Here is a 72,089-nt window from a genome sequence, read left to right as displayed (position 1 = left end):
CTGTCAGAAATATCACATGCCACATGGAGTAAGAATATGGTAATCGGAGACTATTCTATTAAGAAGCTACATGTCTTCATATTGGACCCCATATTTTCTTCAGTATGACATGTTTAGATATATTAAGAGGTCATCAACAAAATAAATACATTCCTCTTCAGTTTCTGAGACACCACTGTGTAAAATTATTAGGTAGTGATTTAATCTTTATAAACGCAACTTCTCTGACTATTATTGCAGAAGCGAATTCAGCATTAAAAAATTTAGTTTTTTTTGTTCATTTAACAATGAATATTGTTACCCTATGTCTCTATTTTAAGTACAAGCTTGTAACTAAAAAAAAGGAAGTTAGGATACTTCACATGAACATAATATTCCAGGGGTAACGTGAATTTTCTGCGAATGGGACGATTTGAAGGCCTTCTCCTGGCTCCAAGAATTTTGTGATAAAGACATAATTTGAACTGAGTTTCAACAAGCTATAGCTTAAGCTCCATCTGGCAAGGTCACCAGGTCCCACACTTTGTTACACTTAAAGGACTGCATTTCCTGATGCAGTGCCCTTTTCCAATATGACCTTTCTCGGCCAGCCAAGGCCTCATCGACTGAAATAGGATCCTTGCCACTAAAAAAACTACTCGAAGCTAAAATGAAGTTACAAATTCAGGGTAAAGTTTAGGGGTCCTATTTTGTGAAGGGCATTTTCTCTCCCTCTCAATACTGGATTCTCTGACTTCAATAGATTCACCACAATTTTCAATACCAAGGACATCGTTATTGGAGTCTACTTCCCCATCCAAAACACAACCTTGACTTTCTGTCATTGGTCCTTGCATTCTACTCTCATCAAACCCAATTGACTTAACATTATTTAAAGGAAAACTAGATTCACTCCTTGGAAAAAATGATAAAAAATGGTACACTGCATCATTCTTACCCTTATTGGGTACACTTTCATCCCTTACATTAGGCCTCGCATAATTTTCTAAGAAGTCATTTCTTGCCTTAATGACTCGGAGGGATTATTTGGATCAATTTGTCTATAACCTTTTCTTGTTTCACAATACCCAACAAAATTAACCTTTTCCCCTTAGCATCCCACTTATTTCTTTTCTGATCAGGAACATGATCATGTGCAGGACACCAAAAAACCCTTAAATGTTTGAATGATGACATTTTTCCTCCCCACAACTCTTGTGGAGCCTTACCTTGAATAGCTCTATGTGATACACGGTTTTTAATGTAGACTGCAGTGTTACAGGTCTCCACCCAATAACCCTTTGGTAAGTGTATCAAGCAACGTGCATCTAGCCATTACACATATTGTGCGACTAGCACATTCTGGCACACCATTCTGTTCAGGGGTACATGGGGTGCAAGTATGATGCTCTATTCCATGTACCCTTAAAAAGAATCAAACTTTTGATTAGGTAATTTAAGACCATTGTCAGATCTTACAACCTTAATCCTTTTATCTGTCCTGGTCTCAGCCCAAGCTTTAAATTCATTGAATCTATCAAATGTTTCACTTCTGGATTTCAAAAAAATAGCAAAATGGCTTCCTGGAATAATCATCAACAAGCACAAACATGTTTTTTGCCCCGCCAACTGAGACATCACTTATTCGACCACAGAGATCCATATTTACCAGACCCAAAACTTGATTAACAGGTATGCTGACACCACTCCATTTGTGTATGAAATCATGGACGATATGTTGAATATCCTTTTTCGTATTGCTTTAGAGCATCCCATGAATGTATTTTTAAGGAGAAGAGTGTTTTTTCTCTCTTACTTTTTCTGCAGTTTTTTGAAGGAGGGGGGGCAGCTGATGACCACTTGGGGCCTTCTGTGGAGACTAAGGGCTGCATTCAAGATGTCATTGAAAAGAATTCACAGCCCGCATGCTCAGCCCAAACCACTGAAATATACCTTCCTGTGCCAGACTTGGTACTGCCCAGGGACAATGAGTTGGTAAGTTATGTTCTCGTACACAGTGAAACCTGATTTGAACCACCTTCATTTGTACAAATTTCTTGGTTCTATAAGGAAGAGGGTGTGTCTGTCATAAATATAAGTATATTTACGGGAAGTCACTCACAGTTATGCAACCGTCAGTTGAGGGCTTTACCAGTTGTATCGTATGAGGCAGAAAACTGAACCACACTAATATTTTTCAGTCAATATCACTTTTACAACACTGGAAATCTTCTGATAGAAATTACTTTTATCCGATGGAGTAGGCTTGTAGATAACGATGTGAAATGTCTGTTTGAGCCATTTGTCTTGGCTTTAACTGGGCTGTGTCTCAATATTGCCTTCTCTTTGTTTTAAGCCATCTTTCTCCTTAATTTCAATGAAGGATCCAGCTATAACTGTTGTGACACCTCATTACAAGCATGGGTAAAGAAAATATTAGGACAATTCTATGTACATTTGAACCTCAATCTGTCGTTCCCACTGTTTTGCCTCTGCTGTAAGTGGCCAAAACTCTCATTCAAATCACACGCCCTTTGTGACATAACTCTCCCTCCCTAGTTGTACATTGATATTCTGGAGTTTGATCTGGGAGTCGCAAAAATATCATGAGTACATTGGCCAGCTGGAGTGATCTCAAGGAAATGAGGATTTTTTATCATCGAATGGGCTTAGTATTGTTTTTTCTTTAATTGAGTGAAGCCCATTACTATCTTCCAGTTTCAAGTGAAAGACGAGGATGAAGGTAACCTCAGTGAAGGGATTTATCCTATGCTGTACACATCAGATCCAGCAGGAATTTCAACTGATGTGTCAGACCCATTGGCCACTGATGAATTGGTGAGTTGACTTTTTCCTTGTATAGTTCTAATTTTCTACGGCACAATGTCATTCCTTAGTGGATTATTCCCAACACCTCTTAAAACAAACGTAAAGCATTCTCCTACTCCTGATCAATAATGACCAGCTACAGAATACATTTAATGAATGAATAATTTTAAATGAATTATTTATTGTAATGAACTTTTTTTTGCTTTATTTATGCAAAACTGACTGCTCAAATTTGTTTACTGAGCAAGTGAGAGCACTGTCATCACATCACTGAGCAGTTATTAGTGTTTTGATAGTATAACACAGTATTTAAATCTGGTTTCGACAGAGTGGAAGGGTGATTAGGAATTGAGAGTTGAGAGGAGTACTGTTGAGTTTGGAACAGTTTAATAGCATGACCATGACATCATGATGCAGCTGCTAGCCCGGTTGAACAGCATAGCTCGTTCCTTATGAGAGATTGATATTCACAGGAATCAGATCAGTTATGGAGTTCGTGATGAAAGTGAATGGGAATATATAACAAGGACTAGGGATTTGTCCTTTACCATTTTTGAATGGGGTGTTGCACGTTGGCAATGCAAATCGATTACCAAAAGACATCAAATTTTAGGAAGGTGAACTGATTTTTATTTACTTTGACTCAATTTTTTGCTGTTGTTGTTCATAGTCTCGAAACTTATAGTTTATATTATTTTATTAGAAATCAGTGCTCTTTGCCTTGCTCATTTTTGAAAATTAATTTAATGCAAGGGGAAGTCTGGTATTTTAAGAACTATTTACTCTCAAGATTTTCCCAATAAAGGGGTTCCTTCTTCTCACCAAGAATTTCATTAGATTATATTGAAACAATGAGAACTTTATTAGCCAAATGTTGTTGGTTGATTAAGTAAATATATTTCTACTAAGAGGCAAGAATCGTTCATTGGGAATAATTTATTTTGTACCGACATCCTGTAATTAAAGCATTCTTCATGATCACTTTTGCTTCTTGTACCTATTGATTATAATATGTATCAATGGAGGTTCCTCTTTCCAATAGACTAATCCGGTATCATACAAGTGCCCTTCTGTTAAAGAAGATCATATCAGCGATGATGAAGATAGATATAGACTCAATGATTGCACTCATGGTGCATCAAGCAAACTGATACATCAAGACATTTCTGGTCAGGTAATACTATTTATGAACTATGTATTGTCTGTTGACCTTGAGTTACACATAAACTGATTGGAATCTTCCTAAAATTGGTTTTTCTTATCTTTAAATATTTATTTTCTTTTTCTGTTATAAATCCTTATTAATCTAACTAATGATATATGTACATCTAGAAGCATTCTTATCCCTTCTTCCCATCCATTTCTCCATTTCCCTTTTGACTAATGTCTTTATAAGTGTATCATATCTCATGCTGTGGCTGATGAAGTTTTGTTTTTTCGAAGACTTCTCCATCTATTTTCTGTACTCCCTTGGTACTTCCTCATTCGATCCCTTTTACCTTCTACATTATCCATGAGCAACACATTTCCAATGCTTTCACTTATGACTTTCATGCGGCCGTCGATTTAGAATCTTGCTATCATTTTTAAATATGCTCAAAATGTAGTTTCCGATGAATATTTTCCATATTTTAGTATTAGTACTCTCAGCTGTGTGGAGATTCCCGTTTTCTTTAGAGTTCTCTTTGTGCCGATGCTATTCTATTCACTATTTCTTTCTTGCTTCATCCATCACTGATAACTAGGCCTTATGTAGCTTGTGTGCTTTTAAGGTTATGAGACATGAAAATGACATAGTGTTGAAACCATGGTCAGGAGTGGAGATATATGTGAAAGTGTGGAAGTTATCATTTGTTGTTCATATTTTATCATAGATAATAATTGTATTTACACCTGAAACAATTTCATACACTTGAAAGCACTGTTGTATAGCTTTTGAGCAAATATGTATGTAAAGGTTTCAGTTATTTTTGTGCAAGATAATGACATTCTTCTTAAAAGCTCAGTGCTCTTTGCTCTGCTCCTTTTTGGAAGTTAACTACAATGATAGGGGAAGTCCTCACCTTTAAAAGATATTCATTCTCATTATGTACCCAATGAAGTTGTTCCTCCCTTTTCTTAAGGCTTTTATTGGGTTGTATGAGAAGGAAGAATAAGTTAACTGGCTGAATCTTGTTAGTCAATTAAGTTACTCTGTTTTTTACAAATAGGCCAGAAAACTTGATCAGGGATTACTTGTTTACTACAGACACCCTGTAATTCAAGCTTCGTTCATGATCACTTTTGCTTGTGCACCAATAGATGAAAATGTGTATCAAAGTGTGTTCCTCTTTCCAATAGAGTGATCCAGTAAGGTACAAGTGCTCTTCTGTTAAAAGCGATGAGATAAGCGATGATGAAGAAGAATATGTGTTGAATGATTGCTCTGATGGTTTTACAAGCAAACAGGTGCATCAAGACTCTTCTAATCAGGTGTTACTATTTATCAACTATTTATTTTCCATTGAACTTGAATTGCATATGAACTACATTGCCATCATACACCCACGTTCCTTAAATTCATTTCATAGAGTCCTCAAATCTTAACTAACATCTGCTTATCTTTCCATTTTAATGCTCTTCTTGTTGTATATCCTTAATAATCTGACTTATTAAAACATTCTGAGCCATTTTTTCCCTACTTTCAGTCCACCTGTCTCTGTCTGTCTATTCTTATTACAAGGCCATCATATCTCATGATGTATCCGATTAAGTTAAGATTTTTAGAAGACATCTTATCTCCCACTCCTCTTTGACTTTTCTGCAGCTGTCAATTTTGAAACCTTGCTACTATTTATAAATATGTTCCATATGTAGTGTTTCATGAATTGTTTCCTTACGTCTGTATTTTAATTCTCAGCTGTGAGTAGATTATTCTTTTTTTGTAGAATGCTCTCTGTACCTGTGCTATTCTACTTACTATATCTCTCCCGCTTCATCCATCACTGGTTATTCTGCTTCCCTTAGTATAACATGTCAGTCAGTTTTTAAGGTTATGAGAAGTGAAAATGAGATTGTGATGAAACCATTGTCACTAGTGGAGTTATACTTTAAAGAGGTGAAGTTATCATTTGTTGTTTATATTTATTACGGATATATTGCATTTATACCAGAAAAAATGTTCACATCGTTGAAAGCACTGTCGCATACCTTTTGAGCAAATAAGTTGTTAAGAATTTAGTTATTTCTGTGAAAGCTAATGACATTCCATTTCAATAAACATTATAAAATTTTTATTTAGTCACTCGTAGTAAGAACAGCTCTATTACACACCACTCATCAATTGTTTGTGCAGAGTAAAATAAACCTTCATATTTTCCCATTGAAGTTAAGCATCTCTTGTCTTATAAGGAGTTCATGTATGGATAACTTTTTCATCAACTTGGAATTGCCACCTGTTATATCTAGACTGAGTAACTTATTTTTATTAATCAAAATGTTTCACAAACTGACTTATAAAGCAAAACACAATAAATTATTCACCTTTATTGACCCTATTAATTTTCCATGTATGTGTGTTATTACATTTGTGCTCTGGACTCTCATGGAAATTTCTCCCATAAAATAGGTTTCTAATAAGAATTGGATTACATCTGGAGTTTTACATTTCCAGAAATCATTGCCCTGATGATCGTTACGTGGCTTTTGAAGGGATTTTGCAATGAAAATAAGAGGTTTTAAGTCTTTATTTAAGTGGTAAATTTAATAAACATAAGCATAAACATTATAAAATTCTGACATTATTTACTTTGAGGATGCTTGCAGGGTAGCATGAAGAATGTATCCATCTTGAATGAACTTTAATTTTATTCGTGAGACAAATTCTCAAAAGCATTTCTTTTTTGTATCTGAATCATTTATGATGATGATTTGGCATTATGTTGCAGCCCATAACCTTAACTGCATCCCAAGGTGAAAAGGTGAAAACTCAGGGGACAGGAGCCATGGTAGAAGACCTGGAGTGGAGTCTGATTGGGGCAAAAAAGGAACCATCTCTGGAAGAGAATACCCAGGTATGTAAGGAATTCTTGTTATGGAATTAAATTAATTGATGACGGCTATATGTAGTTGGTAAAAATTTAAACGTTTATCATTGTAAATGGTAGGACGTTTTGCTTTCTGAACAGCTGTTAAGGTTACCTATTTGATTCAAATTTTCTAATTCCTGAAGTAGTATTCATATCTCAAAAGAAGCCGTTTTCATTCCTCTTTATGTTTTATTTATGTGTGATAGTATGCTTTCCTTATATTTTACGAAAGTAAACGCTTGTACTAATAAATCATCTCATTAAGAATATCAGGTCTTACATTTAAATCAAACTTTTTAGTGATATAATATGTCGGAAGCTGTCCATGAATCATCCCTGTGTGGGGTAACATTACCAATGGTTTGATTAAGAAATGCAGTTCAACATTTACAGGTCTATTTTACTCCCTTATAAATGGTCTGCCTTCATGTAGGAGCGATAGCCTGGCGACTATGCTGTGTGGCTACTACCTGGAACTTCTAAGTACAATTTATGCATGCAGCTGTTTTCATAATTTGTTCCGACTTTTCATTTAACAAATACCTTATGTTCATCAATATCTCCATGATTTTCACATAAAAATTTAGATTTCAGTGTCACTATCTTCTTCTGCAATGAGGCTGCATCAGATTTTATCCCATTTTTTGACATGATGTATAGTTTCAAACATGTTATTTTGGTTTTTCATTACCAAAGAAATCTTAATTCTTTTATGGTATCTTATGAATAAAATGACATCAATTGCAGAGTTTACGAATAAAAGTAATATTGCAATGCTGGCGTAGCATAAATTCAAGACCACTTCTTTGTTGAAAGAAATGCAAAAATATACAATTCTCTGAGTGTTGAAAAAATGTTTATTTTGAATGGAAAATATTTGTTGGGAGTTCCAACTTTTGATGCAGTGTGGTGTATGAAGTAGTTTTAGTCAATCCTTAAAAACAATTTCTGAAACCTTTGTGCATACATGATTCATATGTTGATGATTACTTACAGCTTACTTTAGGCGAGGATGGGGACCCAATTGAGAGATCGACCATTGCCCATGATTCCACTACGAAGGCATTTGGTGAGTACTCTTAATGGTTGAAAATAACTCTATACACAAAGAAAATGATGTTCATGTAGAGGATGTACATGTTAATGCTTTTATTTAGTCAACTGTTAGTGTTACGAGGGACAGAGTAGAGAATACAACAGTGGCCTATGAGTCCGCAATGGAATCAGTGGGTTAGTGCTCTCAAGGGCTATAAATAGCTGTGTATGAATAAGGCTGAGGCTGCTTTCTGACGGGATGTCTTTTCACTGGCCACCATCCCGTGTGCCGCCATGCTTTCAAATAACCATATGTCTCTAGGGATGCCTTCAGATGAGTCTAATTATACCATGGTCTCCACAGCACCCATTTCATTCTGGACTGGAACCATGCCATCGGCACCATCAACGGACCATAAAATTCAGGCCGATTTCAAATGTGACGACTTGCTAGATTTCATGATGACATGACATGAATGGTGGATTGTACTGGAAGTCATCATCTCTTCTGAAAGTGTCCTTATTGTGACTGATTAGTCATCCATCCATATTTTCTGTTTTCTTTAGTTTAAGTGCCAAATTAATAGGGGAGAAGAGTTACGTTTACATGCTTTTTTGTGGTCATCTACATCATTTTTAATGCTTTACAAAAATTTTTGTTGTATTGAAATTTTTAATATTTAACTAGCCATGTTTTGAGACCAGTTTATTGAAAAAATAGCAACAAATCACCATAATGGAGCACTTGATTTGATTATCGAGCATCGAAAAGTCTTAATAGAGAATGTTAATATGGAAACTGGTCATGTGAATTGAAAAATTATCTTTGCTTTTGGCCCATTATAAGTTAGTGGCAAAATTATGGAAAATATTTTAAATGTGTGCATTCCTTTTCGCCCTTCTTTCCCTAGAATAGGCTATGGTGCTTTGTTGGGTTTAACGGAGAGCCAAGCATGAAGCTTCCTTGGTGGAGAAAATACTGTTGACATAATATAAAATCGATAGTAATGCGCCAGTAATGGAATCAGTATGGCTAAGAATAGCCAAACTTGATTTCAATCCCTTAATTGTAGGATTTTGGTGTTATAAAACAGTATATTATTGATAGTGGGTGTCATGCTAACTTTGGTTAGTAAGGTAATGATTCTAGCTGTAAGTTTTATCCATCTTACAGCAGGATGTAAATTTAGGGGCAGTCACTTATTCCCTTTTAACACTTTCACGCTAAATGTGGGTCGCAGCCGACGGGCATTTTCATGTTATACACCTAACGTCAGGTATAGCTGTCGTGGATTTTTCAATGCAAACGATTAGACATCTGCTCCTGCCAATGCGAGGGAAGGGAAGATACCCCTGAGTTAGAAATCATCAGATGCTTTCAGTGGCCATACTCTATTTTTCGAATTTATTTAGTATTAGGCTGTTAAGTTATGGGCAGTCACCTATACCCTTTCCTGCCAGCACGTATGGTTGGAAAATGTTTTAGTGCTACGAGAATCATTAGGACATTTTAAACATTTCTGTACGGAGCTCTATTTTTGGGGGAGTTGCATGGGTATTTTAGTCCCTTAGAATTCGGACCCAGCTCATCATTGCATCTATCCCTCACCCCAGTCTCTAACGCAGTCATAGCATTAATCTACAGCCAACTTATTGCATTACCAATGTTTTTTCAACCAAACATTATATTTTATTTTCAATAATTTACTCTTTTAAAAGAATTCCTGCAGTGAGGATGATCATAAATAAGTGAGAGGGTTCCGGTCATCTACGTATGAAAATGTCCATTGCCTCCACGCGACGTCGGGCACAAAAGGGGGTAGCCCAACCCACCCACTCATTTATATCCTCTCCCCAGTACTCCGTCGTGAAGTGTTTCACTGTCATTGGTTTTTGCGATGATATCTTTCGTTGCGTACTACATACTGTTGAATTTTTTTACTTTGAAATGAATTTCCATTTTTTCTCTGTGCATAAGCAATTTTTAAAACGAAATTTTAGCATTAAAAATAACGAATTTCTGAAGTTATAGTCTTAGGACCTTGTGTTCACTAACTTTGTTGTCATTAACACTACAAATCCGTTTAAAATTCCGAAATGCTTAAAAGAGGTAAGTAATTTTTTAGAAGGTTAAATTATTGAAATCAAGTACTACATTTGGTTTTAAAAATACTGGTAACACAATAAGTTGTCCATGGACATGTGTTAAGATAGAGATAGAGGCTCAAGTGCAGTAGCAGGCTTAAAGGAAGGGCACACCGTTGAGTTGTCTCCCAAATCTGAGTAGTGAAAAAACCAACGGTGACTACTCTAAAATAATCTACACACAGATAGACTCCAAACATTCTCATGCTGTTCATAGCGTGGGAAAGGTTTTCCTAGTTTAGGTGCTTGTAGGAGAGGGTTCTAGTGACTGCCCATAATGTTGCATCCCAACCCTTTAACTCTTCAGTAGGCATGAGGGGCACAAAGGTGGTCGATAGTGTTTCATCAGGTGTGCCATTTATCATATGATGGCATATTATGCACCTGATATTAGTAGCTGTACATCATTTAGTCCTCTAAAGCCTCACACAGTTGTATGTTAGTAATTGGCACATGGTTAGCATAAATAGAGCAAGAAATGAAGCTGGTGTGACTTGGCCACATGACTTTGCCTCACGCTGGTGAGAATTTTTTTGTCAGCATTGCTTATAAATATGCAACAAATTTTGTGTGATATTTTTCTACACTGATGAAGACACAGTGTTTCACACATCTAAGTTACTGCTATGGGTTCCTTGTAAAGTGGCCTGCTTTATTGCCTCCTCTGCAGGGAAGGGTAGTGGGAATGCAAGAGACCTTAAGCTGGTGCTTTTCAAGGGACAAAGTTCAACCGTTTTCCCTGCAGTGCGTTACTGAAATCCACTCTCCTAAAATACAAAGCAGTGATTCGCAGCCGTACGATTTATTGAAGGTACCCTTCTTCTGGGTTCTTTATCTCTTATCTTAGCTTATATGGGAGTATTTATTGTAGGTGTCACTCCCCTGTCGCGTTTAGATATAGCGTATCTTCTTTTTAGCGGAATTGCTAAATAGTCAACTGAATAGGAAGTGATTCGCAGTTTCCTTTTCATTTTCTATTATAAACTGTGAATAAGCGGATCTGTTTTTGCAACAGTTTTTCATGGTAACTTTCTTTTATAGAACTTATTTTACATATTTTTTCAGCCCAAAGGACCGTACTGAAGTAGTAATTCAGCTTTTGATATTGTTATTCTGTTAGTTGGGCGATTTGTGGGTGCCAAAAGGTACATGTGATAACTAGTTCACTATTGTTTCCCTGGCCCAAATATTTGCAGGAAGAAAGGCTTTCATACATTGGTACGATCAAAAGTAGTTAAATGTAAGTTAAGAAAGGATTTTTACCCAGCAAGAGCAGAGCAATGAATTTATCTCTCTTTAATTTCCAAAAGAATTATATGTTCATGTCATACTGCCCAAAGACCATGTATCAGTTCTTGTTCATTACACAATGCGTCACGATACTGCCATTGATGTTGAAAGTGGTAGCTAAAAGAAATCTGATGTGTGTACATCTTACAACAAAACTAAAATTGGCGTCGACCAACTGTGTGAAAAATGTAATGTGGCTCAGTGATTGTGTAGTGATTTTCTGCTGAAGATAGCAGGGATAGCAATAAAGACGCTAATTATGATAAAGAGTGGAATCACTACTATCCCAACGTAAATAATAGCTGAGGCGTGCGTGCAATCCTGAAATATGTAAAGTTATTTTGGTTATTTATTGCTTTAAGCTTTAAATGTTTAATAGGTTTATGAAAACTAATTCAGGAATAATTAAAAAAATATTTACGAGATGTTCGTCTGTAGTGCCACAAAATTTACGATTTTAATTTTTTAATTTTTAATTGGTTGAGTGAATGATGTTTTAATTTACAAAACATTTGCCAATCATAAGATATTGAATTGAATAGTAAATTAATTTATATTTTTAAAATATCTACCTTAGGACAATTCAACATAAAGAAAATAGGTTTAAATCACAGTCTGCCATAGAAAGGACAAATTCTTAAAATGACCTGATTTTATTCTTTTTCATCAATTGTAAGTCAGATGTGCTGTGTGCATGTGTTTTGGCTTTTGTATTAATACAATGGGTTATAATGATTCATGTTGCCCTAGACGTTTTTGTGTTATGTGTTTCTTTCCCAATTTTTTCCCATCTATTCATTTTCTGTTTATTTTTGCTTCTGGCTTCAAGTCCAAGCCAGGCTAGATTTTAACTCAGTGAATTATGCCTTTTTTCATCCATTAAATCACTTTTGAGTAGTAGGTTTAGGAATCTTAGTTTTCATGTATAACTATGATAGTTGTCATTTGAAATTCTTTTCTAGGGGTCCAAACAACCGATGGAATGCCGATTCAAACAACATCAACGTCATATCTGCCTGCGGAAGGAAATGTAAGGAGTTATACAAATGAAGAATGCACTGTTCCCACAGCTTTGGTGACACAAAGTGATTTCAACGCTGGAGCATCCCTAGTAAAGACGGAAAGAAACCTGATGGATGAAGACATGGAAAAATGTGGTGCTCCAGCAACTGACATGAAAAAAAATCGCTCAATTCCTGATGATAGACAATGCAATGGGAGAAACAACAAATCACATAAACTCAGTGGAACTGGAGGCGCAAAGACTTTTTTTGGGGAGAAAGGTGGTTTTGATGCACCAAATACTATGAATAGCCTTAGGAATATCAGAATTATTAGAATTGAAAGAAATGGCTGTGAGACCCTCGTGGGAGACAAGGAGGAGGTGCCTAATTGCTCGATCAAAAATCCTAGGAGCAGTAACAGGTTAAACAAAAATTCATTTCACTGCAGACATGCATTCAACGACAAAAATGAGCTAATCAAACACACAAAAAGTAATTCTGATGCTCATAATTTTGATGCTGTAGCAGAATCATCAATCGCAGAGAAATCTTATTTGTGTTCAGTCTGCAAAAAGTCCTTCTCTCTGTGTAATGACCTTGTTTCCCACATACGTTCACACACGGGAGAAAAATCTTTTTCATGTAGTGAGTGTGAAAAGTCTTTCTCGAATAAGAGCAACTTAGTTGCACATATTCGTACACACACGGGAGAGAAGCCTTTTTCTTGTACAATTTGCTCCAAGTCTTTTACTGAGAAAGTCAACCTCAATTCACACATCCATGCGCACACAGGCGAGAGACCTCATTCATGCAACTATTGTGAAAAGACTTTTTCGAAAAAGAGCTACTTAGTTACACATATTCGCACACACACGGGAGAGAAACCTTATTCTTGTACAATTTGCTTCAAGTCTTTTACCCAGAGTGGCAACCTCAATGCACACATCCGTTCACACGCGGGAGAGAGACCTTATACTTGCAACTTGTGTGAAAAGTCTTTCTCGAGTAAGAGCCACTTAGTTAGACATGTACGTACTCATTCGGTAAAGATACCTTTTTCATGAAATGATTTTGAAAAGTCTTTCTTGAGAAAGGGGGACGTTGCGACACTTTTTCGTGCACACTCGGGGGAGAATCCTTATTCGTGCAGAAGGTGCGAAAATTCTTTTCCTGTGAGCAACTTTCTGGTCGGACACATTCGAACGTACGCCGGAGGGAGACCTTGTTCATGCAGAATTTGCAAAAACATCATTCATTCAGAGGTGATCTCTCAACAGTCACATGCGAAACAACCCGGAGGAGAAATGTTATTCGTGCGGTGACAAAGAGCCTATGGACATGTGTGCACACCCAATAGGATATTTATTTTTGCAACATCTGCAGCAACTATTTCACTCGTTTATATGACCTAGTTACACATTAGTACACAAAGAAAAGGTAAAACTTTTCAATTTAACATTTGTTGTATATATTTTGATGTGAGTGCTTACCTTCACAGTCACATGCATGCTCACATGTGAGAGCAGCTATTTTTATGCATAGCCTGCATCAATCCGTCACTGCAAGGAAAGGCCTTGACCACCACATGTGTACATTAAAAGCTTTGAAACATTATTCATGCTGAGTTTGTGCTATTTATTTCACTTTGTGTTACAACCTCTACTGCCACATTGGAACACAAGTGAGAGACATTATTCATGTTGTGTATGCTGTGATGATTTCACTGGGATAAGTCACCTTTGTGCATGCAACATATTTGCTCGGGGACAGGATAATTCACATAAATGTTACAAATGTTTCTAATTCAATCTCATGCAAATATGCACTTAAAAGCCCAATAGTAAATTCTTGCCTGCACAATTAGGACTGAAGGATAGTTAAGTGCCGACAGGGATTATTGGCAATCTATGTAAATGCATGAAGAATGTACCAAGTCATGTATTTTTAGATTTTCAAAGTGAATATTGGAGGAAAGTAGTTGCAGAAAAGGGTACAGCCAGTCTCGCAGATTGGGATGAAGCAGCCTGCATTCCGCATTTTATATTGAAGACGCCCACAATATTCACTTCAACGTATATTGCTGTAAGTCCAGCCTTTTTGGTCATCTCATAAATGGATCTGAATATTCATGGAATATCATGTGTCCTTTGAATATGCTTGGTGGAAATAATAACTTTCGGGGATCAGGTTGGTGTGGTGGCTTGAGTGCTGGCTTTCCACCCGGTGGGCCCAGGTTCAAATCCCGGTAGCAGCAGAGAATTTTCAGAGACTGCCCGATCCCTGCTTGAATGTTGTGTGGAGAACATTTCAAGCGGAAGACTCCGTTCGTCGGATGGGACGTTAAGCCGTGGTCCCCTTGGCGCCTTTCGTTAAGAGCAGGCTAATGCCGATGCCGGGTTTCTCTCCACCCAACCTTACCTACCCTTCCCTCATGGCGCAAATGGCCTCAGCTGTCGGTCGCCTCCTCCAAATACCATACCATACCAATAATAACTGTCTTTTCCCCATGTTATAAATAATGCGATATTATTGCATAATAATAGACTCATGTCAGAGTTAGCTAATTAAATGAATGTAGTATGTTATTTATTTTTATTCTTAAAATATTTTCAATTTTATTCCTACATTTTTTTATTTTCAGTCAAGGCTGAGCTGTAAACCACCAAATACATCTGCTGTGTTGCGGTTGTTGGGTAAAATTTATTATATAAAGTTTAGCGGCCATATAAGAAAGTTTTCTTGTTGAATAATCAGTCATGGACAAATGGTGGTATTACCCTAAGCTGATATGAGTCTATCCCCGGCCAAGATATAGGCTATCTAAATGATACATAAAGCCTGTGAAGATGCCGTGATTTTGTGATATGAGGCTTCCCTAATTGTGCTTCACATAGCCTGGGGGAGAGGGCAGAAGCTATTCTTCATATGAGTGAAGGTGGAGACCACAGTGGTCTACACGGCGACACTCTTTTCACTGCAGGCGTGGGAACATGTACTTAAACAGCTGTAGTACTGCAATGTGGAAGGCAAGGGAAACCATCAAATTATTGTCTGACCAGTATTTCTTCTTTCACTCATTTAACTGTGAAAATTATAACCCTCATTCTCATTTTAAGGTTATTTAAAAAGGAGATTGGAGGCTGTGAACAAATCACTGAAACATACATTCCTGTTCCAGGCTGCAAACTACTCAAAACCTATACTTTGATAAGTTATTCACTCTTCTACAGTAAAACACAGTATAATGACCATTAGCTGTGTAAGTTTAAGTATATGTGTTCACATGATTAGTAACTCCAAGTTGTATGACCTTCAGTTGGGCAACTTGACTAGTTGTATGATGAAAGCCAAAAAGCCTAGCCATGCTTATCTATTTTCATGTTAGTAAATCAAGTTCTACTAAACCGCTTATCTTCTGACAGAAATATCACACTCCATATGGAGTAATCTTATAGCAATATGCGTCTATTCTACTGAGAAGCTATTAGTCTATGGTGGACCCCATATTTTCTTCCATATACCATATTTATATATATAAAGAGGTCATTAACAAAATACACACATTCCGCGTCAGTTTATGAGACATCACTGTGTAATATTATTATATAGTGATGTCTTTTAAAATGAAACTACTCTGAAAATTATTATTGCAGAAGCAAATTCAGCAAAAGAAAAAAAAGAAATGTTTTTGTTCATTCAGCAGTGAAGATTCTTACCCTCAATCTCTATGTAAATAACAAGCTTGTATAATGAAAAGAAGGGAATTAAGATATTTTGCATGATCTTGATATTCCAGGAGTAACATGAATTTGCTGTGAAAGGGACGATTTGAAGGCCTTCTCATGGCCCCATGGAGGTTGTAATAGAGAATATAATATGAACAATTTGAGATCTTCTACTGAACAAAGGACTGCATTCAAGATGTGACTGTAGTCACTTCACAGAAAGCACGCTTAGTCCAACCAACTGAAATATTCATTCCTGTGCCAAACCTCCAACTTCCCACAAACAATTCTCATATACGTAAAATCTGAGGTGAAAGATCCGTTCCTTTAATTTTAGGTGCATTAATATTTAATATGCTATTTGTGAGATGAAAATGGGTATGTCTTGCATAAGTATATGCATTTCTATGGGGCGTCTTCTTTAACATTACAACCTTTAGCTGTTTCATAGTAGACAAAATGTCTATTCACGCTTATCTATTTATTCATTATTAGAAAGTTGTTCAACGCCGCCAATGTTTTGTTTTTAATTTCGCACATCCTATCAGGAAAAATTACTAGAATCGCAATATACTAGATTTTTTGGCTTTCTTGGAATATCCATAAGTCAACGAATTTCGAGTAATTAACTTTTTTAGATTTTCCATTGTCGAGATGGGGAATATTGAATTTCGGATTTCGGCCTTGGGTCTTTGCCATTTGAATATTCGGAATCTCCGGAAAAAATCGTTAAGGGAGCTTAGCATCCTAACGGTCCACCCTAGTTTTCCCATAACCCTCTCGGTTACTTCAAAATAACTAATCGTAATCGCGACTCCTACAACGTTTGGTAACTTACAAAACAGCCACCCAGAAGTTTGTATTCCACCAACGCACAATTTTCAGATTTTTCGGAATTTTTTTTGCCACTTTCCGAGTAGGTAGGGACACCAAATTCGCGTGAGTGATGTTTTTTATGTTCTCCTTTGTGCCGCTACCTGGAGAACGCGGAATGTTTACTTTAAAGGGGTGCGACTGCCGCAAAACCCGGCTTGCACTACAGCTTAAGACCCGGAATTTTTAGTGATGGAAGGCGACTACACATAATACGGGAAAAGCACCTAAAGATCCGCGATAACCCCCTGGAACCTTCCAAAAAAATTAGAATTTGTCCAAAAGTCCAATTTTTCGGCAAATTATCATCCTACATGTATTGTTTTAATTGATTCACAAAGGCTTAGGAAGACGCTTTCTCCCACGTAAATTTCATTTCTCCAGGACTATTGACGGATTCGCAAAAAAACTTCAAATTTGGAAATGTAGATTTCGTCATAAAATAATAGTATCGAAATGAGAGTTATGGGGTACTAACAGCTCAACGCGATTTTTTAAAGCACTTCCCCACAAGATACGGCCACGAAATTCTCGTGGATGATAGCTAATTGGTGCGCCTATGCACCGCTACTTGGAGAACACGGAATATGCAATGTTAGCGGTAGTAAGAGTCGAAAAATCATAGTTCCACGAAAGCTAGAGAGCTGGAATTTTTACTGTGAGCGGAAAAACCGATATTGTGCAGGAAAATCTCTGGACCACTCCGTTTTCTCCCTGAAAGCCCCCCGAAAAAAATAAACTTTTGTAATAAGTCGGAAAATTTGGTAGTTTTTGCATATTTCTACCGCAATACCGTGCCCCTATGACTCATAGATACGGAATGAAGGTGGACGACAATGTACGAAGTCACAACACCCATAAAACCCCCTGGCAACCCCTCGGATCCCCTTCGGAAAATAAAAATAAGGTAACAGGCCGCAATCACTAGTTACATGCGTCTTAATTCCGCCGCATTCTTTGCGGATCGGAAAAATCGATTTTTTTAATTCAAATCCATATGGTGTAATGAAAAAAATTGTGGGACCGATCAAAAATAAGGCAATAAATATTGAGATCTCTAGGTGAACCCTTACTCAAATGCTATTTAGGGGGAGAGGGTCAAAATCCGAAAAATGTAATATTTTATGGTCATTTCCTATAGATTTTGCTGAGTTACTTCACTTCTAAGACAAAACTTTAATGCATTTTGACGTATCTGCCATCTTTCAGCCACAAAATGCCTAACTTGAGTCTGCGTCCACGAAGAAAATATTCCAATGCCCACGCAGCGTCGCGGATACAAGAACGGCAGGCCGATCCCGTCCCCTCCCCGCTCGTTTCTTCCCCTCCCACGCCTCAAATACTGCAAAATTCATCCCCGTGTGCTGCTAGGAGGGCGTTCATCTTTGATAATATAAATCGGAAGGTGTTAGAAGGTAAAAACGGATGCGTAGTGAGACGACTTATCTCTTATTTGTCGCCTCGTCGGCGTTAAACAAATCGATGTTACCAACTTTTAGAGAAGTGATGGAATATTTTTAGAACCATTCCGGTATTTTCCGACAGCTGTGAACAAATGGATTTTGGGTGATGGCCGCTCGCGTCCCCTCCCCGCTCGCCTCTCCCACGCCCAAAATGCACCAAAATACACACTCGGTGCGTCTTTATTGGTAATTCTAACTAATATATTATGATTCAGCATCGTTTGTGGAGAAACAATCACGAAAGAATTACTCGATTATCCGCTTTCCAGTCTGTATTTCTTATGTCAGTGTCATTCCTCATCTTTCGCTGCAGTAAACAATTCTAGATCCCCCAACTCGCCGCTGCTAACGCCCTACGACGGGATGCAGAGAACAGTTTGCTTATGTGGTACTGGATTACTTGGATTAAAATTAAAATATTTTGAAAATCACCGAAAATTATGATTCCAAAAGATTGACAGAAGATTTCTTCAACTTTTACCTTTCCGATTTCTTTTAAAGTTTGCAATTACAATAAACACTAACTATTGTTTTAAGAAAATTTAAAAGTTTAAAGAATTTTATCATCGATACACCCGCGAAAAAAAAAATGGCGGACACTTCCAATTTTTATCCAGGATGACGTTTGCCATGAACTGTAATAATCTCGAAATATGGATGTTATTGGGCTTATTTCTGTTATTTATGAAATTAAATGGATGTGACCACGTATTATTGTTATTTTTAAGTGGGTTTTTACGTCTATAGTTGCGAAAATGCCGTCGGAAAATATGCTTCACGGAAAAAATTTCAATTTTTTCCATCATCTCTTCTGCCACCAACGTAGTATTGATACATGGACCAAGAAAAATATAATCATAGAAAGTCAGTGTTTTCACTATAGATAGATAATAGTTTTCTTACAACGCTATGACTTTGCGAGATAAAAAGTAAAAAATTCTGACAGTCACCGAAAATTACGATTTTCGAAAGAATAAGACATCATTTCGTTGAAATATAGCCGGTAAAATCCTATTAATGATTGTAAGTACATCAATCACGGTATTTGCCATTAGAAATGGACAACTTGTCGAACGCTTTAACCCCGATTACCCCGAAAAAAAGGCGGACGCATCGGATGTTTTCTATATGGATAAAGCAGGACTCTGGGTGCATAGGAACGAGGAACAGCGAAGCCGTTCAGAGGTTTGCCGGACACGGAAGTCCATACCGTTTCACCTGGCCGCCGAAGCCGGCCCCGGGGATTTACGGGGTACAGAGTGTGCCGGCGAAGCCAACTGCGTCGTAGCCGAGTGTTCGATTTACTCCCCCCTCGAGTAGGTATGTCTAATATCCCAAGTACGCTTTTTATAGTATATGCATTTTTTTACGGATAATTGTGCATTTCCTGTATTTTTATTTGTAATTTGTAGAATTTTGTGCCCGTTAAAATAAATATATTATTATTAATTACAAATATTAGATGGAAAGATTTTTTTGGCAAACCCTGATTTCCTTTTAAGAACGAAACTATTTTATATGGCTTTCAACCGGTTGTGGCTTCATTGGAGTCATTTGTCCCTCATATTGCCATCCTTGATTAACCGTGGGGGCCTGTATCCTAGTACCATGAGCGTTGGTGCAATTGCCATGGAAATGTGCATTGGGATCTTCACCGTCACCTGGTGAGTCGTGGTTTTATTTGCAGTACATGAGGAATTTTTTGCCCAGACCTGTTTTACTTGGGCCTCTAGCTCTCTTCATATTATGTGCCCTGCCCATCGCAATCTGCAGCTCCAAGTTTCAGCTACTACTTTGTCAAGTTGAAATGGTCCCTGTGTTTTATTTTCCAGTTTCCACTTTATCTTGCAGGTCCAAAAACTTTCCTAAAAAAATCATTTTAATATATGTATAGTAAAATTCTTGTTCTTTTGTCGATAAATATCGCTCCATATAGATGAATAGGTATTATTATGGTTTCATAAATTTCAAGTTTGGTTCTGATGGGTAAAATGTTTTTTAATGTTAGGAGTTTGTTGAGGGCATACATTCTTATACTGCATTAAATATAATTATTGAAAATAGGTTATCATTATTAGAACTTTATTCCTGGTATGACTCAGCAGAAAAGCATAAACATTACCCTAACTTAATCAAATGTCAACAAGTACTCTTGGGCTTTGCATTCCACGAAGAAATTTTCCAAAAAGGGCGATTAATTAATATTAACAGAATGGGTCATTCAACCACTCAAGGAGCTCTCAATTGCTCAGTTGGACAGGAGAGAAATGTCATGTGAGCAATTTTATTTAAGTTGGTCACATAAATCTCACGCATAGGTGCATTTGACCAGCAAGTGTATTCTCCATTAAAATAGTAAGTTTTACTGGTATTATTATTATTTGGATTTTAGTTAGTGACACCCAGTATTCTCTTCTATTTCATGTAAAAGAGGGGACCAAAGACCCACATAGAGAAGAAAGTAATGAAATTTTGTATGGAACAGCTCCAGGTGGATCTGAAATTGATGCCATAGACCCCTTGGCTAATGATAACGTGGTGAATGAACACACTTTCATTGTTTTGCAATTTTGTTAGAATGCATTCCTCAGTGAAACATTGCAACATTCCCAGCCTCACGTGGTAGAAACAAGCAACCTTTTCCCTCACTTGATAAACAGTGGACAAGTACAGAATAACTGTATTGTGGATTAATGCAACGTTAAAAATGAACCACTAATTGTGATGAGCAAAATGCGTGCATTCAACTGCACTAGGTGCTCACGTTTGCTCACTGAGTGAGTAAGCGGACTCACTTCACGGCACTGAGAAATTGACACTTTAGTGAGAGTAGAATCAGCTTGCATTTATATTTAGCCATCGCGTTTGCGTGCTCTTAAAATTTTCACTTTGCATTTAATTTCAAAAAATAGATATTATCATTTAAAAATCTTCTAGGGCAAAATACGTATATGGGAGTAATAATCTTTTGATTTAAGCAATAAAAATATTAGGTTAATATGGGTGCACCTTCAAATGTGCCTGAGTTGAGTAGTTTCCTAGGTGCTGTCAAATTCTATTATATATTTCTCCCAGATGCAACTACTTTTATGGAACCCTTTAATAAACTATTGAAGACAGATTTCCCTTGGTCTTGGGGTAAGGAACAAAAGGAAACCGTAGGGAAATGTAAGACAGCCCTTAGTATTAGCCAGGTGCTTATTCCTTATTCACTTAAGTTACCTATTAGACTAACTTGTGATGCCTCTCAAGTTGGGGCTGGGGCAGTTCTATCCCACATTCTCTTTTCAGGGGAAGAGCGCCCAGTGGGCTTCGCCTCAAAAACTTTTACCACCACCGAACGCAATTATGCTTAAGTGGAGAGAGAGGCTGCAGCAATAAATTTTGGTGTCACCCATTTTAACAAATTTCTTTGGGGGAGAGAATTTGAACTGGTTACTGACCACAGATTTCTCACAATAATTTTCGGGTCAAAGACTGGTGTCCAGCCCCTCGCTGCTGCACGTCTTCAGCGTTGGGCAGTACTACTGCATGGCTACAGATTTAGGATTGTGTACAAAAAAGGGATAAATATCCCTCATCCTGATGTTCTAAGCAGACTTCCATTGGCAGATGATACACCAGTGGAGTCTCCTGAAAATGTAATATGTTTAGTTAAGACATAAGGTGTACCTTTGAATGTCCAGTCGATTGTGCCAGCCACAGAAATAGATCCTGATTTATTAAAAGTACGGATGTACATCCACCATGGCTGTCCCTCTAAGTGTGATGATCTGCGGTAACAACCTTACTTTAACAGGCAGTTAGAACTCTCTGTTAATAACCAGTGTGTCACATATGGTTCGAAAGTTTGTATCCCAAAAGCTCTACAACATGATGCTTTAAATTTGTTGCATGGTCAACAACCAGGAATGAGTAAAATGAAAGCATTTGCTCGTCATTATGTCTATTGGCCCACTCTTGACCAGGACATTGAAATTATGGTAGCTTCTTGTGAGTCATGTCAATAGGTCCAAAACTCTATTCCTCAAATACCATTTTCTCCTTGGACACGGTCAAAATCTAAGTGGGAAAGAGTTCATACCGACTTTTGTTATGTAAAAAATAAGACATTGTTCATTGTGGTAGATGCTTATTCTAAGTGGCTGATTGTTGCAATTATGAAGGAAACAAGTGCTTCTGCAGTAATTGAAAAACTTGAGTCTATGACAGCTGCATATGGGTTGTTTAAAGTGTTTGTCTCCGATAATGGCCCACCTTTTCAGACCCAAGAATTTAGTGAGTTTCTTACTATAATGGACGCCAAACATTTGTTTCCCCCATACTTACCAAGAGAAAATGGTCAGGCAGAGAAAACTGTGCAGCATGTAAAACAGGCTCTAAAGAAATCTGCTCTTGACAATTCGTATGAAGTGTTGTCCTCGCAGCGTAGGATTAACAAATTCCTAATGGCTTATCGTACGACGCCATACACTGTAAGTAAGTTGGAACCTGCGGAGTTGTTCCTGGGGAGAAAGCTTGGAACAAAGTTGTCCCTATTTAATCCAATGAGCATTGTGGAAGACCGGGTGACTTCCTGTAATGAGAAGGTGGCCTCCAACTTACTTTACTTGCTTCCTTGGCACTACAGCCCGGTATGGGCTTTGGCCTCCCTCAAGACGCCTGTCCATTCTCTCCTGTTCTGCACTTTCTCCCACCATCTGACAATCCTCATAGCCTTTATGTCTTCTTCCACATCCTGCATCCATCTTTTCCTCGGCCTTCCTCTTTTTCTCTTTCCATCCATATTTCCATGTAGAATCTTCTTAGGCATCCTTTCTTCACTCATTCTTTTTACATGACCTAGCCAAGCTAGCCGTTGGGTCTTCACAAACCTCACTATGTCTTCGCCTCGGATAATATTTTCTATTTCCTTGTTTGTTCTTATCCTCCAAGTTACCCCATCTGTCACGGGACCATATATCTTTCGCAAAAACTTCCGTTCAAATATCCGCAGAGCTTGCTCGTTTCCAGCGGAGATGCTCCACGTTTCTGCTCCATATGTCACGACCGGTCTGATAAGTGTCTTATATATCTTGAATTTCATCTCCTTAGATAGAAGAGTTGACTGCAGGAGCTTAATATTAGCAAAGTAAGACCTATTTCCAGCCATTATCCTCTTGTTGATCTCTTCCGTCATTGAGTTCTCACTGTTTAAATTAGTACCGAGGTAGCTGAAATATTTTACATTTTCAAAGTTGTACTGCCCAAATGTAACGTTTAGAGTCCATCTTCTGTCTTCCGTGGTCGACATTCTCATGTATTTCGTTTTTCTCTCATTGATTCTGAGCCCTATATTCTTACTCTTCTGTTCTAAGATTTTGAATATTTCTTTCAGAGAATCCATATTCCGTGCCATTAGAACTATATCTTCGGCATAGGCACATGCCTGAGTAGATTTATTGACAATGATCCCCTCTAACTCCAGTTCTTTCACGGCTTCATGTAGACACAGATTAAATAGTACTGCTGATAGAGAATCTCCTTGTCTTACTCCAGTTGTTATCTTAAAAGGTGGCCTCCAAACATAACACTAAATTACCGGAATTGAAAGAGGCTGATACGGTGTGGACACAGGATGTTAAACACAACGTAAAACAATGGAAACCTGCGACAATAGTAAGGCAAGTGAGTGACAAGTCCTTCGATATCTTGTATGATGGGAAACTAAAAAAAAATGTCTCACTTCAATTCCATCGTCCGAGAATTGTGTCCTGTGAAGTTAAGAGAGATGAGTTTACCCCACCTGCTAATGTCAACACTGAGAAGGTTGCTGAAGTCCCACTGCCCCTAAATGATATCTTCGAGTCAAACAGTCCAGGATCTGTTACCCATGAGAATACTCATGAACCCTTGCCTAGAAGCCCTGTATTGGCTTTTCCTTGTTTTACTCCCTTAAAGCGCCCATCACGAAAAAAGCAGCCACCAAAATATTTGAATGATTTTCTTGTGTAATGTATCTTATGTTTTCATGTATCTTCTTTTTCATGTTGGTAAAGGGTTATTCCTAGTGGAGGAGAGTTGTATCAAGGGTGGTAGCCCTGTCCCAAGGATAAGACATGTGAGGGCGGGGCACGCCCGGCAGCTTTTGGTGGGGCAACACTATGCCTTGCATCGTGCATAGCCCAGAATTAAAGTTTATTTCCTAATGGACTCTTGTGTTTTCCTGCCATAGAACACCTGCAATGCACTTTCGCAAAAGCACTTACAAGGGTCCCTAATGCGGGACCCTTTCCTCGACCGTCTCATCCACCTTACCAGCGGGGGGCCTACCTCCCGAAAAGTGAAAATCAACCAATCAATCCGATCATCAAAAAAATGATTGTTTTCATTTCACTCCTGCCGATCAAGCAATCAATAAAAACCACGTTGAACCGCGTTTCTGCGATGAAAAGTAACGATTTTGATAACTTTGCTAAAATGGCCATTTTCCGGTGGTCCGCAGCCACGCCCGTCGCTCCAAAGCATTGGTAGCGTTCAACGGACCGCACCCTGTGAAGGTGTGGATCGAATTACTTTATGGCGGAAATTCGAAAGGAGTGCACTGAGGCAATGGACAGATCATTCATGTTGCATTCGTTGGACGCTCGCGATAATAATTTCAAGCAGACATAATTTCTGTTTTAGGGGACGATATTTTATTCAAATTAAACAATTGAACTTCTTCGTATATCATTGAATATTTAGTAATTCGATCGAATATTTGAAAAATCAATGTAGTATTGGAAAATTCAATAAAAAATTTGGAAATACATTGAATATTGGGACACTCCATTGCAATTTTCAACTTTTTCGTTAGGGGAGATCCTGCGCACTGTTGATAGTTGATTCCGTATTTGAGTAGGCACATAACCAACCTACCCCCGCCTTTTTAAGAGCCTCATCACTGTTTTCTGTTCGCAACCTTACCAGTGAAATACACAGCCAACCTACCCCTGCCTGTTAAGAGCCTGCTCAAAATTACTCCCAAAATGCTTGTTGTCTGCCGGTTAAGCAACAAGATGTAAACTGTGTACATACCCAGATGGCACAAGATTTATTCAAATCATATTACAGTGTCAAATGTCCTCTAATAAAATACTGTAGTTTCATTCATCAAAGAAAAGGAGGGACCTAGATGCCATACGAGTAGTCAGGTGTTTAAAAATCGTCTGAGATTACCAATGCATGCATGAAGCACAGAGATTAGAGTAATATTTTTTGATAATCACATATTAAAATTGTTTATGGTCGGAGAGTTTCCTTGCTTTGATAGGGTAATAATAATCCTTAATTCAGCCAAGCGCTACCTACTAGCAGCGTGGATTGTATTGGTGCTATCAGCCTCGCACCAAGGCGGCCGGAACAAAGCCGCAACCGGAATCAGAATGATGTCAGATGTGCTTTTCCCAGCATTCATATTTAGCCGTCACATTTCGCGTGCTTCAAAACTTTCATTTAATCGCAATATATTCTTATCATCGTTTAACAATCTCAAAGCGTGAAATACATACTCCAGGATTAATTATCTTTCGAATTATGCAATAATAAGTGATAGGAAACCACCGTTTTGGAAACCGTTTTACGAGTAGCATTAGAATATTTTATATCTTTGTGCTGACACATTCTTTTAGGAGTTACCCTAAAATTAAAATCCCTCATATTCCGTCTATTACTCCAGCCTCTGGACAACCCCATTACCCTATCAAAGCCAAAATCCACAACCTTCCTGCGTTATTAGTATCTTTTTTCAAATATACATTACCTTTGATTTTCTATAATTTACTCTTCTAAAAGAATTACTAAATATTTAAAGGACTTTGAAATTTTTAACATATTTTTATCGTTAATTACATAAAATATAAAGTAAAATCTCTGAAAGTCCGGAAGTCCGTTATTTTTTAACGCTGAAATTTATCTTAAAAATTGATTACGTATAGAAAAAGACGAAAAATTTATTTAAAAGGATAAAAATTAGTAGTATGCAGCAAAATATTTTGTAGAACGAATTATTGGCAATGTAACCACTTTGCATCGGATTCCTGCGGTGAGGATGGCCATAAATGAGTGGGAGGATCGGGTTTAATCGCAGAGGATTTGCCCTAAGGGCTCGATAACCTGGGTCTCAGGCCGTGCCTAAATGTATCCGACAATTAAAGCACGTTGGACGGAGCCGTCCTCCGTGTTGAAAAATCAGCTACAGCTATACCCGACGTCTGGTGCTCTGCGTTTGAAGCTGCCCGTCGGCTTCAACCCGGGTTTGGCACGAGTAAGAAAAAAATAACTAGATCTTTAATTCAGTTCCGCTATCATTACGTTCGTTATGCTTCGTGTAATCAGAAACAGAGTTGATGGTAGGGGTACTTCATAAGCTCTTCCTTCGCATGTAAATTCAGGGATTAAAAGTTAAATCCCAATTTAAATGAAAAAGAGGCCGCGGACGGAGATGGTGAGACGCGAAATTCTGAAAATCTTTTAGGCGATAGGGAGCATACAATGCAAAGATGAAAGTAATCCATACCGGATTATCTCACATTGATCACGACTTAATAATAATAATAAGTAGTGCAAAAGAAACATTTTGGAATACTGTCGTTATCATACATTAAAGGTACTAATTTTTTCATAAAAATAACTTTAAGATTAATATTAGAAGCATATTTCGTAATGGATATACATTGCTCTTAAGCGCAAGTATGAGAAGATCGTTTACCTGTCAGACACTCGTTACTCCCGCCATAGAAATACATTCTGGATTCGCCATCGATTAAACAGATTTTCAGCGACATAACGGTTACTCACCTGAATACGAGGCATCTGAAAGAAAAGGCTCCGTAGAAGCGTTTTGTAGGTAAATTTTGATCTTATTAACTTCAACGAAATAGTAAATTCTTACGGTTAAAGAATGTAGAGTAATTTAGTAGAGTAAAATATGTAGTTTACGCAACTGTTATTTTTCTCCTCTGCAGAGCCGAAACTTCAGCTACCAATGCACTACGATCCGAAATAGGCTTGAATTGAAAGAATGAACGCAAAACATCGTATTACACGCAAATAAATGTGAATATATGTTTCACTCGAATCCAGGGATAAAAGCCTTTTCAATTACTCCCAACAGAGCGACAAAAAATTAAACTATAACAATCAGTGGCGCCGACTCCATGGGGCCTGAGGGTGACCGAGCCCCCTCAAAGATTCGTTTGGGGGGGCCGAGCCCCCTCAATAATTCAAGAAAATAATTAAGTTACATTATGCTTTGTGAAATCACAAAAATATATTGGTAATTTTTATTTCCCATGTTTGACAATAGTTACCTTTTAAAAACAATTCAACAATATATTAAAACAAATAATTATAAGCTTAAGCAGGTTAACTGAATCAAGTGGTGTGAATCATGATAGTGTTTCGGTGCTGCGACACACTTTGAATTTAACCTCTTCCCGGGGCAAGACCTCCGATATGGGCCCCCCCAATATTTTTTATAAGTCGGCGTCCCTGATAACAGTTACCGACTAAGGGATAGAGGTACTAGGGTTTCTTCAAATTCACACTAATAATGGGGCATTCGCGATTGATTCATACAAAGTGAATAAAAAACATCATTACTTAGTGATTCAAATAACCTATTATTCATTGCAAAAATAAACAATGGGTCAACATTCACTCAGGCTCCCGGTTTAATCATATCAATATTTCATCAAACGGTTATAAAATGCTGGTAAACTCCTCGGCTGGCTGATATATTGCAATATATCAGTTCCAAAAGCGGAACAATATGCTTGGGGAATATGCTTTGGAAACGGAGATTCAAGGAAAAAAATTAAAAAATAACATGTTTGAAAATGCATTTTACATCATTGTTGCCCTTGAATTTTAAATTGAAGCAGACGCAGTTAGTATACATCAAATCCAGACAAGAAATTTAAATAATTTTTTGATATTTCAGTGGCTTTCGGCGGGAATCATCCCCTCACTGTTACGCCACTGCCTATAAGATTGAAGTTGAAAATAATTAATTTACTTGCAAGTTAGGAAGCAGCAGTGACACAAAATACTTGAAAGTTATAAATACTTAATGATTCTTTAATGATACGGTTTCAGGAATCCATATTGTTTACAAATTCGTCATATGAGTTAGAAAATGCGACTTGTTTACATTATATGCTTTAACCCTTTCGCGCCGAATCCCGCACCTGTGCGGCGAGGATTTTTTTCCTCAACTACGAATGCCACACCAGTGCGTCCTGAATGTTCTTACCCTAACCAACGAATGCCGCGCCTGTGCGGCACAGGTCGAAAAAAGTGACCGTGGCAGACACCATAGACCCACGGACGCGGTCGTCCCTTGTGATCCGCCTTAGCGCAAGCCCAGTCCCTTCTTCGGCCTCTCAGGTCGACCTTTTCCTATCCTCTCCACGCGGCCAACTACTGTTATTTGCAGTGTGTTTTCTAAAAAAATATTTGTTGCGTACTTTTGAAATTCAATGCTAGAAATAAATTCATCTTTTTTTGCTGACCACATGGAAATTTCAAACAAAATTCTAACGATAATCTCAACGGAGTTATAGAACAACAAGTTAATACATTAAATCCGTCTAAATCAACGTTAGAACTTCGTTTAAAATTTCTGCTCGCTCAGAAACAAAACACAAAATTCATTTTGAATGTAAAAAAATCGGTGCGAGCAACAAATATTTTCATATATTTTGCATTAACATTTTAGCCAGTTGACCGCGAACTCGTGCTAGGAAGGGGCTTATAATCCTTCTTAGGGTCTGGGACAGAGGCAGAGGAAAGGGATCGGTGCCCTCTGAGTTGGGTCCAAAAAAGGTTAGGGAGGGACCCACTGCCTTTAGTCGACGCGGAAAGGCTTCGTACAGAGGAGTAAAGAAAACTTTCAAGAGACTCGTATTGAGGAAGAATTTCCTTCAACGAAGGTCCGGCGCGAAAGGGTTAAGATGGGGCCGAAGAGTTTTTGAAAACATTATCAGGTGAAGAGATATTTCTTATGTCAAAACGTAACCATTTAACTAGTAATCGGTGCAGTGTACGAGGTAGAAATTTATTGTCATGGAGAAGTCCAGGTAAATGAACATTGAAAAGCAAATTGAAAAATGAGGGTGTGACGTAACGGTGAAAGTGATTTTCGATGAGGCTTAAAAAGCGATTCTCTAACTATGAGGGGACTGTGCCTCCCTTCCGCCTCCAGATTCCTATGGAAAGGCGCACGGTTTATTCTCGTCTCTATGACAGAATGCAATATCTCCCCTCATTGTTTAGATAATAATTAACGAAATAGAGAATAAACTAGGATTTGGCCAAATTAAAACTGGTCTCGACGTATCACGTGAGCTACATTTCAAAAATGACGTTTTCAAAGCAAGAATTTTATGATACACCAAATGGGGTATTTTCCTTCATTAAAGAAAACGAAAGGCATTGATTACGTTTCGTTACCCACCATTAGTGTATTCATTATATACAAATTATTTGGCTTTAGAAATCCCAGTTTAGACGAATGGCAAAGGTCATTTTTACCGCATTGGCCAGATTGGCTTCCATGCAACGCCACACGACGTGACGTTACAGGGACCTAGTTTCTATTCCAGTGGATAGCAGTTTTACATCGTTAAAATTCCCAATGGCTGCATGAGGCACAGAGCTCGTAGGGAAACATATTTTAATTATCACCTATTAAAATTGCCTATGGTCGGAAAGTTTCCTTCGTTTGGTAACGTGTTAATAATCCTTATTTTAGGCAAGCGCTACCTGCTAGCAGCATGCATCGCAGCGGCGTATACATAATCTCGCTCCACAGTCACCTCACATGGCGGTAGCGGGAACCAGAATGACGACATGTGGGCTTTTCCCAGCATTCATGTTGACGTCTGGTGCTCTGCGTTTGAAGTTGCTTATTGGCTCCACCCCGGGTTTGACGCGAATAGGAAAAAAATGACAAGATCTTTAATTCAGTTCCGTTAGCATTACGTGCGTTATGCTTCGAGTAGTCAGAAGCAGAGTTGAAGTTAAAGATACTTCATAAGCTTTTCTTTCGCACATAAGTTAAAGGATTAAAAGTCATTTCTTAATTAAAATAAAAAATGGGCGATCGTAGATGGTGAGCCGTGAAATTCAGAAAATCTTTTAGGCGATAGTGAGCATACGATGCAAAGGTGAAAGTAATCCATACCGGATTATCTGACATTGATCACGACTTAATAATAATAAATATAAGTTGTGAAAAGAAACATCTTGGAAAACTGTCGTTATCATACATTTAAGGTACTTACTAATGTTTTCATAAAAATAACTTTAAGATTAATACAAGAAGTATATTTCGTAATGGAAGTACATTGTCCTCAAGCTCAAGTATGAGAAGACCGCTTACCTGTCAGACACTTAATGTTACTCCCGCCATAGAAATACATTCTGGATTCGCCATCGATCAACCAGCTTTTCAGCTACATAACGGTTACTCACCTAAATACGAGCCATCTGAAACAAGAGGCTCCTTTGAAGCGTACTGTAGGTAAATTTTTGATATTATTTACTTCACCAAAGAAATCTTTACCAAGTAAGTTCATATGGGTAAGGAACATTTAATAGAGTAAAATCGTTTACGAAACTGTTATTTTTCTACTTTGTAGAGCTGAAATTTCCACTAATAATGCATTACGTTCCGAAATAGGCTTGAATCGCAAGAATGAGCGCAAAATATTGTATTGCATGCAAATAAAATGTGAGTAATTGGATCGCTCGATCCCAGCGTTGAGTGTAGATCTACACTCATCGCGTGGATAAAAGCCTCTTCAATTACTCCCAACAGAAAAACAAAAATTAAACTATAACAATTGGCGTCTTAGGGATACAAGTACAAGTGTCTCTTATAATTCACACTAATAATGGGGCATTCGCGATCGATTCATACAAAGTGAATAAAAGACACGATTATTTAGTGATTCAAATAACCCATTATTCATTGCGAGAAAACAGTGGGTCAACAATCACTCAGGCTACCGGTTTAATCATATCAATAGTAGATCAAACGGTCATACAATGCTGGTAAACTCCTGGGCTTGGTGACTAATTACAATATATCAGTACCAATAAGCGGAGAAATGTGCTAGGGGGAATACGCTTTCGAAACGGAGATTTAACGAAAAAATAAAAAGAAAGCTTGACTGAAAATGCATTTTCCATAATTTTTTCCCTTGAAATTTAACTCGAAGCAGACACAGTAAGTATATATCAAATTCAGACAAGATATTTAAATTGTTTTTTGACTTGTCTGAGTCTTTGGGGGGATACATCCCCTCATCACCCCATAGTTACGCCACTGCAAAAAAGTTTAAAGTTGGAAATAAGAGAGTGACTTTCAAGTTAAAGAGCAGCAGTGACATAAAATAATTGAAAATTGAGTGGTTTGGTCGCTAGCGCGATCCTCCCAACTTACTGAGGGAATTACTTTCTCCAACAGGGGAGTTGGTTCAATTCCGAGTACGGGCGGAATTATTTTTCCCGCTTATTCAGCACCCCGTACTGGCGCCAAATTATTCCGACGAACCTAGACCCTCGGGTTAACCCGCGGCACAACCGTTACCTCATCACGTGAACTACAATCCAAAAATGACGTATTCGAAGCAAAGACTTTATCGACACCCCAAATGGGGTGGTTTCCTTCATCAAAGAAAATGAAAGGCTTTGATTGCGATTCGTTACACACCATTAGCGTATTCATAATATACAAATTATTTGGTTTCAGTAATCCAAGTTTGGATGAATGGCAATGGTCATTTTAACCGCATTTAAAAACGGCCATATTGGCGCCCATGCAATGCCACGCCACGTGACGTCACAGGGACTTAGTTTTTATACAAGTAGACAGAAGTTTCACATCGTTTGATTCCCAATGCATGGAAGCACAGAGCTCAGGGAAACATTTCTTAATAATCACCTCTTAAAACTGCCTATGGTCGGATAGTTTCCTTCGTTTGATAAGGTGTAAATAATCCTTATTTAAGCCAAGCACTACCTGCTAGCAGCCAGCATCGCAGAAGCGTACGTATTCTCGCTTCCAAGGTAAACTCTTATGGCGGCAGCGGGAACCGAACTGACGACATACGGGCTTTTCCCAGCTTTCATACTTAGCTGTCCCGTTAAATTAACCTTTCAGCAGCGGGAGTGCATGATTTTAGCCACCAGTCTGTGCGGAAGAGAAGCAAAAAATATTCTTCCCTCTAGCCGGGCGCCTTCAATTCCACAGCCGAGTGCCTCGCAAGGAGTGGACTCATATAATCCGTGGAAAACCGTCTTCCTTACTCATCAACAGATGGGCCTACATTTGGGCAATTTTAATAGGCATATTAACAGCGTGGAGCGGCAAGAAAGCAATACAAAATGAACAGTAGGATACGAAATTAAAAGTGGAAAATAAGACATAAATGACGACGTCATAGAATGCCACTGTTTGCGCAAAAGGAGGGAATAATTACTTAGCATGGGAAAGTATAATTGGATAGGGCTAACTACCTAACAGGGGAAATTGCCATTACTTTCTATATTCTATAACACGTAAATATTATGTAATGTTAGTAATGCAATACCTAAATTGAGATTTTTTCATGTTTTTTTTTTCTCCACTGGCATGGAAAATAACCGAAAGACTTTCAATTTCGGACTTGTTGCAGGCATATGAACGTCGTGGATCCAGAAAGAAACAATACGAAATGGGCATTGCGATAGGAAATACCGTGAAGCATCCAATGCAGTGAGGGATGGCCGAGGAAGCTTAAGCCGCATTTGCGATCCCTACAGTGACGAAAAGTACACTTAGGCTCTACCCGGGAGGCACTAGAAATTACGGGAAGCTGACGTATATAGTCCAGCAATGGTGAAACTTCTGAAATATTTTTTCCCGCAGTCTGAGGCTTACGCGTTGCGACAATATTTCCATTGTCTTCAGTCGATTTTTGAGAGGAGTCATTCTATGGCTCTTTGTCGTATCTCTTCTCGTTCACCGTAAACATCGGTATGAGTGAGTGCGTCAGTCAGTGAAACGTCGGAAGTCCATCTTCATGTACTTACTTTGAAACAAGGATTCTTTTCCAGGTGAACTCAACTTATATTGCATGTTCTTCTAACTACTCGATGGTCGCGTGAGCGTTGGATACTATGATCCCATACCAAGTCATTTCTTTCATTCTGAACCATCACGAGTAATTACCTACTTTTCTTATCAATAGAGGAACACTTGTATAACTGGCCTCCTATCTGTGGTAGAATAAAAGTATCTGAAATACAATCTTACAACGGAAATGAGATGTTTCAAATTTTCGTTGATGGTATTTCATTTCGGGAACAGAAAGGGAATCGAAGTGCAAATTTAATTTCCATACGGATTCATCGAATTCACCGTGAAAATAGAACGGAGGAATGTCTGATAGCATTAAGTAAAACCATTGGCATAAGACCGAGAGGAACACAAAAATAAGCATTTGATGTAGCTATAAATCTTAGTATTCTTCGACGGAATAACTCGGTTGTCAATGTAGACAGCGATACAAGTTCTGCGCTTCCATTGGCCGCAAGGAAACATTTAAGTAAAGATTTAAATAATTTCCACAGCCTCGAGTTCATGGGGAGTACAGTAGATAACTTGGATCTGTGGACCCACAAGAAATACGAATGCAAATTACAGCACAAGAATTCGAGGGGAAAAAGGTCCTAGTTAACCACCTTAATAGACAGCTTTTGCACTAACGCCTGGAAAGAGTACACGCTATGCAACGGAAGTAAATGTCACGGTAGACTTCAAGTCGTATCTAGCAGGGACGCATCTAATAAGTGAAGGAGAAAGTAGATGACGTACCCCTATGCAATTTACGTCCATAAACAGAAAGGCCATGTAATTCTTCGCGGATTCAAGAAGTAAGAAATGACGAATTTTGCCATAGACTTAATCTGCAGTGGTAAAATTAATGCAAATTAAAAAATGTGAAATGCATGTCTCCTGTGAAAATATTCGCTATGACTCATTCTTTCAAACCGTAAAGCAAGCCTATTTTATAGAGAATTTAGGTTATATTGTACAACACATCATTAAAAACACGATATATAACAATATAGGTTATCAAATATGACGATATAAGCCATAACCGTGCCATAAAATAGCGTAGGATTATATCCGTCAATGAAAACGGCATATTCCTACGAGAGAGCAATGCGGGTTGCCGAACTGCCTATAGATACCAATTTCGCCAAAGTTTCGAGAACTCGAAATTTTTTCTTTACCATAAGCAATTTTTTTGAAGGCCCATATTTTCAATTCACATTATTTAACGTATTTTTAAGTTAAATAAGGAGAGAAAATTACATATATTTTAGGTATTTATTTACTCTGCCTGATGGGTTAGTAAGTACTGAGATATTTTGTCATAAACACCATGCATTTTCTTATTTTTTTACAGTTTTAGATTATTAAATTCTGATATTATCGAAATGGCTTACTAGGGAGTTTACACAACTTCAATTTCATAGTAATTCCAACTTGAAAAACACGTATGATTTCATCTCAAAAATCCAAAACACGACCTTAAAAAGATCCGAAATATTAGTTTCCTTTGATGTAGAATCTCTCTTCCCAAGTGTGTCCATACCAGATACTTTGAATTTCCTAAAACAATGGTTAACATCCAAAGGCCTCACAGATGACATAATCAACGAATACATCAGTCTCACCAACCTTGTAATGAGTCAAAACTACTTCATTTACAACCAGACTTGTTACAAACAAGATTTCGGCACCACAATGGGTAATTCTCTATCCCCCTTCCTGGCTAACGTTTTCATGTCCTTCTTTGAAGAACACTGCCGGGAAAAATTCTCCTACTTCCCAAGGATATGGTATAGGTACGTTGATGACATCTTTGCAGTATTTGACTCTGAAGCTTGCCCTATCGAACACTTCCTAGGGCAACTCAACGATCAGTACCCTTCCATAAACTTCACGTGTGAGGTTGAAAAGGATCGCTCCCTCCTATTCTTAGACATTGAAATATTCCGACATAAAGAAAACAAAGTGTCTTTCAGCATTTACCGTAAACCCACTCACACTAACAACTATATCCATAACACCTCCTTCGACCACAGCAGTCACAAACACGCAGCCTTCCGCTCCCTTATTCACCGTTTACTCAACGTACCGATGAACAAAACTAATTTTCAAAAGGAACTCGAATACATTAAACACACCGCCACATCGAATGGCTATTCAGAACGGCTCATCGATAAGATCCTCAAAAAACAGAAACACAAGAAACGTATTCAAGACAGCACGACACTTATCTCATCCAAAGACCAAAAATACGTAAAACTTCCATTTGACCCCACGTCCACTAAAGGACTCGAAGGTGTTTTCAGAAAACACAACATTAAACCGTGTTATGTGTCGAACAATAAACTCAGAACCCTCCTTGGCAACCCTAAAGACCCGATTGAACCCCTACAGAAGTCCGGAATATACAAAGTCACCTGTCCGGAGTGCAATATAGCCTACATAGGGCAGACACGGAGAAACTTAAACACTCGCTTCAAGGAGCACATTGCGTGCTTTAGACTCGGTCACTTCAATAAATCATCCGTAGCACATCATATGGCCTCAAATTCTCATTCTATCACCATCAATGACATCAGCCTTGTAAAACACGCCCCAGACCATTTATTAGACTATTATGAATCTATCCACATACAAAAACACAAAGGCATAACTATGAGCAGTGACCAAGGTCCAAAAACATCTTGCCTTTTTTCCCTGATTTCAAAACACAAAACATCTAATAACGGCTTTCTTCCAACCGCTCCGTAATTTTCCATTCCCCCCCCCCTTTCCATATCCCAACGACTTCCTTACCCCCACTCCTTCCCCCACACCCGCAATTCTTGACCCACCTCAGTATTGGCTCCTTACCTCCCCCAACCCCTGACGTTCGACCAATTACATCAACCTCTCCATCAACTACGCTCAATATTGCAATATTTTGAACATTCTCCTTTGAGGAGGCCTGCTTGGCAGGAGAAACACCTGGTGTCAGGAGATACTTCTTGGGCACTTTTACCTTTCTACCTTCCCAACTCCCGTGTGTGTGACGGTCACTGTCGTAAGCGAGAGCTTCACAAACCTGAGTGAGTGAGTGCGTGTGTCCTACGCGGCAATTTGTTTCTTGGAGCAAACCCGCGAGGTGCGTGAGAGAGTGCGTGTTTTATTTTTTATTTATTTTATCATTTGTCCTTTTCATTTCTGTGAGTGGGTCACTGTCGTGAGCGAGGGCTCCACAAACCTGAGTGCGTGAGTGCGTGTGTCCCACACGGTAATTTGTTCCCTTGAGCAAATCCGCGAGGTGCGTGACTGAGAGCGTGTTTTTATTTTGTCTTTTTCTTTTGTGTGAGTGGGTCACTGTCGTGAGCGAGGGCTCCACAAACCTGAGTGCGTGGGTCCATCGCGGTCATTTGTTCCCTTGAGCAAATCCGCGAGGTGCGTGAGTGAGAGCGTGTTTTTATTTTGTCTTTTTCTTTTGTGTGAGTGGGTCACTGTCGTGAGCGAGGTCTCCACAAACCTGAGTGCGTGTGTCCCACGCGGTCATTTGTTCCCTTGAGCAAATCCGCGAGGTGCGTGACTGAGAGCGTGTTTTTTATTTTTTTATTTATTTTATTTTGTCTTTTCTTTCGTGTGAGTGGGTCACTGTCGTGAGCGAGGGCTCCACAAACCTGAGTGAGTGAGTGCGTGTGTCCCACGCGGCCATTTGTTCCCTTGAGCAAATCCGCGAGGTGCGTGACTGAGAGCGTGTTTTTATTTTGTCTTTTTCTTTTGTGTGATTGGGTCACTGTCGTGAGCGAGGGCTCCGCAAACCTGAGTGCGTGCGTGCGTGTGTCCCACGCGGTCATTTGTTCCCTTGAGCAAATCCGCGAGGTGCGTGTGTGAGTTTCACGTTTGTATTTTCAGTTAGTGTCTTATCTTGCCATTACCTCCCGTGTTAGCATTATTACTACTCACTCCCATCTGCCCATCAAAGAGTACGGCCTTGGGGAATTAATTTTCTCTAAAATACTTGTATTTTTATGAAAAAGTTAAATCACATTAAATTTTCTCTCCGCTCTGATCCTATGAACTCATTCTTCAATTATTAAAACAAAATGCAAAATAAATAGCATAGGACTAGATAGCATGTAAACATTTTTTTCAACCCTTTCACTGTTGTGGACGGACCTAGTACGTCCACACGGCAGACTGCTATGGACGTACTTTTTCTTCGCCCCTGCCATGCGGTCAGCACTTTCGCCGAAGCACTTCGAAGGGTCCCTAATGTAGGACCCTTTCCTCAACGAGCTCATCCACGCAGGACCGTCTCCTCGACCCTACAAGCGGGGGGCCTACCTCCCGAAAAGTGGCCGCACTGACTGCAATTTGAATATCAATAAATCATTCTGATCATCAAAAAATGATTGTTTTCATCGCACTCCTGACAATGAATCAATCAAGCACGTCTTTAAACCGTGTTTCTGTGATGATAAATGACGATTTTGTTAACTTTGCTGAAATGGCCATTTACCTTTGTCCGAAGCCACGTTTTTAGCGAAGTTAATTATTTGTTAGTTTTCACCGCAGAAACACGTTCTTGATTGCCTGATTGGCAGGAATACGCTGAAAACAATCATTTTTCGATGATCGGATTGATTGATAGAATTTCAAATTGCAGTCACTTTTCGGAAGGTAGGCCCCCCTGGTAGGGTCGAGGAGACGGTCCTGCGTGGGTGAGCTTGTCGAGGAAAGGGTCGCGGATTAGCGACCCTTCGGAGGGTGTACCAAACCCATCCCGGAAGGACCTGCTCCATGGGCATACGAAACGCATTTTTACATTTTCGCCGCATGTAAGGTGAAGGTTTTCGGAGATTTAACAGCAGCGAAAGGGTTAATTTTCAACAAAACTCGCACCCGCGTGTCTTGAATTTTGAAATTTTCATAAAAAATAAACCAGGATTCAGAAAAAAATTTCCTTAAAAATGACTTTTAATTCATTATTATGGCGTGCACAAAGATGCAGATATAAATTTGCAAATTACAGCGGTACATCATTTTGACGACAGTAAGATATGCAAAGCGGTGAATTCAGACAATCACTTGAACGTAATACAGTTTCACAATGTAGCGCATGCAAACTTCGTTTCCAAAATATCCACATGATAGCAATGCTATTGCGAACTTATAAAAGCGGGGCTTTTAATTCCCTGCAATAGATATATGTATATAGACCACATTTTTTACGTGAAATATTTTGTCCATAACAAAGTCATCTCTATTGATATATATCGACACAAAACCACGCGTGTAATACGACCAATTATGCAAAAAATGTATTTATACACAGCAGGGAAGTTATTTGTTTCATGCCTATAAACCGGACACAGTTCCAAGGTAATATATGGCCATCAACCTGAGAAAGAAATTCCTTGCATTCCTTTCTTCCATTTAAGCATTACCCAGGGCCAGCAATGTTTTCACGAGGACATATTATTGTCATTTGAACAAATAATTGCATGGTGATTGTGATGCAGGCATTCAAACTACAACTCAATAATGATGTAATCACTAAAAGGCATGTGGGTACATGAACAACTAAAACAGACCAGTCACTCAGTGCGGCACTCTCTTCATCAATCGTATATTGTTATTAAGTTCTTATTTGCAAATAAATTGCATGTAAGCACTACATCAACTAACATCGATCAGACAATTAAACGTTGATAAATCACACAAGTAACATTGAAATTATATTGAAAATTATTCTTGAGACAAAGTGCCTCCAGTTTTTGTTGAAAGTGTTTAATTTTGCATTGCTTACATTTAAATAAAAATAATTTTCTACCAGTAAAAACAATTAGAAGTTAAATACCCAGGAATAAATTAGTCCTTGAAAATGTAGCAACATAAATTTACTTGAACATATATGAAATTACGTCACAGCGTAATGGAATATTTTTTTTTTCATTTTCATCATCATCGGACATTTTTTTTATTTCATAAAAGCAGAATTCGTAATAGTAGGTATAATTTAACCTTGATTGCTAATGAATACCAATTAAGTAGACAAATAAGACCTGTGTGTTTGCAAATAAAAGAAAAGGTGGACATATTAAAAGAAACTCTTATCACATTCATTGCAATAATAAGGCAATAATTCTTTGCAATGTACCCACATGTGTAAGACACGATTTTGCTTGGAAGTATAAGACTTTTAACATTCATTTCACGAAAAGGGTTACTCCTTCATATGAGTCGGAATGTGACGGACAAGGTAACTCTTTTGTGAGACATATTTATCACATTCATTGCACGAATAGGTTTTGTCCTTCGTATGATTCAAATTCACCGGAAAGGTGACTCTTGCGAGAGAAAGACCTTTCACTTTCATCACCGGAAAAAGGTTTCCCCTTCACATGAGTCTGAATGTGACGAACAAGGCCACTTCTTTCACAAAAAGACTTATCACATTCATTGCATGAATAGGGTTTCATCCTCGTATGAGTCGAAATGTGACTGACAAGGTGACTCTTTTGAGAGAAAGACTTTTCAAATTAACTGCATGAATCAAGTTTTGTCTTCGTATGAATCCGAATGTGATCGACAAGGTAGTTCTTTTCAGAGAAAGATTCGTCACATTCACTGCAAGAATAAGGTTTCTCCTTCGTATGAGTTCGCGTGTGACGGAAAAGGGTGATCTTTTGAGAAAAAGACTTATCACATTCATTGCAAGAATACGGTTTCTCCTTCGTGTGTGTCCGCGTGTGACGGACAAAGTTACTCCTTGCAGAGAAAGATTTATTACATTCACCGCAGGAATAAGGTTTCTCCTTTGTATGAATCCGCATGTGACAAACAAGACTGCTTCTTGCAGAGAAAGACTTATCACATTCATTGCACGAATAGGGTTTCACCTTCGTATGAGTCGAAATGTGACTGACAAGGTGACTCTTTAGAGAGAAAGACTTATCACATTCACCGCAGGAATAAGGTTTCATCTTCGTATGAGTCAAAATGTGACGGACTAGGTTACTCTTTTCAGAGAAAGACTTGTCACATTCAGTGCATGAATACGGTTTCTCCTTTGTATGAGTCCGAATGTGACTGACAAGTGTAGTCTTATGAGAGAAAGACTTATCACATTTATTGCATGAATACGGTTTCTCTTTCGTATGAGTCCGAATGTGACTGACAAGGTTACACTTATCAGAGAAAGACTTATCACATTCACTGCAAGGATAAGGTTTCTCCTTCGTATGAGTCCTAATGTGACGGACAAGGTTGCTTTTTCCAGAGAAAGACTTTTCACATTCACTACAGGAATAAGACTTCTTTGCTGTGTGTGGACTAACTGTACATGATTTCTTTTCTACAATAAAGCTTCTCGTCACTTCCCTCACATTTTTATTCTGCCTTGCTCCTCCGAAGTTATCCGTAAGAAGCCCTTTTCCTTTTCTTCTCACACCTTGGCTTTTACACATGAGCCTTAAATTTAAACTTTTGGAGGAAATGGGCGTGCAAGAACTATTTAATTCTCCTCTAGACACAAAGGTTTGGAGGGACAAATCTTTTTCGATTGACAAATTTGAATCAATATCCAAATTTTTAGATCCGAAATGATTCTTGAGGTGCTTACTGAGATCATATTTTGCATTGAATTCATCTCTGCAGTGGAAGCAATGATAAGATTTTTTCGTTGAACTGTCACGCTTCCCAGAATTTTTGATCATGCAAGTACTTTTCACTTTGTTTTCCCGTATGGGCGCCTCTGGGCCATTCTCCTCATTCTCACTGCTCCTGATAATCTTTATGGTTTCTGTATTATCACAACCACCTCTCTTTCCAGCAATGGCCATTGTTGGTCTATCCCCTCTGATTTTAGACACACATCTAGATTTCGAATGTAACTGTATATCATTAGGAATTGAGCACGACGTTATTTTATCAACAAGCAAGGTATCACATTTTTTAATGTCTTTACCCATCACCTTCTTTCCTTTCCTTGCTTTAGATTCTCTAATCTTTGGTGCACGGACTGCAAACAACTCTGAGGCTCTTTCAGGAGCTGGGGACTCTAGAAGAGAATTTCACATTAAAAATAAGTAAATTCAGGCACGAAATCTATGATTCGCTGAAGTAATTTATGACAGATAGACAGCCTTTAGACAGATATCAAGGTAGCTGCTTAAACAGATCCTTCGGCTTGTTTTATACACATAACAAGGTGTCAGTTAATTTTTTAAGGTGGTTTTCATACATTTCTTCAAAAATTGAGTGGCACTGCTGTTAAGAGATATTGAGCAAATATTGCATGTATCCTCAAGTATGTTCTCCAGGAAAACACCTGAAAGCACTTTTTCATTCATAGAAGTAATCATAACCTTCATTTACAAATGGCATGAATACACATAATGTTAAATCATTATTGTAAGAAACAAAAATTTTTACATATTACAAAGCTTAAAATATGCAATATAGAAATTTAAAGGAAGTGGAGGTGCCAGAAGGGAATTGAAGTTCACAAAAAAATCATTGCCAGGTTAAAATATCAAAGAGAGGAAGATGGTAGGGCATTAATATCGCATATTATGAGAACTTAGCGTCAGGGACAACATATATTTTAAAAATAAATGATTGTAAGAATAACAGTTGCAGTAAATGAAGATCACATTTCTCTCAATTTCTAATGAAACTTTAATAACCACTACACCTTGCATTATTTATAAAATTATTTAGTGTAAAGGCATGGTGTTTTTATGATCTCATGCCTAGATTAACATTAGGGATGTTAAGATGGGATACTTCATATCCAAATATCCACGGTTATTGCCTTCATCAGATACATCGGGTCCAAAGGTGTGGAGGGCATCAGATCGGGATCTGAAATTTTATATTATGGCTTCAATCAATGCACTCCCTTACGAGAAGAGTGGAAAGGGTTCTAACTTTGAATGTGCCCTCACAGTGTCGCTGATATCTCTTTCTGCCAGTATTAGTTTGAAAGCCTCGATGGTTCAGGATGGATTGGTTTCAGAAACCATGAGAACAGATCAGTTATGCAGAATGTTAAAATGAAAAAAGTGTCTTGTTTGCCCAATGCATCCAACATTTTGATGAAAGGCTTTGCATGCAAAGATGCACTGAAATGGCTGTCAGCACATTTTGTAACATATCAGTAGCCTCCCCCACACTACTTCCCAACTCCATCTTACGACCATCTATAATCATCTGGTTTCAGTGGCTGACCCTGTATTCAAGGTTGAATTCACCATGGATTAAGTCTAGCAATCAATCACCATGAAGCAAGATTCATGATTCTTGAGTAAGTCTTTAAGAATATTTATTTCATTTTCTCACTTTGTGGATACATAGACTTCACATGAAAAACCTGAAAATTGGCAAAGCTACCTATCACCCAAGTTGTCCACATGTATCCATATTCCAAGTTCCTCACTCTTCCCTTAAACTCTTTAATAATTTATCTATTTTTAGAAGCAATCATCACAATAATATTTGAATTAGGAAATGACCACAGTGAATTTTCACAAAACTCAAAGAAATTAAAATGTACAGAAATGTATAAAATACCACTAAAACATCATATAAAAAATAAACTTAACAGTTATAAGTTAAATTAACAACCAAATAATTCAAACTTCTCATATCGACCATCAAAGAGGTTGATGTCTTGTACTTCGCTGTGCCACCTTTTACAATTTGGATGAAGCTATAACCTTGAAATACTAGCTAACGAGAATAAGTAAGCATGGCCTGGTCACACACTGTCATTACTCGGCAGAACTACGGCTGCCGCACACAAGATATAGAAATTGAATTTAGAAATTTTTTAGCAACATCAGTTTTTTCCATATCTTCCTCTTCCATGAATAACTGTTAAGCCTATTAAAGCACAGTTGCCAAGAGCACAAAACAATGAATTGGTTGGGGGGGTGTCTATCAAATCAAAATTTTGCCATCATTTCAAAACTGAAAAATATAACAAATTAGCTCATTTCACCAAGTTCCATGTTAATTTTGTCTATGGACGCCACAATTGACATGGTGCATAACTGGAATCTTATGCTCAGTATTCTCCACAAGTGACTCATTGGGAATTTTTTCCTACTACCCAGTCTTAAAGACAAAATTGCTAGGTTAAGTACACTGGAATTCCTATATGAATGCACATGACTGCATATATTGGTTAATTTCACAGAACAATGACCAAAATTTTATTAGACATTTGCCGACCTGATAACATTCTCAAAAAGAACTATAAATCATAAACTAAGGAATATATAGATGGATGAAAAATACATATGCTGCATCCTTCACAAGGTGTAGGTGAAAAGTGTCCAAAAACCGTGTCTCACAATATTATTAAATTTTTCTGTGTTATACATAGTCAATTGGGAACTCTCCTTGAATCATCCCCCATACGGGATTACATAACCAAAAATTTTAAACTGAAATGCAGTTAAACTTTCACAGGTCAAATATATTCATGTATAAGAGCAACTCTGCAAAGAGTGAGCATGAATACAGTGGTTAAAGTGCCCAGTTGTAACGCCAAGGATTTGCAGTCGAGACAGAAAATAAAAATTATCAGTGAAATTTATGGATATATTGATGAATTCATTTGTAAAATAGACAACAAAAACAATATATAAAATATTTCATGCAATGTTTGAAAAATTTAATTGAATTTTGAGATCCAATTTTTGGACATTCGCCCAGTTAGAATTAGTTATAAGTAATTTCAGTGAAGTCATTTTCAAACACTGAAGATCACTCACCCTCCGTCTCTGTCATAGACTCAATGGCCATTGTGGGATTCTGAACCAGTTCTCCATTCTCCGTAACAGTAAGCTGAAAGTAAGCAGATTTCAGATTTACCAAACACAAATGATATCTCTAAAATAATAAAAAAATGAAACTAAAATCTTAAATTCTTGTTAATCTCTGGCATGAATACAAAAACATATGAAGTGACAACACCAACATTAATCCTTAACACTCTCCGATAATACGCTGTCTTATATACTAAAATATATACTCATTTCCAGGGAAAAAGGGTGGGCAAAAAGAATAAACAAAGGCAGGGTATAAATATTGCAGTGCAACAGATCTTCTTCAAAGTTAGTTCTTCTATTCTTGGTTATATAGGGGATTTCTTTGTGAATCTTGTTAACTGGGGGGGAGGGAATTCATACGATATAACAGTTTTACTTATCGGCTCTCTATCATGGATGGGGATGATCTCCTCAGCTGGCTCCTGTAGCTTCTACATTGACCATGGGCTGAGAGAATATTTAATTAAAGTCGTTGTGGGTTGACCTTATTCCTCTTGGCACAGGAAATCTACTTTTCAGTTCTCCTATTTCCGCTTCTCCGCTACTCTTCACCTCACAGTCTAACCTCCACGATTCTCTTCTCTTTCTACCTCGCCTCCACCTGACAGGAAAGACACCATCAGCTGTTGGGCATAGCCTTTGTCTGCAACATGACGCCAGGGTTGATATGTCTCAAGCTGAAATTCATCCGTATTTTACTAACTACAGAGTGTTAGTTTTCTGAGGTTGGGGCAACTGGAGGAAACTCAGGAAGAAGCGGGTTTTCATAGAATCCTCAAAACGGGGAGGGGGATTGCCAAAGCATGTTCTTACTTTGTAGAAGGAAGGGGTGCAGGTACCATCAGCCTCTATTCCCTGATCACAGCTGGTGTTTGGAGGGAGGAGATTGGGATAAATATGGACCTTTCACTGGTCATGTACACATCACGGAAAAACTCCAAAATTGGGTAAGTGGGCAACCATGGTGGGAGGTGGAAACTCTCAACACTCCATTCAATATTCACTCCACACAAACATACACACATAATAACACACGATATTGAATCAATTCTCCTTACCTTGTGAATGCATATTTTAAGTTACCCATGAACCATGCCAAGGGGCATGGTTTACAACACATTTAACCTATTTTTGAAAATATTGATAAATATCTCACAATTTGGGCTCAAGTCCCCGAGTTTACAGTACTTCAAACTCAGGATTTCCCCCAAACATCACTTTCATCCATTAATTTAACCAATAAATCCCCAGAATCGCATAAACGAAAAATTATTGAATCGTAATTTATAGAAAAACCTGTGTGGAGTTGCAAGTCTCCCATCGAGTGCCTCCCCAGGTGGCGGATAGGGGAATGCTCACCAGATATGGTGGGTACCGAGGAAATAAAATACTCAGGGTGGACCAAAACTAGCACTACTGCCTTGTAGTGAGGTGTTGGATCACCAAAGGCTAGAGAACGTAAAACCATGATAAAAAAACCCAGGTCCTCCAGGTTGGGGGTTGGTCATAGGGCTAACAACCCTGCACAGGAAAAAGACCTTAGTTCATGAAAACAAAAATCAGCCTCGGAGGGATGGATATAATGGCCGAAGACCTACGCGAGAATGGAAACACAAGTTACGGATTGCAACATGGAATGTAAGAACAATGTTGAAGCCAGGAAAGATGAAAGAAATAGCAGATGAGATGCAGAAGTACAGAATCGATGTCATTGGGTTACAAGAGATAAGATGGCAAGGACAAGGCAGAATTAATAAGAAGGAATACACCTTACTCTACAGTGGTCCAGTGAATAGGACAGGAAGATATAGTACAGGATTCATTACTTCGAGTAAGATAAGGAAGAGCCTCTTATTATTTGAACCAATAAATAAGAGAATTTGCAAGATAAAAATAAAAGGAAAGTTTAGAAATATGACTTTCATTACAGCTCATGCACCTACGGAGGACAAGACGGAACAGGAGAAGGAAGAGTTCTATGAATGCCTGGACGATGTGTTAAACCTATGTCAAAAATATGATATGGTTACAATTTTAGGCGACTTTTAATGCAAAAATTGGGAGGGAAGACAAAATGAAAGGAGTAGTAGGATGATACTCAATACATGAGAAAAGTAGTGAAAATGGTGATATGCTCGTGCAATTTGCAGCCAGAAACAACTTCATCATAAAAAGTACATGTTTCTCTCACAAAAGAATACACTTAGGGACTTGGAAAGTCCCAGGTACAAATATTGTTAATCAAATAGATCACTTGCTGACTAAGAAAAGGCACTCATCATCAGTTATTGATGTCAGAGCCTGCAGGGGTCCCAACTGCGACAGTGATCACTACTTAGTAAGGGCAATCAGTAAGCAAAAATTGGCAAAAACCAAAGTAACATAAAAATCAACCAGAAAACATTGGAATGCTGGAAAACTGAACATCCAACAGAACTTAGAGAAGTACCAAAGAGGTATGGAGAGAAAACTTTTCGAGTAACAGGCAGATAAGAATATCAATGAAAAATGGAATGATTTAGTAACAATCATTAAAGAAATAGCAGCAGAAGAAATCGGTGAAAGATAGAAGGAAAGTAATAGTGACTGGTTTGATGCAGAATGTATGGATGCCATTAGAATTAAAAACAAAGCTCGGGAAATAATGATTGCTAGGGATACAAGAGGTCATAGAAGAGAATATAAAAGGTTAAGAATGGTAGCAAATAAGGTGTGCAGAAAAAAGAAATCAGAAGCAATTAAAAAGCAGTTACAACAAATAGAAGTATTAAGTGATCAAACAAGTGAAGTAAGAAAATTTTACAAAGCTGTCAAAATAATGACAAAAGAGGGGTACACTGCGCAATTGGGCATGTATAGGGACAAGGAGGGAAAGATACTGGGAGATTATGACAAAATACTAGAGAGATGGACAGAACATTTCTGCGACCTGTTGAATGATGAAGGGTTTGAGGAAGAGAGCGAGGCACATGAATATCAAGAGGGAAATGGTGAGGACGTTATTGAAGAGCCTACGATGGAGGAAGTGGAAGCGGTTGTCGGGAAATTAAAAAATAATCGGTCACCTGGTGAAGATGAATAGAAGCCCCATAACTTATTAAGAAAGGCGGAAATACACTCATGAGATGCATGCATGAATTGATCAGAGACATTTTGAGACAGGAAATAATGCCTGTAAAATGGAGAACTGGCATTATATGTCCCATACACAAGAAAGGCGACAAAACGCTCTGCAACAATTACAGAGGAATTATGCTGTTGAGCATTGCATATAAAGTACTCTCAGGAATTATACAAATGAGAGTTAGCAAAAGAGCTGAAAGCATTATTTCAGAATATCAGGGTGGATTTCGATCAGATAGGGGCACAACAGACCAAATATTTACTTTGCGTCAAATAATGGAGAAGCACTTCAAGCACAACCAAGATTTACACTTACTGTTTGTAGATTTTAAGCAAGCGTTTGATAGTGTGAAGAGAAGCACACTGTATGCAGCATTAAACAAATTAGGCTTGCCTAAGAAGTTAATCAGACTGGTAAGAATGACAATGCAGGAAACCATAGCTAAGGTCAAAGTCGGCTATAAAATGGGTAGTGCTTTTCCATTTAATATGGGAGTAAAGCAAGGAGATGGTTTGTCTGCAACATTGTTCATATTGGCCTTGCACTGGACAGTAAGGGGAGTTGACACTGGTGGAACAATATTCTATCGGAGCAGTCAAATACTGGCATATGCAGATGATATAGTCATTGTAGCCAGATCTGCAAGGAAGTTGAAAGAAATATTTGGCTCACTAAAGGAAAGTGCAGGAAGTATTGGACTGAAAGTTAACTGTGGCAAAACAAAATACATGTGTATGTCCACATCTGAAGCTTGTAGACGACCTCAGACATTAGATATCGATGGAGATAAATTTGAGGGTCCTTTAAATATTTTGGGGCATTGGTGACATCGGATAACTCAATAAGTGCTTGCATAAAAGACAGAATCACTGCTGGTAACAGAGCGTACTTCGCACATCATAAATTGTTGAAAAGTAGACTGATAAGAAATACTAAAAATAAAATACATAAAACTTTAATAGGACCTATTGTCACTTATGGATGTGAATGCTGGACGTTATCAACAGCAGAGGCGCACGCACTTAGATGTTCCGAGAGAAGGATCCTGAGGAAAATTTAAGGACCCATACAAGAAAATAGAGTTTTTGGAAGACGATGGAATGATAAACTTGACGAGCTCATAGAGGGCCAAGACATTGTGAGATTTGTCAAGTCACAGAGACTGAGATGGATGGGACATTTGATAAGAATGTCAGAGGAGAGAGTGGCCAAAAGAGTTTGGGAGGGAAATTATTCAGCGTAAAGAGAACAGGACGTCCACGCCTAAAATGGCAAGATGGAGTGGAAGCAGACCTGGCTACTTTGGGGATAAGAAGATGGAGAAATGAGGCCATTTAGAGGGAGGAATGGGGGAAGATTGTGTTGAAGGCCAAAGCTGACAAAAAGCTGTAGTGCCAAGGAAGAAGAATTTATAGAAAAAACCTTTGTGCAGGATAATTTCTTCTAGGGCTGTCTGAATTTCTGAAATATCTTTCATTCTTATTCAGTTAGTTTTGTTAAAATTTTCATTGAAATTATAATTTTTATTTTATCTCTGCATTTCTTCAGGGTTTTTACTCAGTATCAGCTGTTTGGTTGACAACAGTTTTGCTGGCTATCCGGCCAGTGTCTTCAGGTCTTCAAGCCCTTCGACTGTGAAGAAATGCAGAGATCAAACCATCGCCATGGAAACCTACGTTCTAAATTTTTATTTTACTTTACAATTTGCCTATTTCGAAGCGCTGAAGTACTACAATTTGTTAAGGCTTCAAAATCTGGGCTCAAGAGCCCCAGTTTAAAGTAATTGAAATTCAGGATTTCTCCCAACCATCATTTTAATCCATTAATGTAATTGACTGAGAATTTCACTTTTGTTTAAAGGTTATTATAAAATGTACTGCCGAGCATTGCCTTATTGGTATGTAACGGCAACCCCTAATCAAGACTTATCTTTAGGGGTGTCTAATTTCACTGTTAATGTATGCATATGTTGTAATATTTTGGGGCAGTGAAATAAATATCTTTATCTTTTCATGCATACCTCAGAGGCATCAGTCTCCTCGGGAGATAGTTCTTCTTTGGCCAAAACCAGCAGAGTGTCAAGGTCTATCACAACAGCTCTTGTGCCTCCAGAATCCACTTCTTCGCCTTGGGAAGATTTTGAGGCCTGTGCCTGCTTATGAGTCCAAAATCAGCATCATTATAAAACAGGGATACAGGTATATAGAAATGGCTTTGTGAGTTCACAAAAAAATTGATTCCTATTTACACTATTGATAAATATCTACACACCAACTCAAAACATACACTACTGTAATATAAACACCTTAGCAGCTTGTGTTATACATTTACATGCAATATTTGTACAATAATCTATCACAGAACTCGAAAAAGAAAAAAAAACTCATCTTATCAAGAAAATGTAGGATTTGTCACAAGTAAAAGATCAATTCTACTGTGTGAATGATTATTTGTCTAATGCCTCAATGTGACTGTGACTCATGTGTAATTTGAATTGCTTCAAGATGTTGTTGCCCTTATCATTGTTTACTTCGACTAATTTTCAATGCAAGCAAAAAGTGTTTGTATTCGGAGGATTTTTTCCACTAGATGTTTTTATCTCTCAAAATTCTTATTTGTCTTTGAAAATATAGATATAAGATTCAATTTTGGGCAAATCACTCACAAGAGTACAGAAAAATACAAAGCATGCTTCGCTGAGACATGGATGAGATGTAGTTACTCAATTGACTATAGTGCATCATATTGTTACTTCATCCTACTGCAATGCCTGGACTTACTACCATACTTGGATTTCCATGGTAGCCTTTTCAAATTCTTCAGCGTTTTGCAGGTGATAATCATAGTCCCTGCTTATTTTACATTTACCCTACCATCCCTTCATCTACCAAAGTTGCTACGCTGATCAAAGGGGTTGTAATTGCATAAGTCGGTATAGCACAGTTTGTATTTTGTAGTGAGCCAGTCAATAAATAGATAAGGAGTATAAAGGTGCATTCATTGCATGCAAACAATAACTGCTAGTTTCACTCATTTCACCACCTTTCTAACCTTAAGTACAGAGGATATAAAACCACTCTTTACGTACAAGAAGTAAGACTAAAACAATCGTGAACATCTTTTTATTATAACATTTGGTTTTTGGTGCTTTTTTGGGGTCCACCGAGGGTAGTAACTGTATTAAATGTGTAATACTTTAAGGACACGAATAAAACTTTTTGAGGCAATAATCTCAATAATTTTACAAAATTTTAAGGTTTACTAATGCATCTGCCTCATAATTGTATGCAACCAGATCCACACTAACTGATCTCAGTAAAAGTTGATGTATATCCCAAAAAATCTCAGTTCTCCCTATCTGGGTGTAAAACATGGTAACCAAGTCCCTAGGAGCAACACAAATTTAGAAGCTCCACAGAAAAATTACATCTACTTCTTTTTTATTCTATCAGAGAAACTAGTTATTGATTTATTATTGTCAATTTATTATAGTGAATTCTACCTGAATGTGATGTTTAGTATCCTCATCTGGGGCCCTAGAACCAATAATAAAATATTCTTCAAAATTCATACGAGGATACTGTAGCTCATAGGTAAAATGTCTACATAAACAGCATGACTCACTCTACATCAAAAATTGACTGTATTAACTCACACTTGTGTGTACAAGTATGCTGCAAATTTTTGTGCAAAAAAGTATACTTATAATTATGATGAATTTCTTCGCAAATTGTTTTTTCTTCCTTGGTACTGTTTTTGTATCTTACATACTCATTGACATCTCCTATATTTGTCCAAACAAATCCCTGGACCAATTTAAATATTATTATTATTATGATTACCTGAGCAGAGGCATGGGCCACAAGGTCATTTGTGGCCCCATCAGTGCTATCATTGTGCACATATTCCCCTCCATCATCACTGGTCTGATCTACTTTTACACAAGGGGACCCACATTTTCCCAAGCCACTCTGATAGGAAGTAAATTAAAACTTCATTAGTATGGGTTTTCACCAATTGATACGAGAAGAAAAAGATCACAACCAAAACATCAAATTTATACACAAATGAAAAATTCCCTGAATTGCTATCCTGACCTCAGAGAGGAAGGCAGGATAAATTTATTGACCAACAATATATGGGCCACCAAGTTACTCCACCTTTTCAATTAGCCATTGGAAAATCTTCTGAAGAAGGAAGAAGAAATTTGTCAGCAATATTTTGAGACATGATGGTCTCATGACATCATTCATCAACAACTAAGAATCATTTTCTACATGTGCAGACCGAGTACAAAAATGTTAATTTCATTATCCATTAAAGGTAATAATTACATTTTATTTCAATCAAAGTTGAATATACAACATGCTCCATCAAAATCAGCTCACGGAGAATAATTGATGCCTCTAACAACCAGACTGGTTTGAAACATTCAATACTCTCTCCAAAGATGGTATCAGTTGCTCAGTGAGCAAAGGTGTGTGATCAGAGCAGCTTTATGCCCCTATTCTGTTCAGTACAATGACCCATTCATTTTGAATGATTTCTTCAAGAATATCATCTCTTTGTTAATAAAAAAAAAACTTTGGGCCTATGGGCTAAAACTTAAGGAACTGTGATTCCCTTGATCTTCCTTGAAAAAAAAAGCCAAAATAGGCAAGGAAACGTAGGGGCTAGCCAAAAATTTGCACGTCAACATAGCGGAGAAGTTTTTCTTTAACCAACACTATGAGAAACAGTGAAAGTTCAAATGAAGACTCATGACACATCTAACATTTACTTATTCACATTTGATAAAGGAAGGTAAAAGGTATTGTTAATATGGAAAATGATATTGGATTATTCCATGGAGGACTGGATTTGTGTAGTAGCAAAACTATGCTTAACAAAGCATACGTGAACTTACCAGGTCGTCAGTTGCCAATGGGTCCAAAGCATTACTTGTAATTCCATCTGGATCCCGTGTGTACATCACAGGATAATTATCTTCACTGAGAGGGTCTTCGTTCTCCTCTTTCATAGTTACCTAGAAGATAATGCTGGGTGCCAATCAATGGGGGCAAAATAAAAATGTAAATAATTACATATAAAAACAATAAAACCTCCTCTTTCACTTGAGACCACTCAAGCTGGCTGAAATCTTGTTTGCACAAGATTTTAGAGACAACCTAAAATGAAATGGCAGACATGACCAGTTTACTCTGCACACCTTGGTGTGGAATGCTTCTCAATGTGCTAGCCAAAGTAGAAGTGGGTAAATTCTTCACCTTTCTACTCAGAGGTTACAGGTTCGAATCCCAAATGGGTGGCCTTCCTCCATCCACGCCTTGGAATATTTGCGTGTCCTCAACTTGATTGTAGGAGAAGACTTTGAAGTCCTGAATTCCATCAATCAATAAAGATGAAGCCATTGTCATCATTTGTTCATATTTATTTGTTTCATCGACATTGCAGGTCCACCTGACCCTTGGCACATCATCAGCCTCAGCATAAACTGATCTTGCCCTACATGTGCCTTATCAAGTCTACACATGGCCATTTTTTAAACTTAACAGCTCATAAGGCTTGCATGCCTTACACCCTAAAAACACAGCCGCTAATTGTCATTGTCATGACATTAATAGTACATCGGAAATTCCAGTAATAAATACCATTTTGAAAACTTTTGGTTGCAACTTTGAATGCAATGGAAGTTTAAGCAACATGATCTTAAAAAGCAGTGAAAATTTCCAGTTCCAGACTAGAGAGATCAACTGCAGATAACCACAGTGGAGACCAGTCTTTATGTGTTCACTTCATTTACACTGGTATGACTAAAACACTGAGCAATACAAAATCATACAGCACATCTCCCAAAAATAGAAATGGAGAAAAACAAACCCTAATTTTTATGTTGATTTAGCCAAGTTCAAACCTTTAACTTCAAATTGATAACTACAATGACCGGCATTGGCGAATCTCACACTAAGTACCATCCAAAATTACTTTGATGCTTTATTTTTCAGTAAACTGGCTTTTTGTGGACCTAGGTGATATTGAATGTGAGTCAGACATTAAAAACTAATCAGTAAACAAAAGTACAACAAAAATAGTATGATGAAATGCATAATTATTAAAAGTTTTTTAGAATGAAACAAGCAGCAAATTAAGTTATGTTATAGACTAAAAATTAGGTTTTTCCCTATTTATAGGATTTATTTCTGGTTCTTCATGAATTTCGACAGATATTTCCGATTTTTATTAAGCTATGAATAAATTACGGCTCAATATGTCTTTCTGGATAAAGGGGTGATAAATGCAGAGCCTTTATTTTTTCCCGAATTGTGCAATAAGGTATTTAGGATCACAATAATTAGCATTAACATGGTTTGAATTACATGGATTTTATTACCCCATATAAAATTTTAGATGAAATGTCTCTTCATTGATCATTTTCCCATGAAACTTGAGTTTCTCTACCATCACTGGCCCGAGTAGCAAATTTTGTGCAGCCATATCACAGACTTCGCCTGAAGCGACAACATCTGGATTTTAACAAGACATTCTAAAGTTTATTGCTTCATCAACGTGGACAGCTTTGTTTCCCCAAGCACAAAATGTCATCATTGCCATCAAAAAGTGATGATCGCAATGCAATTACTAACAATAGCAACTTCGATTTACCAAAAGCTACTGCCATGAAGGAAGTTGTAAGTACAAGGTAGGCATCAATAATGACCACTCAGAGCAAATACCAGGGCAGGTAGCTGGCAAGGTCTTTCTTAGGCACACGTAACCATAACATGTATGTAGTTAGCTGGAAAATTTATACATCAGTGAGCCTAGGAAGAAAAGTTTACCATACTTTAAAATGATATAAAATGTATCTTAATATTTTTCACTTTTGGCACCTATGAGAGGTCATGGGAAGAGCTACCCTTTATTGATTTATGGCATGTAAATATATACACAGTAATAATGTCTGATCACATACAAGTCACATTAAAAATTACCATGCTATCATCGAGACACTAGATGTACGTTGGAATCAAGGCAGTGATGACGTCTGCCTTGAACTTTCATTCCTACTCAAGTAATGAGAATGCAGCTTGGATGCAACCAATGGAGAGTGAAAACAGCATAACAGTCAACGTTATAACATTGATAAGACACGATTCCATCCCACTGAAGTTTAATTCATATTGTCATTTGTAGTGCATTATTGTTTGTTAAAAAAATGTCGACAGCACAACAAAAGGTGCAGAGAGATTAGTGTTTTCTCATTATTTGCAATGGAGTGAAGTGAAATCCTCATTATCAGTGAATCCATCTTAAGATAGACAGAATTGTAAGAAGTCTACCATTTCATTGTCACCTTAAGTCAGTTACTAAACAATTTCTAAACAATTACTTTAGTAATTTTTTTCCTTATTATGAGCAAATCAAGACATTCCATGCAAGAAAAAATTATTTTCATCAAATATTTGTATATACTACAGGTATTTCTCACCAAAACCTATAGATATATAACAAAAAAAGTGATGTTACAGAAATTTTATGACAGGATAGAAGAATATTCGAGGCAATAGAATTTCCATATTCTGGATCATAGACTGATTTTTCTCTGGGCTGTATACATCTATGGGCATCAATGCAGTTGGCATGGCACAATGATGGAAAAATACAAGTGATGCAAGATTACAAACATACAAAATCTTTGATAAGGCCGTTTTACTCTAGGCACGGAATTGCTCAGGTTAGAATGGCATTTATTTCTAAAATGGCGTGTATCTGCACGGATGCATGAAGGGAATTAGAAAAGGGACTATTTTGCCATCTCACATGCACACATTCTCGCATGTGTTCTAGCATTTCCATCCTACACACGACACAATTTTGCCTGCACCTTCGTACACACGTCAGATTGTGCTTGAGACAGGTAAAGCGAGATCTACAGCTTCAATCATGAAACATGAAAATAGCCGCCTATGGCCGTAAGGTAAGGATCAAGTAGCATGTCAAAACAAATACTTTGTTGGTTTGGTGGAATTGAAGAATCCATTGTAGTGACCAACCCGAGCCTCTAAACCGGAAACCATAAGCACTCAGCTCAGAGGAAGCCTTTGCAGTGGATGAAGGTGCTTTGCTAGGGTTTCTTCGGTAGAGTCACAAGCACTCATACAACGCATATAAATTTTGTGATAGTTAAAGGGACGTTGCAACAGTTTCTTTGGTTGACAGACACACACTCACTCAACATAAAGGAAACCAGCTTCCTTCATTTTTACATTACTATTGAAGGCTATTTTAATGTTTTATCTATCTATCTTTTGTAGATTCATTTACGAAATGAATAAGATGAATTTGGTCATTTATTGTAATTCCCTTACTTATTACAAATCTCCATGAGGGTTCTGGCTATTTCCTATGATAAGGTCAAGCTGGCAGATTGATTGAAGAAAAATATAGTATTCTTGATATTCAGCTATGCTGAAGCAAAGACAATATGCTAGAAAGGAGAATTGACACAAACCATCAATGGACTCCTCCATGGGATGTGTGACATTTCTTCTACAAGAATGGTGGTGTAATAAACCTCAGATAGACGTATATACCTAAGTAGATTAAGGCCTTAATCTATTTAGGTATATACGTCTATAGATTAAGGTAGTCAGCCTTTTTGCCTCATGTTGTGCAACTGATGGTCACACATAGGGTGACCAGACATTCAGATTGATTTGACATGTCAATTCAGACATGATCTCCATTTAAAACATTTTTCTACGAGAACACTTTTATATCTTAACATTTTTTATTGTTGAATCTGCCTAAATATTTTGTTCATTGATAAGCAATTCTTTATAGATTTTTTAATTTATTATGTAATGGCTTGATTAAATGTGTTATCTTTTTTCTATGTTCTTTCATCTGTGATGTTATACATAAGAATATCGTTTATGGGTTATCCCGTAAATAAATGAAATGAAATAATGTATTGATGATGCCTTCATATAGGGGGACTTTACCTTCGGTGCTGGTCCAGACTGATATCCTTTATAGATAGTCTCCTCAGATTTTTTAAGAATAGGAAAAGTCCTCCTTTTTGAAAATCATGATTATAAATATATAAATCTTTTAATAGCCACTCAGAACTTTCAACAAAATTTCTGAATATTTCTCAAGCCAACCATGGGAAAATACAACTGCAGAAAGGGTACTTTCTCTTATTTCAAACCCGTGGACCACCAAGAGAAACAAACTAAACAGTGCCTCAGGCCGTGTTCCAATCCGTCGGGTGCACCCTACCCTCTTGTGCTCTTACACTCTTGCGGACTCTTTTGCTCTTTCCTGCTCGGATTGCAAGTGGTGCCACCACTGCGGAGTGGCGATTTTTAAACTGAAAAAAGTTGACTACTGAATATTCGCGGTAAGAGAATGTCATTGCTGTTGTTCATTAATTATTGCAATATTTTACTGCACTAAATGTAATTGTGGAAGTGATAATGTATAAATGCGGCAGAGGCAATGGGGAGTGGCACCAATTGTAACCATTACACTTGACAATAAATTTCTTCAATTTGGACAGCAAATATCGTACAGGGTAATGTTCAGACAAATTGAAGAGGTTTTAAATCAAAACACAATTTAATAAATATGTCATTAAAATTAAAAGTATTAACTACTGTGAAAAGATACCATCATAAAAATTTAAATGCAGTAAGTTGAAAGATTAAGGGCCGATTTCACCAACGCCGATCAATGCTTGATCTTGGATCAACCGTACAAATAATCTCAAATCACACTGATCGAGTTTCACCAACGACAATCAGCGCTAATCGGGGATCAAAATCCTTGATCAAGTTGATCATGGATTTTCTTTGATCAAGCCATGATCAACCAAGATGGCCGACGCACTGTCATCATCTGACAAGGTGTTGGATATAATTATAGATTATTTCAACTTACGTGCACACCACGGGTCATTGGAAGTAAATGCGTATGATATATACGAAGAATAAGGAGTTTAAAAATGAAATTTAGATTATCCAAACCTGCCGTTGATTTCGTCCTAGAGCGTATTCATAACAGGGCAAAGGAAACAGAAGGAATCATCCATATCACCCGTGAAACAGCTTTTAATAGCTCCGAGATTCTACGTAATGGAAAGCCTGCAGTTAAATTGAGTGGCTTGAACACACGGTATTTAAATTTAGCGGCTTTTCAACATGAGAGTAACGAATATCGAAACGCTGAGATTGAAGTTGTTTATGAAGACACCGGTATGTTGTTGTAAGATATTCCTACTGTTGTTCTTGTTTCGTTGATGGTTTTGTATTTACATCATACTTTTTATTATAACTGCTATGTGTGCGGTAATAGTATGTAATATAAAGTACACTTGAAAGGAATCAAATGGTAGTTCAATCGGTCAGTAGTTGCGAAGGTTTGTAACGTTAAATTTCAAGTTGTTTGTTTGAAGGATATTATCTTGAGGAAAGAAATTTACTACATTAGCTAGTATTAATATCAGTGCTGCTGTTAGAGTAAATATCATGTAGAATTATATTGTGTGTACGATAATAGTCGCGTCAAGTTTCCATGTAAGTACATAAGTTAACTTCGATTTCAAGATAAGCATTTTGGTACCTCAGCTTACATAAGGAGTTCACTTTTACATTTTAGTTGCATGTATGTAAATCAAGTATAATGGCCATACAAATCAAAACTATTGAAAAAGTAATTTCAAAATTATGTGTCCCTTAACCTTCGCTTGCTCGATGTTGGCCTTTCGGTGATGTTGGAGATGACACATGTTAGTTAGAAATTTAATTAGTGAACTTAATATAACCTTTACTGATTATTTTAACTGTGGCAAATATGAAAATAGTTCACGATTTTTAAGGTAACCGAAGATAATGGTATTGCAGTATGTTTAATTTATATTGTGGTACTACAAATTCTGGGTAGATTTTATTAATTAATGGTCAAGAGATAAGAAGTAATGAACGATGTAGTCTTACTCATTATACACAGTCAGGTGTCAGTCATATTCATCTAGGTGATGTACTTAGATAACACTGCTGCACAGGATTTGGAGCAAACTGGTAATAGTGTTTTTTTAATTGTATCCTAAAGATGATTAATGTATAGTAGTGCACTTTAAAATATCTTACTTCATGAAGGTGATGTAGGTGAGGGGGTCACATAACCCACAATGTTATGTAAAAGTTAGATAAATGGCTAATCATAAACCAGTGAAGGAATCCTATTAATTTTCTCGACTACCTATTGAATACTCAGCATAGTAATAAATACATTAAGGTGTAAAATCATGGCATCGACAATTTAATTGCATACATTACATTTGCAGCTGTGGTATTAATAAGATATTGGAATGCAAATTAGAGATTTTAAACCATAATCTTCAATGAAGTATATTATGTATCAATGACATTAAATTGTTTTTGAGTAATGTCTACTGCTGTTGGATGTATATCACAATTTATTTTACATGAGTTCTTGGGCATGATGATTTTGTTGCTCCTAGTATAAGGAAGTGATAAATAGGTGTCAGTATGTGATGTGAGGTAAGATCGTGGGTGCAAATTCATGAATTGTGTTAATATAAAACTGTTGTTTAATTGTAGCATGTGATGGTTCACAACAATTTAGATATGGGAAGTATAAATTTTAACACGCTACATTGTTCACACATCAATTATAGCTTGATATATACTACAGCTTTGTTAGTATAATAAAATATACTTGATTAGTTTATTTTGTTGTGTCATTATTGTTATCATTCTATCGTAACCATCCTCTGTATGCATGTTCGGAAATTAAGTTAAGGATTATCTTTTAAAATCAAAGCATGAAAGTGGAGCAATCTCTTTCTTTATTTGGTCTACAATCCTAACATGTTATCATTATAAAATACAAGTGAATAAAATAAAAATAAAAAATTGTTGTTGGAATTTGTTGATGCTAGGACCTTTGTAATGCTAGTATGAGTTGATTAGTGTTAGGCATGGAAATAATTATGTACACCTAAAAGTGTAGCTCATCACATAGCTAGTAGTAGACTGTTATTAAAATGAATAATACAGATTATTACAATTATGTATTGCGATAGACTTCTCACTAAACAATAATAAGATACCAAATGTAGCTGGTAGGTCAGTTGCTAGTTCCCTAGGGAGCAATCGACCTGATTTAGGCGATTGAAATTCTTACCAACCTTTTATATACATATTTATAAATTCTTCTTGGCAATATAATATCCTTCAGATCTATTTTTCATCATAATTCAATGGTGGTGGGAATAATTCAATGATAGCAGTGGTTACCAATTGACTCTTGATATTTATGTTGAAAATAAATTTTGAAATTTCTAAATGCATTGCTCCAGTATATCTTAAAATGCAGTCTTGATTGTGTCTCATTAAAATATTTTACAGGGCATTGTAAATAACCTAACAAACTATGGTCTGAATGAGATTAATTGACTTTTTTTATTTTCACATTGAGGTTTATTTTATGTAGCTGACAGTCATTTAACCTGCCTCAAGTTGCAATATACATTTATGTAATTAGGTAAGAGGAAGCTATGAAGCTCCTGAGATTTAAAAGTTTTTGCAGATACATGGTAATTGGTGAACTACTTAGAGTGAGTAAATCAAGCAGTCTAATTTAAAGGTCCCATTTTGTAAAGCAAAGCTGTACCAAGAATTCATACAATTTCCTAGTGGAAGAAAGGAATTTGTGAGAATGGAAGAAGAATTTTTTGGGATTGCTTGATTCCCAGGCATCATTGGGGCAATAGACTGCATGCATATCCCAACAACTTCATCTGGAGGAAAAAATGTTGGAGAATTATTTGGAAATAAGAAGTCCTAATTTTCTATCAATGCCCAGGCAGTTTGCTCCCCTACACTATAATTGACTAATTTGGTGGCTTGGGTCTGTTCACAATAGCACTATTTTCAAAATTTTTCATTTGAGGGCTAAAGTGTAAAGTGCAGAGATACCAGATGATTATTTATAAGGTGATGGCGGTTATCCCTTCAGGCCATACCTCCTTGTTACACCCTGTAAACAGAGGAGAGAGGAAGTACAACCTTGCTCATGAGCAAAGCCTAAACCCATTTGAATGTTGTTTTGGGCAAGGACGTACCCAGTATCAAAACTATGGGGGGGGGGGGGCAAGCCATGGTTGTTCAAGTTGTAGATAAGATTTAAGCATGGAAAAGGTGAATGAAATTAACATTTTAAGGAAACTGTAACAACTCTTTATTAATTTTTAAAATTATTAGCTTGAAAAAATATTATTTTCCAAAAAGACATTTTTGATTTTTGCTTCTAGGGGGGGGCAGCTGCCCCCTCGCTGGGTATGCCCATAGTTTTAGGGTATTGAAACAGAGGTTTCCTTCCCTCTCCATTGGACTAAGAATGAAAAAAATACATATTTCCTCATCATTGTGACTACTGGGGTTTTACACAAAATTTCAATTATATTCAAAGAGAAGGTACTCATTCAAGGTTCTCATTCAAGATGCCAATGTGAATCTTCATCAACTCATGGGAGAGGTATCCACAGGAGCAGCTGTTTGACTAGCCTTTATTAATGGCATACTTTTATGAGTTTTTTTAAATAAATTCTTCTTTCATGATAACCATAGCATGGTTCCTCGTGGTAAATGGTTTTCTCTCATTTTTACATTTTTCCTGAGTATAAAAAATTAAATGGTAAATGTCATCTATTTTAAACATTCAATAGCATTTTAAACCTGCAGATAAATTACAGAAATAATTTTTTACCTCAATTCACGGATAGTATAACTTGGAATTTAGATTTGATGACATTAATACGATAAAAAAAACCTAGGATTTGAGAAATATTATTTATTTATTTTCCTTCACTTTGGCTAGGGCAGCCTATTTTATCTCAATTTATATTTTTCTATTTTCCAAAGCTAGTACACTATTTTTCAGTTTATTATATAACGCTTATGCTTTCTTCTTCTCATTGCATGTATTAGCATCTGTTCTTTTGTTCCATATAATATTTGAATGAGTTTCTACGAGATGAGATTCCTCCAACTCAGAGAAATTATTCGCTTTCGCTGTTTTCTAAACTCGAAAGTCGCGGTTTTCACGTAGGTAATAACAAATGCCGTTGTAATGCGCTGTAGACAGCCAATAGGAAAGCTACTTACAAATCTATGAGAATTATAATGCTACGCGATTGCCGATCAAGTGATTTTCATTGTTGATCAAGGATCAGACGTTGGTGAAACGGACGCGAAACTTGATCTCGGATCAGGGAATTGATGCCGATCAACTGATCGCCGATCAAAGAGAGGTTGGTGAAATCGGCCCTAAGTGTGTCTAGCAAACCAAAGCAGAACAATTTCCACCATTCGTATTTTTCAAGGGAAAGTTTTCAGGTTGATGTTACGTGATTACTGTGATAGATAAGAAATTTATAAGGCCAAGGAATGAATCAGTTAACACACACATCATCATCAAATTTAATTTAATCATTTAAATTTATTCTATGCAAGCCAAGAAGCTACTTCAACCTCATAAGTATATAAGCTCATATGCTGATGTCATCTGTCCTATTCTTTGAGTTTTTGAATCTTACTTGAAACAAGAGTTAAAGGAATTTCAATTCCGTACTCTGGTCCGACATTCCACGTTTCGATGCAGCTGTAAAAATTCCACTCAGCTACTGCATTTATGATTACGACAAACACATTTTACACCAGAAAATGGCCATTGAACTTGAAAAATTACGCCTGAAATGAATTTTAAATTTCAGGCTGGATAAAATTTTCATGATATTTAATGCATAATTCTAGACACTTAAAATTCTTGCATAAATCCCAATTTTCCTGTTGCTTTTTTGGTTGCTGCACACACTGAGATTCACATTTATTCTAGATTAATTTGGATTTGATATTCACTCGATTCATCATGAACAATTTAAATAACCAATTCACTGCCTCAAATCATATCTTATCGGTATTCACATAATGAACAGAAATTTCTACCTGTGTTGAACAAGTAAAGGTGAATCCTCACCTTTCCTCTTGCTCTTCGACTATGCGCTCTTCAGAGGAGGACCGGAGTTGACTGGAATCGCACCATCTGACGTCACTTCCCAAATGTGACCATCAAAAAGTGGTGGTTAGAGCACAAGAGAGCATTCATGGTGGATTTGAACATGGCCTCAGCAAAAATTAAAAACTAAGCACTGTCAAAAATGCTGAAACTTGCTTGAAAAAGTTAGATCCACAATCAAAAAACAAAACCACAGTGCTAATTAATTTCTTTAGTTCTAAATTATGAATTTGCAATTACGTTTCTAGTGTCCTGCTTTTCCTCCATGCATACTTTTATTTTAACCCTTTCTCACCAGATGCCGGGCGGAGCCAACAGGCATTTTTATTCATTGAACTCCTGCCATTTTGTACAGTTGGGATATTCGTCTGGTATGGGGTTAGATTTTTTATGAATGGAACATTTTCCTCCTCATTGAAAATCATGATTTTGTGTACAGTTAGTCTGTTACCAGCTACCTAGCTAGCTGTAAAAATGCAAACATTGCTTGAGAAAAATAAGTCCAAAAATATTACAAAATCATAGGTCTAATTAATTTATATTGTTCTAAATCGTGAAATTGCCATTATTTTTCAAGTTGCTGACTTTCTTATTATCTCATTTTTAAAACATTCAGTGTGGAATATGTCAATTGACATAGTCCCGTCCAAGTCAATATATGGAGCTGGTCAATACAAGTGCTCTGCCAGTCGGGCCACAAGACCATTCTCCGCCTCCATAAGTAACTAATATCCATTCCCAAGTTTTTTGATCGTGCGTACGATCTCCAGCAAGGAACCCTTTTTCGGACCGTGCGCGCCTTTTGTAAATAGCCTTGTGTGAACTGAAGGTATGTTGTGGAAAACTCCCTCTTCGTCTTTCTTATTTTATCGACCGATTCTGTCGACCTTCTTGAAAATCGCGTCCGCAATGAATGAGCTAATAGCTAGCTAGCTTATACAAATACATAAATTACTCAAGAAAAATAGATACACAGAAAAATATATAAAATCATACTGCAAATTTATTTTATTGTTACAAACTATAAAATTGTCATTATTTTTCAATTGGCCTACTTTTACTCTTATTGCTTATTTAATAGGGAGCTGCCCTGCATTTTTCACCTCATAGCATCTGGGGCAGAATTCTGTACACCGTTCCGACGATTGTCGGTGTCGGTAAGCCGGTCCTACCGATAAGTCTCGGTACGAGCGATTCAGGTGACACGTTTTACTGACGATTGTCCTAATCCCACCGACAGTTGTCGGTAAAACCGTCGGTACATACCGACGATTTCAAAATGCTCGGTAGGACCTACCGACACTTTTTAAGCAATATGGCGGACTTTTGTTTACACTTTTCGGCCTAAGCTGACAATTTAAAATCATAATCTACGACACTAGATCCGTGGAAGTGCTCTAATTGTATGATATTTATAATAAAAATGATTGATTAAACACTTGAAACGTAAAATTTATGTAGTGGGAGCAGTAGTTGACTTTGCCAATGTTACACGTTATTACATATTATGCGTTCCAATAGCGTAAGGTATTTTACATTATACATATTCCATCATTTTAAGTATGTAACGTATTGCTTTGCTTTTAAATTACTCACACCAAGACACGATAGGTATCTATTGTTGATTTGTAAGTTTTGGACCTGAAATTAATTTACATTTTCAATAAAATTGAATGGGCTACTATACGGAATTGATGCACTTTCAATGAAATATGTATATCCGTGGACATTTCGTTCACTTTCATATTAACTTCAATACCCTATGTGAGCATCTGAGAATGAGGTTTATAGTGAAAATAACTCTCCTACCTTCGTAAGTACCCTTGAGAGCATCAGACAGCAACAACGAAATAGAAAAAGCATATTGCTACCATATTATAGAAGAATGCAAATGACATCACTTAAATCCTCTCACTCTTTGACGTCGTTACCGGTGCACAAAATTTCCGTTCCAATTACTGAATTTACTTCACCATACTAACCAAACACCGTCTGGGACTTTAATATAGGTTTTTATCATTATTGTATGAGCACAGAATAGGTACATACCGTGTATTCCATCGAAAGAAAGGGGCAAATAAAAAGAATGATTGCACGAAACTAGGAATCATTTAATGAATTATTCATCATAAAACTACAAACATTTCATTTAAACACGAGGAAACCTTCATACCTTCAAGCAAAAATTAACACTGATCCAGTATATTTAGTCCAAGTTATATCAACGCAAAGTTGTTTGAAATAACACACAAATGGTATCAAAATGCAAACGTTAACACTTCCAAATAGATAGTGTGAAGTATGTCACTCAAGTTCACAATCACAACACTTGACGCAATGATACCTTCCGTGACATCCGCGCAATCTCGGTGTTTTTCTCAACGAATGTATTTTAAATAGCCCAAAATGTGATTTAAAGCGACAAAAATGTTTTCTAATTAAATAATTACCCTTGTGGAAGTATCGGACTTACGACGAACAATGAGGCAAACGATGTAAACAAGCCGTGGCTGAAGATGAAGGTTACATTGTTACAATATTAATAAAAATAATTTTGTCACTGCTAATCCCAAGAATACAATTATATTAAGTGTGGGTGAACAATTATGTAGCAGACAAAGTCCTCTTCAAGACAATTATACTTGAAAATTCCGATACATTGAGCACCAAATGTTGCCGATATTCTTCTATCAACGACCGTTGAATCCTTGAATATAAATGCTTTTTTACTTGGGCTAGAAAAAATCCGATGGTAAATACAGAAAAATCTCCGAATACAAGCCACATCGCACCAACGGGAGTAAGAAATTGTGTTTGCAGAGTAATTAAAAATCGTAAATATCTCACAAAGCAGTGATCAACTCTTTTTAACTTCTTCGCGGGCTACCGAATAACAGATGGCGTTTTCGGAGCCTCATTTGTTTAATGCAAAGAAAGAAGAAATATGATTGGTCGAGGCACCTAGCCTCACCTGCGGGTGCCACTTTCGTACTGACAAAAGCACTACGTCATGAATTTGTCGGTTGCACCGACGATTGTCGGTAGCATCGTTTTGAGAATCGCATTTCTATCCGTGCAACCGAACATCGTCGATAGCTACCAACACCGATGATCGTCGGTATCCATGTACAGAATTCCGCCCCTGGTCTCCCTATTCCCACAAGCAAACGTGACTTTCTGTAGAAATGCATCCATTTACACTGCACAAAGCCACTTACGTCAAACAACCGAGTAAATGTCAACTACTTAGGGTTATTAAACTCAGGTATCACTGTGGATGAGAATAAAACTTACCAACATATTAGATCCGAGTTGTTGGGAGTCTAGCACAGGAATGTATATTTCAGTCCTTTGGGCTGAGCAAGTGAGATGTGAGGTGCCTTCAATCACATCTCTAATGCAGCCATTTGTCTCAGCAGGAGTCCCCAACTTGTCATCAGCTGCCTCCTCTCCTTGGATACTCTATGAAGAGAGTAACAGTGATTAAGAATCCATCCACTCGAAAGCCAACAAATGAAGCATACTCATAATAATGAAATGGGATTTTCAATGTGATATCTAAGCTATTGTGTAAAAATTGAGATGTGTCTCTTAATCCATAACTCAAAAGCTAAATAGCTGCTGAAACCAAATTGAAAAAAAAACTTGGAATAATTAGTTCGCATAGACAACATACTTTGGGCAATGACAGATAGAAAATAATTATTTTCAACAGAAGTGTCTTATAATGTGAATCTTTGATGTGGAATATGTTTTTGATTCATTTCTACTGGAATTGAACTCCTGTACTCAAATACCAACTCAGGGAGAGAAGAGATACATCTCATATTTTGGCCACTATCTTAGGTAGAAGGGTATGAAATCATCAGCCTGTTATTGGATGGGAGACTTAAGAAAAGTGGTAAAGAGGAGAAAATATTTTTCTGGGACTCAAAACATCACAGAAGAGACAGCAATTAGAGATATATGGGACCAATTTCAACGGGCAAGAGAGCAATGCCTGAACAGCCAATGCACTGAATAGTGTACGGCATAGCAAAGAAGACAAATGAGAATCTAGGAAATTCTGACAAGTCAACGTCAATAATCTGGTGGACGGAACCTAACTAATTTACGAGATTTTATATTTTTAAATCTCATCACTTAGTAAAGTAAAAAGTAAATACAGCTAACATGCTTTTTCAGCTCTAGATTCAGGTGAAAAAGTTCTTCCCCTAAGAAACCTGTACATTTAGAGTTGAAAGTTTATCAGGAAAAAATTCTAAAACAACTAATTCATTAAACAAAATTTACTTACAAAGTGGAACACCAATCCATTCCCTGTACAGAGAATCACTAATAAAAAACTTTTCTGAAAAGGTACATTTCTAACAAAATTACTTATCTGAAAAAATATTGAAGTTAAAAAAAAACAGACCTCAAAATTTATCATAATTATCAAAATACCTAGTGTAAATTTAACACAAAAAATTTTTCCTCAACAACCCCAAAAAATTCAGAATATCAGATTCAGTGATAATCTTAGTTGGTACTCAAAGAAAAAAACCTAGGGATTTTAAAACACCAAAATTTCAAATGCAGAATGAAATTTTAACTGATATATTATTCATAGAAACTTTAGTTTTACTCAAAAACGAAATTATTTGTAATAGATGAAGTGACATAGGTTGTTTTCGCAAATGTAATGTACTCATATCAATATACATTTTTGCTAAAATAAAAATGTAAACATTATCCTGTAACAAAATAACTGTCCAACAAACTAAACAAATTGATACTTAAAAGATACATCACGTCCATTTTCTCATTGTGTTTAATTTTATTTATATAGTTTAAAACGTTAGTAATGACATTTTTGGCAACCATCAAGTTCATAGCTGAAACTTAATTGTAAATACTGGGCCACTTATATATACATTGCGCCTCTCGTATAACAAGCCGTGAAAATTGAGAGAAGTTTTTGAACTGTCTGCAGGTATGTTTTATTATAAATAAATAAAACCTCAAGAATGCACATTTTGTGTGTGTGTATTTGAGCCTATGATTGGACACTAACTTTCAGCTCAATTTAAGTTCACAATTACGGTTAGCAGGAACCAGTAGGAGATTTTTTCGTTCGTTTTAACATGCTTCGGTTACCCAAATGAGCACATTTATTAAAAGGGATTGTTTCATTGCGTTGTGGGTGCATTGCCTTTTATGAGTTGACGACTTTGAATGCCCCACTTTGATAGCCATAATTATTTTACAAACACACGGCTGACTCAGACAGAAAAACTTCTTTACTTATCACCACCAAAAACACCAACTGCAAGGTATAAATCACTTTGCATGGAGATTGAGAAACAAAGCTTGCGGGAAACTGGGCTAGTTTCACTACTCCGTCAACCATGTACGACGGCCTTGAAAGTACTCCAGTATTATCAATTAACAAAAATAATGATCTATTTATTTTTAATCTCCAATCAAAGCACTTTTTAAAATAAGGTTGGCTCTGCCACCTTCAAGAAGTCATACGACATTCTATTTCTCAAGTTGTGGCATCAAGTGAATAATCAATCACAATTTTGAGTTAATCCAATCAAACAAGTGCCATAAGAATTTAAATCCACATATTATGATTCACCTGGATTTCTCACTGCTGTCGACACAAAACAAAGACTCTCACTTAACATTTTCCGAAACATACCATGCACCAGTCTTCAAAAGAGAATAAACGAAAGTACTCACCCTAAAGCAATTAAAGCCAGAAAATTTTCTCAGCTTTGCGTCCGATTCTAAAGAAGTCATTTTGAAAACACTTAATTCCGTGAGCTTTCTCAAACATAGTGGACACATCGTGGTGGGCAGGCCATCTCCCACAGCAACCTAAGATAGCAATCAACACGTTATACATTGAAGAAGTGCGAAATGATGCTCGTCACAAGGAATAATGAAAGCAACATGAAAAATGCGAAATAGATAAGTTGCAGGCATCGAACCACTTACTTCTAACCCGAGTAAACCATTTATAGCATCCTTCACAGTCATTCTGCAAGCTACGTTGGAAGTGAATATGTTGTAAAAATAATCATTATTCTTCATGCATAGTCTGCACAAGGTATTCTCAGAATTCCTTTCTGATGAAGTGGTGAGAATCCCGGCGGTACGATTCATGTTTCAACTTCAATCACTCATTCAATCTTCAAAATATGTTAAATCGTTGATGAAATTATCAACACACAACAGAATGAGATCTTCAGATTCGTCACGGGAACTGCATACAATTCTATGATATAACCTATATTTAGAATGCTCACGGTGAAAGACAAGTTTAAATTTTTAAATTGAAATAACTCTTAAGCATCTCAACGGAAAAATACACCACAGCAAAATGAATAACAAGGTTGACCTTGCAGTTCTCTGTAACAACGATTATATAAGATCATGCAAGCAAACGTTTGTTTTCTTCACCGGAGTTTTACATTACATTTTGGTCGCTAGAGGCGCGCATACATAGCAGGCCTATAATCAACGCCCGTTCCGAAATTAAACGGCAGTAGCATGGAAGAAGGAGGAGACTTTTCATTTAAAGGCCTGTTTACACGATACATTAACACGTACGAGTTAATTTACGTATGCGTGAATGATTTTTTTGGACCGGATCGGAACATGTACGAATGCATGAACCGAATTAGAACAGGTCCTATTTTCTGTGCATGCATTCGCACAAGTTGGGTGGTTAGACGGTGCATTTTGGCGTTCATTTTCGCGTTCATACATTTATACATAAATCCGTACGTGTTAATGCACCGTGTAAACAGGCCTTTAGACTATGCAAGCAATATTAATGCTATCGTGACAAAGCACAGGGTTGCACGGTGTTGATGAGACACATTAAACGACTATACAATGGTAGAATTTTTAGAGGTGTATGTCTAAATCAACATTATAACAAGTCTGCAAAGAGTTGATAAGGTGAAAAACTATCTCTGTAAGTGATGCATTATATTTCAATTGATATTTCTTCAGAAAAATACGTTAATGACACAAAATTAACTTTGAAAGAAAGCCTTAGAAATCTAATTTTTCATTTGAATTTTATAAGTGATGTTTTTGAGTGGAATATTTTATAAAGAGAGAAGGCAGAATAACACTTTAAGTACCAAGAATATAAAAATATAAACCATATTCCATTTATTGGCAAACTCAGTCTCATACTTAATATGCTTAACTTAATATTCACTTCTGCCGGAACGCGCCTTGATTAGAGGCCTTCTAAGTATATCTGTCTCTAGCGGTAGAAATAAAAACTAACACTCAGCGAAAGCAAACCTATCTTTATTGCATGATCTTATATTAACATTGATTATATCAGTGAAGTAGAAGGTCAACAATAATATCAATTTTGCTGTGTATTTTTTCGTTGAGGTGATTTTGAGTCATTTAAATATTAAAATTTAAACTTGTCTTTCACCGTGAGCATTCTAAATATAGGTTATATCATAGAATTGTATGCAGTTCCCGTGACGAATCTGAAGATCTCATTCTGTTGTGTGTTGATAATTTCATCAACGATTTAACATATTTTGAAGATTGAATGAGTGATTGAAGTTGAAACATGAATCGTACCGCCGGGATTCTCACCACTTCATCAGAAAGGAATTCTGAGAATACCTTGTGCAGACTATGCATGAAGAATAATGATTATTTTTACAACATATTCACTTCCAACGTAGCTTGCAGAATGACTGTGAAGGATGCTATAAATGGTTTACTCGGGTTAGAAGTAAGTGGTTCGATGCCTGCAACTTATCTATTTCGCATTTTTCATGTTGCTTTCATTATTCCTTGTGACGAGCATCATTTCGCACTTCTTCAATGTATAACGTGTTGATTGCTATCTTAGGTTGCTGTGGGAGATGGCCTGCCCACCACGATGTGTCCACTATGTTTGAGAAAGCTCACGGAATTAAGTGTTTTCAAAATGACTTCTTTAGAATCGGACGCAAAGCTGAGAAAATTTTCTGGCTTTAATTGCTTTAGGGTGAGTACTTTCGTTTATTCTCTTTTGAAGACTGGTGCATGGTATGTTTCGGAAAATGTTAAGTGAGAGTCTTTGTTTTGTGTCGACAGCAGTGAGAAATCCAGGTGAATCATAATATGTGGATTTAAATTCTTATGGCACTTGTTTGATTGGATTAACTCAAAATTGTGATTGATTATTCACTTGATGCCACAACTTGAGAAATAGAATGTCGTATGACTTCTTGAAGGTGGCAGAGCCAACCTTATTTTAAAAAGTGCTTTGATTGGAGATTAAAAATAAATAGATCATTATTTTTGTTAATTGATAATACTGGAGTACTTTCAAGGCCGTCGTACATGGTTGACGGAGTAGTGAAACTAGCCCAGTTTCCCGCAAGCTTTGTTTCTCAATCTCCATGCAAAGTGCTTGTTACTTTGCAATTGATGTTTCAGTGGTGATACGCAAAGAGGTTTTGTTGTCTCATTCGAATATGCGTTTGTAAAAGAATCATGGCTAACAAAGTGGGGCATTCAAGTTCGCCAACTCATAAAAGGCAATGAACCCACTACGCTATGAAAAAATACCTTTTAATATATTTACTCACTTTGGTAGCCGAAGCATTTTAAATTTAACAAAAAATCTCTTACCATTTCCTGATAATTGTAAGGGTGAACTGAAATGGATCTGTAAGTTGGTGTCCAATCATAGGCTCAACTGCACACGCACAAAACGTGAATTCTTGATGTTTTCTCTATTTTATAACAATATATACATGCTGATGGTTCAAAAACTTCTCTCAATTTACACGGCTTATAATGCGAAAAGAGGAGAGGTACATTGAATGCATAAGTGTTTAAAATTACGTTTGAGCTTAGGAGATGATTGTTGCAAAAATGTCATTACTAACGTTGTAAACAATCGACGTAAAATGAAGAACGATTAGAAGGTAGATGTGACGTATCTTTTAGGTATCAATATGTTTAGTATGTTTGTTAGTTACTTTGATACAAGATTGTATTTACGTTTTTATTTTTGCATAAATATTTTATTAATATGAGTATGTTGAGCTAGAACAATGTATGTAACTTCAGCTATTACTACTAATTTTCTTTATGAGTGAAAATAAAGTTTATTTGAATAATCTATTAGTTAAAATTGCATTCTCTGTTTCAAATTTTCGTGTTATCAAATTCTTAAGTTCTATTTCTATGAATACCAACTAAGATATGCACTGAATGTTATGTGCTCTGTTTATTTGATTTTAAAGATGGCTTATTTGGTGAAATACCATATTTTATTAATTGATATGGTTAACCTATGTAACAGTCTTCACAATCGTTGCTTGCCATATCATATCCTTCATTTCTAGGGGTTGTTCAGGAAAGCTTTTGTGTGTAAAATTGGCCCTGGGTATTTAGATAATTATGATAAATTTTGAGGTATGCTTTTTTTAACCGAAATACGTTTTAAATAGGTTATTTTGTTAGATGTTTACCTT

At 37.1% G+C, this 72,089-nt stretch overlaps 2 protein-coding genes across 2 annotated transcripts; one reads left to right on the top strand and one right to left on the bottom strand.

Moving 5' to 3' along the window:
* Positions 1–1,939: 1,939 nt before the first annotated feature.
* On the top strand, positions 1,940–14,097 carry LOC124172385 (zinc finger protein 774-like). Its single transcript, XM_046551836.1, has 6 exons — positions 1,940–1,974; positions 2,698–2,817; positions 3,851–3,982; positions 6,735–6,860; positions 7,872–7,944; positions 12,308–14,097. The coding sequence occupies exons 2-6, from the start codon at positions 2,749–2,751 to the stop codon at positions 13,411–13,413; spliced, it is 1,506 nt and encodes a 501-aa protein (XP_046407792.1). The 5' UTR covers positions 1,940–1,974; positions 2,698–2,748; the 3' UTR covers positions 13,414–14,097.
* A 24,859-nt stretch (positions 14,098–38,956) lies between these two features.
* LOC124172542 lies at positions 38,957–68,929 on the bottom strand. The gene is made up of 9 exons (XM_046551987.1): positions 68,572–68,929; positions 68,314–68,451; positions 65,878–66,045; positions 52,385–52,504; positions 51,321–51,449; positions 49,499–49,630; positions 44,298–44,370; positions 40,775–41,575; positions 38,957–39,069 (listed from the first exon to the last, which is right to left on the bottom strand). Exons 1-9 carry the CDS (start codon positions 68,737–68,739, stop codon positions 38,957–38,959), a joined length of 1,842 nt encoding a protein of 613 aa, XP_046407943.1. The 5' UTR covers positions 68,740–68,929.
* Between the last annotated feature and the right edge of the window lie 3,160 nt (positions 68,930–72,089).

This window comes from Ischnura elegans, assembly GCF_921293095.1.
Source record: "Ischnura elegans chromosome 13 unlocalized genomic scaffold, ioIscEleg1.1 SUPER_13_unloc_1, whole genome shotgun sequence".
Lineage (NCBI taxonomy): Eukaryota > Metazoa > Arthropoda > Insecta > Odonata > Coenagrionidae > Ischnura > Ischnura elegans.
Note: the sequence above shows the minus strand (reverse complement) of the source record. Positions and strands in the feature narration are given on the sequence as shown.

What these genes read in the sequence shown, in the direction of transcription:
- LOC124172542 (XM_046551987.1), bottom strand. Translation starts at nt 68,739, where the DNA reads ATGAATCGTACCGCCGGGATTCTCACCACTTCATCAGAAAGGAATTCT. An exon ending in TGGCCCATGCCTCTGCTCAG is followed by an intron (nt 49,631 to 51,320) that starts GTAATCATAATA and finishes ACTCATAAGCAG; the next exon opens with GCACAGGCCTCAAAATCTTC. An exon ending in GTCTATGACAGAGACGGAGG is followed by an intron (nt 41,576 to 44,297) that starts GTGAGTGATCTT and finishes ATTCTCTTCTAG; the next exon opens with AGTCCCCAGCTCCTGAAAGA.
- LOC124172385 (XM_046551836.1), top strand. Translation starts at nt 2,749, where the DNA reads ATGCTGTACACATCAGATCCAGCAGGAATTTCAACTGATGTGTCAGAC. An exon ending in ATCAAGACATTTCTGGTCAG is followed by an intron (nt 3,983 to 6,734) that starts GTAATACTATTT and finishes ATTATGTTGCAG; the next exon opens with CCCATAACCTTAACTGCATC. An exon ending in TTCCACTACGAAGGCATTTG is followed by an intron (nt 7,945 to 12,307) that starts GTGAGTACTCTT and finishes ATTCTTTTCTAG; the next exon opens with GGGTCCAAACAACCGATGGA.